Raw genomic sequence first — 71,408 nt, 5'->3', positions numbered from 1 at the left:
CCCTGGAAAATCTGGTTTTGGCCTGACTTCAAGGAATTTGTTCTGCCTGCTTTGAAGAGCCAGTGTTACCAGCTCAGGGACACAATGGGCTCCCCTCTCCATGAGCTTTATGAGTAGCCTATGCCAGTGGTTCCTGATCTTGGCCATCGAGTCACCCGTTGGAACCTACAAAGGAGATCAATCCTACTCAAGACCTATCCAGCATGGTGGAATTATCATGTACAGTGATAATTTTTTTTTTTTAAGATTTATTTATTTATTTAATTCCCCCCCTCCCCTGGTTGTCTGTTCTCTGTGTCTATTTGCTGCGTCTTGTTTCTTTGTCCGCTTCCGTTGTCCTCAGCAGCACAGTAAGTGTGGGCGGTGCCATTCCTGGGCAGGCTGCGCTTTCCTTCATGCTGGGCGGCTCTCCCTATGGGCACACTCCCTGCGTGTGGGGCTCCTTCATGCGGGGGACACCCCCGTGTGGCAGGGCACTCCTTGCACACATCAGCACTGCGCACGGGCCAGCTCCACACAGATCAAGGAGGCCTGGGGTTTGAACTGTGGACCTCCCATGTGGTAGATGGATGCTCTAACCACTGGGCCAAGTCTGTTTCCCATGTATTTTTTAAAAACCAACTCTACAGGGGATGCCTTTTCAGGCACGAGAACCAGGGACTCCTTACTTATTGACTAGGAAGTGGGGAGAAGGTGGTGGTTGGGGGATGACACTTGACTAGCACCTTCTTTCTTTCTGGTCAACTTGAACTCAGCCCCTGGCCACACAGCTTCATGGATCTGGAAACATCCTGTTGCTGGCATTGAGCCCTGGGTTCAGCAGGACACCCTAGTCCCTGTGGGGGCATTTCCCTGAGAAATGGCCCTGAGATAGAAGCTGCTTCCTGGGGGTGGGGTGCTCCTGGGACATCACAGGGGGGTTCATGACTGAAAAACTCAGCAGTTCCTCCTTGCCCACAATGGTGCCCAGGCTGTGGCCCAATGTGCATGGCAAGTGGGCAGCTCATTTCATGGCCACGTAGAGTTGCCTGATAACTGCCCAGCAGAGGTTGGTGCACTCCTCAGTCCAGATCTTAACCTGGGCCTGAGTTGAGGGACCCGTTAGTTCCTTGAGGAGTTCCTCCCTGCCCCCATTTCTCCATTTCCATTCCCTTTACTGCAGCAGGAAAGGAAGGCGTGGGCAGTGGTGCAGAGCCATTGATCCTTGATGGCCCATTCGGGAACATTCAAAATATGTAAGGGTTACATTAAAAAAAAATCAAATAAAAATAGCTTATGGAGTCCCAAGAGGAAAAGCAAAAAGCACACAAACAATTTCAGATTTTCTGATTTATGAAATAGGGGAATAATACTGAGAAAGTTGGCTTTGCCTTTTTGTTGCTAAAATCTTAATGATGATGTAGCAGCACAGAGGCTACTTTCTACCTTTTTTTCATTCTTTAATTAGATAATGGGCTTCATCAAGATTCTGAGCCACAGCTGATGCCCAGGCCATCGTGGTCCCCAGGTCTAAGCGGTCCACAACAAGAGAAAATCATATACATGATTTTCAGGAAGAACAAAACTATCCCCTCTGGGGGGTTAAGTTCTGGTGCTGGAAATTCCAAATGCTGAAGGGGAATCAGAGAGCACCAGCAGACAGGTGTATCGGTTGTCTACTCACCTGGCAGATGCGTGCCTCCACCGGGTGTTTATGATGGTTACCACTTAGCTAGTACTTCTCCGTGCTACCTGCTTGACCTATTATCCCTTCAATCCTTCCCACACCCCACAATGCATGTGCCCAGTTACTGTCCCTGTTTTCACATGAGAAAACAGACCCAAAGAATTAAATAACCTTTTTAAGGTCTCCCAGCTGGGAAATGGTAGAATTAGGACCCAAACCCAGGCAAGTGCATTGCAGAAGTCACGGGTTTATCCACTGCACTGCTCTGCTCTTTCCTGATGTAGCAGATGACTCTGCTCGGGAAGCCCCACTGTACATAATTCCATCACGCTTGCAAACCTCATGTTTGTTTTGGCGGGACTCTCCACTGATAGAAATCTCCCCATCTCTTTACATACAAGCTCTTAGCCTCCTGCATCTAAACCCTTTTACTCTCTGTCCAGGTCCCAGAAACACTTGGAGAGTGTAGATTTGTCCAGGGAGTATTTTCCCCCCTTGGCTAAAGGAAGTTCTATGACTCTGTCAACTAATATTTGACCTTGTTGCTTCTGGCCTTTCAGTGGACTTTGTAGGCACCTGTAAGCTTTTAATTGTAGTGCTCCCTTAGTGGAAATCAACTTCCCAAGCTGTCTTCAGGAGGAGAGGATGACCTTTAAATGCATATCTGTCATCTTAATGATGGCTAGAGTAGATGATGCTGATCAGACTTTACAGTAGGGTACCTGTCTTTCCTTTTTTTTAAGGCTTTATTTTATTTATTTCTCCCCCCTGCCCATTCCCCCTATTGTCTTCTCTCTGTGTCCATTTGCTATGTGTTTTTCTGTGTCTGCTTTTATTCTCATTAGTGGCTCCAGGAACCAATCCTGGGACCTTCTGGAGTGGGAGAGAGGCAATTACTCTCTTGCACTACCTCAACTCCCTGTTCTGCTACATTGTCTTATTTTCTCTCCTCTGTGTCTTGTGTTGGTTCATCTTGCTGCGCTAGCTCTCTCCGTTGGCTGGCACTCCTGTGCAGTGTGGATTACCTGTGCTGGGTGGCCTTCCCACACAGGGTGGCACTCAGCATGGGCCAGCTTGCTGCATGGGCCAGCTTGCCTTCACCAGAAGGCCCTGGGCATTGAACCCTATATGGTAGAAGGGAGCCCAATTGGTTGAGCCACATCTGTTTCCACCATCCTTCCTTGATGCTCCATGTATGTACTTGGTAGAAAGAGGACCTTCCTTGAAGGACCAAGGCCGAAGCATCAGTGAATCTCTGGGTGGAATCTTGGAGCATCATTGCGCTCATCAGAAATAGTCAACTGAGGATGCCTCTTAGAAGCATGCTCTCCTGGGCTCTTGTCTGGGCAAGATATACTGGAAACAGTGCCTGGCCTCTTGGGTGGGGGACCTAAATGTAGAGACGGTGATGTATTAATGGAAAGAACATGGAATGGACTGTGGGGTTGGGGAGCTTAGAATTCAGTCTGATTCTGCTGTTCTCTTTCTCTGGCCCTCAGTTTTCTCATCTGTAAAATGAGGCCACTGAGTTAGAATCACGGTACTTTTCAGAATTTTCTACTGAAAATCTTTCAGGGGAGAGAAAAATAAAGGTAAACAAGCCCTTCTCCATCCCTCCTCCCAAATTATAGGAGATTAATCCAAAGTCAGCCACTCTACACACAACATTTATTTAATAAACTTGTGTAGGTTTTTCTATGTTACTCCATGTTATTTTTTTAGGTACTAGGGCTGAGGATTAAACCTGAGACCTTGTATGTAGGAAGCCAGTGTGCAACCACTGAGCCACATTGGCTCCCCTGGTTTGGATTCCCCCCCCCCCCATTAATTTGTTTGTTGTATGTTCTTTTTGTTTTTAGGAGGCACCAGGGACTGAACTTGGGACCTCCCAAATGAGAAGCGGGTGCTCAACCACTTGAGCCATATCCACTCCCCTCCCTACATCTTTTAACCAATTTTATATTCTATTAGTATGTCTCCTGAGTGGCTTTGTATACTGTATCCCTCACACCATAATTCTCCTTGAGGCCTAAGTTCTGGGAGGCAAATTTTGAGGTTGGATTGGGGAGGGCAGTATATGAAAATAATTCTTCCGCTTTGACTACCTTTTCTGCATGTCTATTTTCGCATTGCTTCTAGTATTGTTTCCTCACGGACTTAACAATTATGTCAACATCTTACCTTAAAAATGCTCCACTTTTTGAAAATGTGCTCAGAGGGAGCATGTCCAGTCCCACTTCTCCCCCCAGCCTTGACCCAGCCACCTTCCCTGGGGAGAGGCATGCCCGAGACTGACATGCCTGCTTGGGGATGTTCTCCAAGGCCCCTTCCAGCTCAGCTCTGTGGGTCTGTGCGGGATTGCAAAGTTAAGATAAGCATGCCCACAGCTTTGCAGATGGCCCCACAATATGTTCACCCAAGAGAGAAAAGAGAAATTGAGGCAGGAGAGAACAGCATGAAATCCTAGAGGGAGCGGGGGCCCTGGGAACTTCCCAGTGCTTCCAGCAGTGGAGTAAAGGCAACTCTGGCTGCTGCTGCACCCCCTGGGGCCAAGCATGGGCTAGTCTCCCATTGCAGGCACTGGGAGCGAGGCAGCCCTGACCCAGCCATGCTCAAATGGGAGCCTCTGGGAAATGATGATCAGATCTGGGCTGGAAGTAGGGCCAGACCTCTGTCTTCTCCAAGCCACCTCCATCCCAAGCAGACACCCAGGACCTCCCCTTGGCTGTCTCTTCTTTCTCATCCTTTCTCTTTGCTCTTCCCTGGCCATGGCCATGAGCAGACCAGAGGCTAGCACCATTGCCTGGTTTGGGAAAGTCTCTTAAGGGGCTGAGGCTAGGGGTCCCTGCACAACTCCTGAATCTTACACCTTTCCTTTACACTCCATTCTTTTTCTCCTCTTAGCACCCTCATCTTCTGAAGCTGTTCTCTCTCTGAATAAACTAGCACTTAATCCTCCAGGGTTGGCAATGGAGGAAATTTCTCAACATGGACAAAATATGCCCAATGTCCCTGACTGTCCAGTTTTACCTTTCTCTTCAAAAATTGCCTGCTTATCGGTACTACCGCCAAAACTAGTTACAGGGTCACTCTTTCCCTCTAAACTTGGTGGCTCAAACTTGGATGCATAGCTTTCCCACCTTTCTCTAATTCCCTGTATCATGTTGGAATTTGGTCTGGGACTTTACTAAAGACTCTGGGACAGCAAAAGTGAAGGAAACTGAGGGTAAAAGCCAGGTAGCAGCCTCCCGGCATCTAGTTTATCCCTCATAGCTCACAAATCCTCCACTGTGTCCTAGATTTGGGCTTGCCTCCATGAGATGGGACCACCCATTTTTCCCCAGTCCACAACTAGATCATCTGCTCTTCTAGACACCCAGAACCAGGAGAGGGAGGTCAGAGAGGGAGCTGTGAGGGCCACTCCCTCCTTAGGTCAAGGCTCATCTTCTGGGTCTCCTGTTAGAAGACCTCCTCTTCCAGGGATCACTAGTGAAGGAACAAGAGCCTCCTCCCCCATTCAGGGACATTTCCTCCTGGCCCAGAGGTGCATCCCCCGACCCCCCAGGATAGTGGTGGTAGAATTCAACGTAGTTCATTCAACACCTCCAGCCAGCCTGGGAGACACCCTAAGGGCAGGACCCTTGGATTGGTCTTGGTGGAGGCAGGATAAGATAGTGGCTGGACGTGGCTAACCTCAGATCACCTGCATTCTAATCCTGTCTCTGCCTCATTCGAGTTGTCCTTCTGAGAGGATATCTTAACTGCTCTATGCCTCAGTTTCCTTCTTTGCAGAATATGTGTATTTATAGTGCCTATTTCAGCATGGACAGGTATTTGGGATTGCTGGGTTAATACATACAAGGCATTTGGAATGGTTTCTGCTGGTAACCATTGCCAGTGATTTATTCCGAGTGGGTCTGCTCTGTGGGTCTAATCCTTGAGTGGCCGGTGTGGCAAGATAGTGTCACCATCCATGGCACAGCAAGGCATGTTGTAATTTTTCAGAGCCTTCATACGTGCTTCTCCTTATTAGGTCCCATCCCCTCCCTGGGGTATTAGCTCCACGAGGCAAGGCTCTTGCCCACTTAATTTGCCTCTAGAGCTTCAGTACCTAAAACCATATCCAGCCCATAGTAGATGCTCAGTAATTATTTGTTGGGGGATTGAGCCCTGCGAGTGAGTCATAGCTGGTGGTATTAACTCATTTGACAGAAGAAAAATCCAAAGCTTGGAGATACAAAACACCTCTTCTAAGGTTGCATAAGGAGCCAGCAGCAGAGCTGGGCTGAGACCCCAATCTCCCACCCTGCTACACCATTGCCTCTATCAAGAGTCGTACCCTCAAGTAGGCTGGTGAAGGGGCTAGAAGGTGGGTTGCTTCCAGGGCCCCTGTCTAAGAGCGTTCTCAGCCTCCACTGTAGGAGTACGTGGTGGTTTCAGTTGGGACTGCGTGGAGCCTTTAGGAGGGACAGACCTGTTCCTCCAGAGTCCAGAGCCCCAGGCCTGGGCAGGGGCCTGCTCGGTTCACACAGGGTCAGGGGAGTGCAGCAGCCAGCTGAGGCACACCAAGCCTCGGGGCACAGCCAGCTGAGGCACACCGAGCCTCGGGGCACAGCCAGCTGAGGCACACCGAGCCTCAGGTCACAGCCAGCTCTGAGGCACACCGGGCCTTGGGGCACAGCCAGCTGAGGCACACCAAGCCTTGGGGCACAGCCAGCTGAGGCACACCGAGCCTCGGGGCACAGCCAGCTGAGGCACACCAGGCCTCAAGGCACCAGTTATGGATGGCCCAAAGTATCTGCCAGCCAAGGAAAAGAGAGCATCTCTACGCTGCCAGGTGATTGCAACCCCCTTGCTATAGTTTTCTTTTTTCAGTGCAAGTAGTTTGGGGGCTGATCCCAGGAAGCACCTCGGGAAGAGGGGTGGGGATGGCGATGAGGAGGCAGAGAGCACAAGGCAGCGGGTCTCAGCAGATGACTGCTGTGGGTAGGACTGAGACCAGGGGCTCTTAGGAGACAGTGTAGACCACTCATCTGAGTTTTCCCTGCAGAGGTGGTGGATAGGGCTGGGGCAGTGGCCCACCAGGTACTGTGTCCCGTGAGCCTCCCTGCAAGGGGCACTGACTCCCTGACATTTCCAGCATGCCCAGTGTGCAGGCAGGGCAGGCTCAGGTGACTTGAAAAGGCCCCAGGTGAGAACTGCAGGTGCTGGCAGCTGGAAGTCTTGTTTTGGGGTTTGGGTACATAGTGGGGTGCTGAGGGGACATGGGGGGCAAACCTATAGCATCTGCCACATCTTTATTGAGTGCCTACTGTGTGATGAGTCATCATCATGGTATAGCTCCCAACCCAGAAGACTAGAACCTAGTAAATTAGAGGCAGCGGGACACCCAGTGAAGCAGGAAGGGGACATTTTAGTTGCAGCAGGTTCAAGCAGGCTTCTGGAGGAAATAGCATCTGAATCTGAATGTTGAGAAGATCCAAAATCCAGACATCTTGGGGAGCAGCATTTTAGGTGCAGGACAACCAGCGAGGAAGGCCTGAGGGGATGGAGGGCAATTTTGAAGATGAAAGGAGCTGATACCTTAGAGGACTCATGGCTTTCCATACTTTTGACCCTAGTTCCGCACCAGGCCCCCAGAGCCATAAATCCACTCCCTTTTCCAAAGTCAGTCCTTGAGAGGCCCCTGATCCAGGGGTCAGGGGAAGGGTCTGGGCTCCCCCATCTGATTACTCCCACTCCTCAGAAGCCCTTTCACCTTAGACAAGGCCTTCAGCTCTGAGCCTTACTTTCCTCCTCTGCAAAATGGCAGGAAAAACAGTGCCTACCTTGTAGGATTGGGAAGCAGGTTGGGAGGCTCCCTTTCTCCCAGGCAGAGGAGAAGGGGTCCCCAGTGCATGTTAATCTTGTACCCCGCAAGGCTGTTGAATTTGTTTTTTACTCTATTTTCTTGTGAATTCTTTGGGATTGTCTATACAAAGGATCCTGTCATCTTGAACAGAGTTTTACTTCTTCCTTTTCAAATTGGATGACTTTTATTTCTTATTCTTGTCTAATTGCTCTGGCTAGAACTTCCAGTACAATGTTGAAGAACAGTAATGAATGCAGAAACCATTATCTTAGTCCTGATCTCAGAGGGAAAGCTTTCTGTCTTTCATCATTGAGTAAGATATTAGCTATGGCATTTTCATAAATGCCCTTTAGAATGCCAAGGAAGTTCCCCTCTCTTATTTTTTTCTAAATGTCTTCATCACAAACAGGTGCTGGATATTTTCAAATGTCTTTACTGTGTCAATTGAGATGACTGTATATATTTTTTTTCCTTCATTCTATTAATGCGGTGAATTTGTTTGATTGTTTTCTGTTGAATTAGCCTTGTATTTCTGGGATAAATCCTAGTTGGTCGTGGTGCATAATTATTTTAATATGCTATTGGATTCATTTTTTGTCTTTATTTTTTTAATATTACATTTAAAAAATATGAGGTCCCCATATACCCCCCATCCCCCTCATCCCACTCCTCCCCCCATAACAACAATCTCCTCCATCATCATGAGACATTCATTGCATTTGGTGAATACATCTCTGAGTGGATTCATTTTGTTTTGGTTTTTGCATCTACATAAGGAAAATTAGCCTGCAATTTTCTTTTCTTTCTTTCTTTCTTTCTTTCTTTCTTTCTTTCTTTCTTTCTTTCTTTCTTTCTTTCTTTCTTTCTTTCTTTCTTTCTTTCTTTCTTTCTTTCTTTCTTTCTTTCTTTCTTTCTTTCTTTCTTTCTTTCTTTCTTTCTTTCTTTCTTTCTTTCTTTCTTTCTTTCTTTCTTTCTTTCAGTTGGTGCCAGGGATTGAGCCTAAGACCTCATACATGGGAAGCATGCACTCAAACCACTGAGCTACACCCAGTCCCCTAGTTTTCTTTTCTTGTCATATCTTTCTCTGGTTTTCATATGAGAATAACGGTAGTCACAAAATGACCTAGGAAGAGATCCCTCCTCTTCGAATTTGGAAGAGATTGAGAAAGTTTGGGTTAATTCTTCTTTTGAGTGTTTGATCGAATCACCAATAAAGGCACCTGGTTCTGGACTTTTCTTTTGTCGGAGATTTTTGATTATTGATTCACTCTCTTGTTATAAGTCTGAAAAGTTCTTCTATTTTTTTTTTTCTTGAGTCCATTTAGGTATACTGTGTGTTTCTAGATTTGACCTTTTCATCTAGGTTATCAGATTTGTTGGTGCATAATTGTTCATAGCTGTAGCAGTTTGATATGATTTGAATTCTGAAAATAGATTATTGGATTTGTAATCTGGTCTGCACCTCGGTGTGGTTACGTTATGATTAGGGTTTTGATTGGGCCGCATCATAAGGGCATTGAGATAAAAGGCATGGCAAAGGACAGAGTTGAGGGGTTTTTATGTTGGAATTTTGATGTTGGAGTTTGATACTGAAGCCTTAAGCTGGAGCCCCTTGAATTAAACTCACAGAGAAAACAGAAGAAAGCCCCAGGAAGATATGAACCTGGAGCCAAGGAAGAAGCAAGATCCTGGAAGGGAGGAATCCAAGAAACCTGAACCCTTACAGATGTCAGCAGCCATCTTGCTCCAACATGTGAAAATAGACTTTGGTGAGGGAAGTAACTTATGCTTTATGGCCTAGTATTTGTAAGGTCCTCCCCAAATAAATACCCTGTATAAACCAACCCATTTCTGACACCCCTTTGGCTGACTAATACAGAATTTGGTACCGAGGAGTGGGGAAATGCTTTTGCAATTACTTAAATGCTGGAATGGTTTTATAAATGAGTAAGGGGTATTTTTTGGAGGAATTGTGAGATGCTTGGAAAAAAAGACCTACAATGCTTTGAAGAGACTGTTGAAAGCAATGTGGATGCTAGAGAGACTTTATGATGCCTTAGAAGTAAATGATGAAACTATTATTGGAAACTGGGGGAAAGGCGATTCATGTTTTAAAGTTGCAGAGAACTTAGCAAGATTAACTCCTGGTGTTTTAAGGAAGGCAGAATTTGAAAATGGTGAGCCTGGGTATTTAGCTGAAGAAACGTCCAAAGTAAACCAGGAGAATGCACCTTGGCTTATGCTTGCAGCTTACAGCAAAATGCTAGATGAGAGAGATATGCTGAGGACTGAACTGTCAGGTACAAAGAAAACAGAAACTGATTCTGGAAATTCCAAGTCTCTGGAAATCAAGCTCCCAGATGAAAGTGCCCCATTGGAGGACTTAACTAAACCTGGGACTTGTAAATCAGGATTGAAGTTGCTGTTATCTTGAAAGACTTGTAGAAAGTCTTAGTGTCTAATGGCTTTGACCCCTGCTTCCTGCATGCTAAACCAACAAGGTTTTTGGGAGAGCTGTATGAACAAAACCACTGTCAGTCTGGAATCAAAAGGACATGGAAAGGAGAGATTGAAGGAGAAACAGCTTTAAGAGGAACATCATGGAAGCTGAGATCTGGAATTAGGACATCACCTTGGGCCAAGAGAGGAACCCCACCCATGTGTACAGAGAGGGTGAGTTAGCCCCAGCAGCTGAAGAGGATAGATGTTCCCACCCAGTGTTCTGGGAGAGTTTTGCTGCCTCAGGGTACAGAGAGGATGGAGCACATTCCCCAAGGATTATGGTGGTTAAGATCAGCACCTCACAGGTCTGAGAGGGTTGGACCTGTCCCCCAAAGGTTAGGGAAGGTCAGGTGGTCAACTCATTGCTCTGAGAGGGTTGAGCCTGTATGCCAAAGGTTAGAGGGAATGTTGTCTTCACATCACTGTACTAGAGGGATTAAGACTCTAACCTAAAGATTGGATGAGGTGTGGCAACCACCCAACACTCTTGGAGGGAGAGGTCTGGAGCTTGGTTGACACCCAGATCCTTGATGAGGTGGAACCAAGAAAATAGTCATTGGACAAGCAGGTGGACAGGGTGGGTTCCCATATGGCCCTAAGAAGAAGAAACCATCATCTTAAGAATGACTCTCAGTCTGAAATGGAATGAAGGATGCCTTGTAGGTTTACTGAACTGTAGAGGACTCATGACTCATGTTTCCCTCCCAATTTCTCCATATTGTGATGAAAATGTTTATCCTTTGTACATTTGTGTATTGGAAGAAGATGAATTGTTTTGTAAGTTTCAGAAGTCTGTAGTAGACCGGACTTGGCCCCAAGACAAACTATATTTCTTTACATTGATTGTGATATGATTTAGTACTTGCATAGTTACTGATTTAAGGTTTTTTTGAATATTGTAAAGTTTTTTTTTGGAATTCAGAGGGTGGAGTGTAGCAGTTTGATATGGTTATGAATTCCAAAAATAGATATTGGATTATGTTTGTAATCTGGTCTGTACCTGGGTATGATTAAGTTATGATTAGGGCTTTGATTGGGCCATATCACTAGTGCATTCAGTCCCCATCTCTTGGTGGGTGGGCTTCACAAATAAAAGGCATGGCAAAGGACAGAACTGAGGGTTTTTTATGTTGGAGTTTTGATGCTGGAGTTTGATGCTGAAGCCTTAAGGTGGAGCCCTGGGAAGTAAGCACACAGAGGAAACAGAAGCAAGCCCCAGGAAGAGAGGAACCCTGAGCCCAGGAAGAAGCAAGACCCTGGAAGGGAGGATCTGAGAAGCCTGAACCCTCGCAAATGTCAGCAGCCATCCTGCTCCAACATGTGAAAATAAACTTGGTGAGGGAAGTAACTTATGCTTTATGGCCTGGTATCTGTAAGCTCCTACCCCAAATAAATGCCCTTTATAAAAACCAACCCATTTCTGCTTTTTGCACCAGCACCCCTTGGCTGACTAATAATACAATAGCTGTCTTTTGTAATCCTAACTTCTACAAGATCAGTAGAAATACATCCTGTTTCATTTCCAATTTTGTCTTTTGTGTGTCTTTCCTCAAATGTTTATAAATTTTATTTTTCCATAGAACAACTTTTGATTTTGTTGATTCTCTTGATTGGTTTTCTGCTCTATATTTCATTCATGTCTGCTTTAATACTTATTATTTGCTTACTTTTGCTAACTTCAGATTTAGTTGGTCTTCTTATTCTAGTTCAAGATCTGAAATTAGGTTTTGGATTTGAGATCTTTCTTTTTTCTAATGTACATATTTACAGCTATAGTTTTCACCCTGATCTTTGTTTTTGCTGTACCCATAAATTTTAGTATGTTGCATTTTCATTTTTATCATTTCTAAGAATTTTATGATTTCTCTTGTAATTTCTCTTTTGATTGATTTTGTGTTTAAAGGTGTGTTAATTTCCAAATTATCTGTGGATTTTCCAAAATCCCTTTTGTTCATGGTTTCTAGCTTCATTCCACTGTGGTCAAAGAAGAAACTTTTCATGATTTCAATTATTTCAAAATTATTATTTATTGTGACCTAACATATATTCTGTCCTAAAGAGTGATCTGAGTCAACTAGAGAAGAATATGTGTTCTGCTGTTCTTGGGTGGATAATTTTGCATGTGTCTCCTGGGTCCCATTGGTTTATAATATTTTTCAAGTCCTCTTTCTATTTTGAAGTTCTGCCTAGATGTTCTGTTGATTATTGAAAGTCATGTACTGAAGCCATCAACTACTACTGTAGAACTGCCTGTTTCTCCTTTCAATTCTTTCAGTATTTGTTTTAATTTTTTTTGGGCTCTGTTATTAGCTGCATAGTTATTTGTAATCATTATATTTTCTTGATATATTGACCCTTTTATTAATATATAGTGAAGTTATTTCTTATAACTCTTTTTGACTTAAAGTCCATTTTGTCTGCTATTATTCACTTGGAATATTTTTCTTTCCTTTCACCCTTGGGTTTAAGGTGAGTCATTTTGTAAATGCATATAGCTGGTCATGCTTTTTACCCATTTTGTCAATCTCTGCCTTTTAGTTGGCTAGTGTAATCCATTTACATCCAATGTAATTACTGATATGGCAGGATTGACTATGGCCATTTTGCTTTGTGTGTGTGTGTAAATCTGATGCCTTTTGTACCCTACATTTCCTCCATCTCCTTCTTTTGTTTTAATTAATCTTTTGTAGTGAAATGATATGATTCTCTTCTCATTTCCTTTTCTGGATATTTTAAAGATATTTTCTTTGTGGTTCTCATGAGGTTTACATTTAGCATCCTTAATATATAACAATCTAGATAGAATTGATACTAATAATTTGCCTTCAATAGAATACACAATCTCTGCTCTTAATACTCCTCCAAACCCTCGCATAGTGTTTTTTTCTCCACAAATTGCATCTTTATATAGTATGTGCTCAATAACATAGAATTATTCTTTTATGCTTTTATATTTTAAGTCATGTAAAAAAATAAAAAAAAATTAGAGTTACAAACCAACATTACAATAACTCTTCCTTTCTTCATATGACTTCAAGTTGCTGTCTGGTGTCCTGTCCTTTCCTCCTGGAGGACTCACTTTAGTATATCTTGTAGGGAAGTTAGAGTGGTAACAATCTCCCTCTATTTTTGGGTTTCTGTGGATGCCTTGATTTCTCCTTCCTTTTTGAAGGACAGTTTTGCCAGATATAGAGTTCTTGGTTGACAATTTTTCTCTTTCAGCACTTTAAATATGTCCCGTCACTGCGTTTTCACCTCCATGGGTTCTGATTAGAAATCAGCAATTAATTTTAATGAGGATCCCATATATGTAACTAGTGACTTCTCTCTTGCTGCGTTTAGGAGACTCTTTGTCTTTGCCCTTTGACAGTTTGACTATAATGCATCTCAATGTGGATATCTTTGAATTTATCCTATTTAAACTTTGTTGAGCTTCTTGGATGTTATATTCACACCTTTCACCAAATTTGGGAAATTTCCATCCTTTATTCTTTCAAATATTCTGTCTCTTTTTCTTCTACTCTGGAACTATGATATGTTGATATGGCTCATTGTGTCCCACGGCTTTCTTAGGCTCTGTTTACTTTTTTTTTCATTGTTTTTCATTTTTCCTCACCAGCCTGAATAATCTCTTGTCTTATTTTCAAGGTTGCTGATTCTTTCTTTTGCCTGTTCAGATCTGTTGTTGAACCCCTCTAGTGAGTTATTTCAGTTACTATACCCTTTATCTTCATAATTTGTTTTGATCCTCTTTTAGATTTCTAATTCTTCCTTTTGCTCATGTATAATTTTTCTGATTTATTTTAGTTCGTTGTCCATATTTCATCTCACTGAACTTATTTAGGAAAGTTGACTTACTGTCTTTGATTAGGAATTCCAGTGTCTGACCTTTCTCAGGGGTAGTTTATTCATTTTATTTTGTTAATTTGAATGAGCCATCATATCCTGTTTCTTTGTAAGACTTGTGATATTTTTGCTGAAGTCTAAACATTGGATATTTTCATGTGTTAATGTTTAAAGTCAGATTCTACCACTTCCCAGTGTTCTGTAATGTTTGTTTAGTGATCGTTGAAGGCTGTAATGTGGATCAACTCTGTGTTGAGGGTCTCCTTCTACATGTAGGCCTATTTGTACTGAGCTCTCATAAACCAGCCCATATTAAAGAATTAGGTTCCTCTGTGGTCTTTCTACACATGCATCTTGCCCTGGACATGTGTAGGAGCTTTCAAAAATTCTCTGGCATGCACAAATTTCTTTTTTGTGTCCCAGCTTCCCATCCTAAAGAGAAACTCTCCAGCTCTTCCTCCTGTGTGCCAGGCAGCTTTTATATCTTCACCACATTTTACCCTGGTGGCTGTGGCTTATTTCTTCCCCATGATCTGTCTGCCCTGCTTCTTCACCCATTTTCTCTGCCCTGCATACTTTCCACATTAGGCAAAACCAGTGATCACCTTGAGTCAGTCTTTCAGGAGCCGTTGTGTGTGCAGACAGGCAGATGCACTAAATGGGACCCACCCTGTGAACCTGCAGTATTTGTCGGATATGTGAAGTACTGATAAATGTCACAATGATGGTTTATTTTTTAGATTATCACTTAGGTAGGTTAGTCCTTACCACAATGAGTCATTTTTTTAAATGTGCATTTTTTTTTAATGAGCAGATTTTACAGATACATCATAATAAAATGTACTGCTACATTTGAAAAATAGGGGATGATGTGGGAGAGTGAGGAGGGTACGGGGAATTCCTCATAATTTCGATGTAACATTTCTGTAATCTAAAAGCTCTTTAAAAATAAATTTTATTATATTAAAAAAACACACACACAACAAAAATGGAACTGCCGAGCCCCTCCCCAGGGCTTTAAGCCCCTCTCCCTCGCTCCTGGCTCTGAGTTGGCCCATTGCTCGGCCTCGCCTTATGCGGCATTTTGTCACAGGAACAACCTTCTTACCACCAGCTTGGGAGAGGATTTGCTGGCACACAGACGGCCTGGGAGGTGAGAGGGAAATGCTCTCCCCAAGCCCGTCCTGGTGGCTGGCTGGACAGACGGGGGACTCGGCTGCACAGGAGGGTGACGGGCAGGGAGGGGGAGAGGGGGCTCCCTGAAGCAGCAGCAACGCCAGACAGGAAGGCTTTGAAGGCCAATGGTTATTTGTCCCAGGGTAAGCCTGCACACACAACCTGCATACGCAGAAACGGGCCCCTCCGGAGAAATTTTTTTAAACATGGGAGAAATTATGGTTATTTCCCTCACTAGCCATCTAACTGAATCGATATTAAACTCCAAAACCTGCCATCTTTCCCCCCATTCTTGCCGTGCACTCAATTGAAAGGCAGAAATGTAGCATTCAGGAAGACGGGATTGAGGTGGAGAACAGCCTAGTTCCCTAATGAAGTGAATGCCTGGGTGCCCTCAGTCACAGCTGCCCTTGCAGACCCTCCTGAGGTGCTCGGGGACCCCACGCCAGGTTCCGGGGGCCTGTGGGCCTGGTGATTTCACAGACACAGAGAGACCGTGGGCTGCGCCTGGTGGGAGGACGCTGCTCACTAAAACTCAGCCTTCTTGGGCGTGGATTCTCCAACAGGGGCAGATGGAACCAGATGGGGAATTGTTTTTCTTCTCTAGTGGAGAGGACAGGGTTCAGTGGAATCCTTCTGGGCTTGGGCACAGTTCGGGGCACCTGGACGGAGAAGTCGTGCTTCCAGCTAGTGACCCTGGGGGCTCCTCACCACCTTCTATGTTCAGAATGTGGGACTCCAAAGTGGGAAACCAGGAACATGGAGAAAGGAGAGGAGAAATTCAAAGGCTTCTCTTTGCATGAAGTTAGGGAGGGAGACACAGGACTGGATTCACATGAAATAGGCTCTTTGCGCTTTTTCATGGAGCGGAATTTGGCAGATGGATGAAGACGAGGTGCTGTGAGAGGCACAATCCATGTCCGTCCCCCACAGGGCCCCGGGATGTGTTATTCTAGCAGGTGGAGCGTACATACATCTCGGAGAGGACAGAAACTCACCATGTAATAAACTCTTTTAATCATCAGCAACAAATGCCAACATCTTTTTGACTGTAAAACCAAAACTGTGTGTCCACCTAAGCAAGTCTACAATCCGGGTCATTTGGTGCCTTAGCGATGGGGCTTTGCAGGCAGGGCTCGCGGAGGGCAGGCAGCCTGTGCCCGGGAACAGGGCGAGACCAGCGGCAGCATCCGGGAGGACCAGGAGTACGCATGGGGGGAATGGCAGCACCCCGGGCACACGGGGAAGGTGACCCCCCTGCGGCAAGGTGGGGCGCACAGGGCTGGGTCGCAGACCACCGGCATGCATGGGGCTCTCACTGGGGCGAACGTGAGGCACCTCCCCTGGAGGGCAGAGAAGAGAGAGAAGGTCACAGGAAGGTTGTCCGATTTGGGAGCGGAGGTTGCAGTTCCCTTGGCACGGTGGGCTGGGCTCAGGACACCTGCACCCATTGGTGGACCTTTCCCTGGGTGCTGGCCTCCAGCCTCCACTCTACTTGGTGACAAGCGTCGGCTGTCACCTCCTCTGCAGGGGCACTCCCCGCCCTCCCCAGGCCCGACCTCTGACCTTGGTCTCCCCCCAGGCCCGACTCCACCCGGGGCTGCAGCATTGACCGGTTTGGGCCTCGGCATGTGTCTGCTGAAGGAGGACCCCTCCCCACAGCCTAGGCCACGGCGGGGCCCTGAGGCTGGGGGCTACAGGGGGCCCCTGAAGGCAGAGGGTCTGCCCCACCCACTGTGCGAGGAAGCCCGTGCAGACCCTGCGTCTGTCTGCGGCACCTGCCGCCCCGGTGCTGCTGTCCTCTCTGCCCCTCCCTCCTGGGCTTGCCGAGGACCCCCACCCTCCACTCAAGGCCCCCGCAAGTGCTAGGAGAGTGACCAGAGCACATTGGCCCCTCCCTCACTCCCAGTAAGGAAGGGTCTCCCCGCGCCTTCGGTCAGCCCCCTGGGAGAAGGGAGACGGCCGGCCTTCCGGGACCCCCGCTCGCCTCCAGCGGCAGCACCTCAAGACCCCAGCGTCTATCTTTAGAGCCCAGCACCCCCGGTGCCCAGGAGGCCGGCCTCAGCAGGACAGGCCCGGCAGGGCCCCGGCGGGTGCTCGGCCGCCACCCTCGGCTCAGGCCCGGGGCCGCAGTCCTCCAACTCGCCCACACACCCGTGTCCGCCTGGCCTTCCACGAGGGCCCGCCCGTGCCCGCTCTGAGCCAGGCGCCTGACATCAAGACAGCCCTGCTCTCAGGCACATGGCCCTCGGCTGCTGGAAAGCGAGCCCAGGGCGCCCATGTCCTTGAGGGGCCTGCAGAGCTGTGCACGTTGCCAGGTGAGGCCAAGGGGCCTGGAGACCCCCTCCAGCCTGTAGATGGAGGACGGGCCAGTGTGCGCACCTGAAGCCATGGAGCTCGGGAAACTTCCATGGCAGCTGGAGGAAGCTATGACACCGCCAGGACAGCCAAGCAGGGACTCCAGGAAACGGTCGCGTCACAGCCTCCAAGCCACCCAGGAAAGGCCACTGGAACCACGCGAGGTCCCCAGGCCCTGCTGACCTCACGTGTCCCTCCCCACACCCCGAGCACACGCCGGGGCCTGTCCTGTGTGGTGGGGTCACCTCAGGACCTCACGCAAGAGGGACAGCAGAGGACACAGAAGGCAGGTGGAAGCCAGCCCCGCACAGCTGGGGTCAAGCTAGGGTCAAGCTGGGGCCCAGCATGTCGGGGAGCTCAGAGCTTTCCTCCGCAAGACACGGGGCCTGACCCCCAACCCAGGACACAGTGGGGATCGGATTTGGGGGCCACGAGCCACCCAGGAGCACTTGGAGAGTCTTCCAGCACGTGGACACGCTGCTGCTGGGCAGACGCCTCCTCAGTCGGAGACCTGCTGTCCCCTGGCTGTGGTCACTCATTGGCCCCACAGTGCCTGTGCTGACCTGCAGCAATCCCGCTGCGGCAGAGACCAGGGCACCCTGCTCAGGGGTGCAAAGTCCCGACGAGGAGCAAGGGGCACGCCTAGATGGGAGGCGTGTTCTCCGGGGCAGCATTTGGTGGCCGGGTGGGGTGTCAGCTTGACCAGTCATCTACCGGATAACACAGCTGCCATCTCTAGAATGGAGCTGGAGCCGAGCCAGGAGAGCAGGAGGGAGAGGCTGGGCACGTGCACCGTCATCCACGTCTGCCAGCCCAGGGGACTGCGCGGCCCTGGGACCACTCACCAGGCCAGACTCTTACCTTCACCAAGAGGAATTTCTCCTTTCCTGTGTTTACTAAGTGTGCTCGGCTCTGGGGGCGAATCTAAGAGCAGGCTGCGTGGCTCTAGGGTTCTCTTTCCTCCTGTCTGTTCCACCCCTGTGCTCACCAGTCCAGGGACGATGGGCCCAACAGGCATGATGAGGCTGATCTGACGGCAAGGGCACCGTGTGCCATCCAGAACAGATGTGCATGGAAACTTTACATCAGATCAGGCAGGGTGGAGGAGGGCTGCTGCAGCAGGTGGGCGAGCAGCGCTCGGGCCACCCGGTCCTCGGGGCAGCCGCACCCTCCCTGGCTCGGGCCTGTCTGCCCTGGGTGGCCTCAGGTGCTCTCTGTGCCCTCGGGCACACAGCAACCAGAGCTGCACATGCCCCGCACCTGCCAGGATGCAGCAGTCCTTCCACCTGCAGTGCCTGTCCTTGCTGGGCTTTCTCTCTGCTGGGTGCTTTTCCCAGATGATGCAGGACTAGCCTGGTCCCAGCCCAGAGCAGTCCTGGAGCACCGCCCGAGCCACAGATGTGGCGGTCAAGGGCCGGGCGCCTCCAGGGCCCCTGCCCCACCTGCACGAAGCGTGACGGGGGAGGCCGTGCAGGGTGGGCTGCAGGCCGGGCCAGGGGGCCCGCGGCCACGTGGGGACAGCTGCCAGGTGATGTAGGAGGACCACATGAGATCCCAAGTGCTGACCCGAGCACAGGCAGTGCAGGGTGAGAAGGGTGCTGGGCTCTGGAGCCAGGCCACCGGGTCCCAGTCCATCCCCGCCCCGCAGTGGCTGTGTGAGGTGGGGCAAAGCACAAGCCTCTCTGTGCTCCAGCTTCCCGGTCTTTACAGCTGCACGTAACACAGTGCCAAGGCTTGGGCCAGAGGAGGGGCCAGAGGGGAGGACTGTAGAGCTCCCCAAGGGCAGCTGCCCAGGAGGTCCACCACGAGCGCAGCACTGCCCTGACTCCAGGTGCACACGTAGTGCTGCCGTTTACCCCCCGTGCCAGGGAGCCAACTCCAGGGGACCGTGGCTACCTGGAAGAGCCTGTGGGGGCTGCACCCGGAGCCTCCCACATGGGAGGCCACCTCCCGGGTGGCATAAAGCCAGCTGACCCCCAGGGCTGCAGGCGCAGGGGCCTCGTGGGCCAGGAGCACTGGAGCTGGCGGCCAGCCCTGCTCTGCAGCCCCTTGCCCTTGACTCTGGCTGTGGCCTTCAGCCTCCAGCCTGGACAGCCCCCGCCCATCCGAGACCACAGGGAGGAGCGTGTGGGCAGCCACGGCCGGCCCCTGGGGCCTGCGTGCTCCTGAGGCCCCTGTCTGTGGGCACGTGTCACAAGGGAAAAGCACTGGGGTGTCGGCCTGCCATGAAATGGGGGCCACATCAGGTGCACTGGGGTGCAGCATGGACTGAACAGGGCACACAGAAGGTCCACCTTGCCCTGCAAAGGAAATGTGGTGTGAGGACGCATCCAGAGAGGGTCAGGCACCCCTGCTGCATGCCTGCTGGGGTGGTGGTCGCTGTGCTCAGTGTCAGAATTTGGAACAAGACACCCTTTTGGTGTGTGGGGTCAGTGGCTCATTTAGGGGACAAGTTCCCAGGTCGGGCGAGCTACACCAGGAGCCAGGAGAGGTCCCTGAGGGGGTGGTCAGGGGGTGCAGGGAGTTGGGCAGGAGCCCACGGTGGGCAGGGAGGCCTGCGCTGGGGTGGAGTGAGGAGGGGGCAGGCAGGGGCCAGGCAGGAGGCAGGTTCCTGATATGGGGGGTGGGCAGGGCAGAGAACAGCCCAGAAGGAGCCCTGCGCCGGTAGAGGCAACACCTGGCTGGCCTGAGCCACAGGGTGGGGCGGGTCTGGGCCAAGCAGGCCGAACAAGTCACTGTGTCAGGACAGGGGTGGGGCTGGCTGTTCCAGTGCCTTCCGGGTCCACAGAGGGGCACGGAGCAGACGCAGGAGAAGGGCGGAGGGGCCCGGCCAGGAGGAGGTGGGACTCTTGTCCTCCAGGTGGCTCTTTCACCCCAGGACACTCGGCCTGGCAGGGCTCTCCTGACCAGGTGGGTGGCATGACCAGGGAGGGTGTCTTGGGGCTCCTCCTCCCTGCAGCCCTGCGCCCCGTGTCACCAGCCACACAGCCAGCAGCTCTTGTCCTCATTCTGAGGAAACCTCGGTGGGAACTGCTTACCTGCCTGCTGTGGGCCGCCCGCAAGCACCGAGAGACCAGGTGGGGCAGGGGCGGCCAGGCTCGGTCAACTTGGAGCACCTGGGGCACAGGCCCCCCAGCTTCATGCCCTCCCCTGGCCCCCGCACCCAGGGAGGAAGCAAAGCGACCCAGACCCTGCACTCCCCCAGGTGGAGCCTTCCAGCCAGGCCTCTGCACCTGAACCGTCGCCCTCTCCCCTGCCCCAGCCCTCCTCACCTCCATTTGGCTCAGACGCCCAGTGCCTGGGCAGTCACAACAGCGGGTAATCATCACAGGGCGTGGCAGGCTGCAGCACACTGTCTGTGGGAAGAGAAAGCACCTGCTTCAGGGTGGCACAACCGGGGGGCTGGTGCTGCCACTCAGCTGATGTTTGTGGGATGAATAAGGAACGATCGAGTGAGGGACCCCGGATTCCATCAGCAGCCCGCACCTCCAGGGAGCATCCTCTGGGGTAAACAAGACATCATCTGGCTCGTCCCCAAAGTGCTGCAAAGCTCCCCTGTCCCCTCACTGCTCTGACGCTCCCATTGGCAGAGCCTCCTTGAGGCTGTGCCCTGTGTGGGGCCTGGACCGAGGGCCCCAGAAGACAGGGGTTCACGCCTGCAGCTGTGCTCTCTGCGGGGAGCCATCTGTAACAGGGCGTGCCCAGGACGTCACTACTGGATGGGTGGCCAAAGAGAAGCGGGGGCTCTGTCCACTCCAGGAGCCTCATGAAGGAGGAAATGTGACTCAGGAGGAGCCTGAAGGCAGAGGACGGAGGGGACCAAGGATGGCACTGTGTGGCCGAGGCATGAGGCCAGCCAAGGACCCCAAGAGCCGCAGTGACTGGCACTGGAACCTGCGGACCCGGGAGAAAGCTGGACTTCTGGGCTCCAGACCAGAGACAGTGACCTCCGGGTTCAAGCCACCCGGTGCATGGCGTTTGTCAGAGCAGCCCTGGCAAATGAAGACACCACATGCTGGGCTGGTCAGGGGTCCACGCACGGGCAGGGGACGCCCCTCAGCCACCGGGCTCGAGCTTTGAAAGCATGACTGCCCCAGGCCCACCTGGTCCCATGGCTGCTGCCCTGAACCTGGCCCTGGGCTCCCCCAGGTGGGCGCCCCTCACAGCTCCATGCCAGGTAAGCTCCCTTGCCCACCCTCAGCCCTGCAGGCCCCAAGGGCTGACCTGGCCAGGCCCCTCTGCCCACCAGGAGACCGTGATTAAGACAAGGGCCCGGCAGATCCCAGAGCTGGGTCCTTGCAACATGAGGCTCCTTTTCCAGAAGCTTCCCTGAGTCCTGGGTAAGTGCCATCCTGCCAGCCGGCAGGGGCTCAAGTTCCCCACCTGTCTCAGGAGGGTCCGTGGCAGACCCCCACAGGCTGCCCACACTGCCCCTTTGGTGGGAGCCCAGGAAGGGGGACGCCTGGCTTCGCTAGCAGCCCCCATCGCCCCACCCCTGCGCCCTCCTCCTCCTGCTCTGCAGGCTCTTGCCACAGGCGGTGGAGCTCCTGGGGCGGGAGCGGACCCCTCCCTGGGCCGTGGGAGGCTCGGTGCATGGCAGATGAGCTCACAGGAAGTCAGGACGCACTTAGGACTTACAGTAGAGGGTTCCAGCAGGAGTCGTGGCAGCTCCTTTTCTGTCTAGATTGAGAAAAAAACATAACCTGTGCTGGAAGGTGTGATTTGGGCTCAACCTCAGCCCCTGGGAGAGGTGGGGACCCTGCTCAGAACCGCGGGGCACAGACCGATGCCTGTGGAGCTGTGGCCAGCATGGCTGCCTCTGAGCCTCAGTTTCCTCCTTTGTCACAGGGACACCACCCCTCCCTGGACGGCTTGGGCAGACCAGGCAGGCTGAGGCCACCCCAAGCCGAGAGCCCTTTGCGGGATGGTCCCCGCAGGCTTTCCCTCGAGCCCTCCCTGGGCAGGGACCCGCCTGCTCCTTCTCTGCCCCCCCTTCTCCTCCTCCTTCCCGCAGCTCTCTGGATGGTCCTCCAGCCCCTCGAAGGCCCCTCCTTCCTAACCCAGGAGCACTCCTGTCTGTCCTCCTGCTGCCCTGCTGCACACTGGCCTCTGGTCACCTCTAGAAGGGCTGTGGGCACTGGAGCAGCCTGGCCCAGCGTGCGCAGCCTCCCCGTGAGCATCCCGTGGCAGGTGGGGCAGGAGGCCAGGGCGCCTCTAGGTTCCAGGGGGGAATGGAGCCTGAGCCGTGAGCAGTCTTGGGAGCTGCCACCATAGCAGGGGCACTCACCTGCCTGCTCATGTAGCAGGGCACTCACCTGCCTGCTCACATAGCAGGGGCACTCACCTGCTTGATCACATAGCAGGGGCACTCACCTGCCTGCTCATGTAGCAGGGCACTCACCTGCTTGATCACATAGCGGGGCACTCACCTGCTTGCTCAGGCAGCAGGGGTGCTCACCTGCCTGCTCAGGCAGCAGGGGTGCTCACCTGCCTGCTCAGGCAGCAGGGGCACTCACCTGCCTGCTCAGGTAGCAGAGACACTCACCGGCCAGCACAGGTAGCAGAGGCAGCCCAGCAGCAGCAGCAGGAGCAGCAGGGCGGATGCGCCAGCCACGACAGGGATCCAGGGGAATTTGGAGCTGCCTTGGCTCTCGGTGGGGTCGTCATCCTCGTACTGGTACTCCTCATCAGCGTCCTCCTCGGGGTCCTCCTCCTCATCAGTGCCCTCGTCTTCTCTATTCGTGTTCTTGCTGGCATGCTCGGGGGACTGCTCAGGGGACTGCTTGGGGGACTGCTCGGGGGACTTCCTGGGAGTGCTGGCTGCAGCATTCTTGGAGGGCTTTGTGGGGCTCTTCTCAGGGGGTGTGTCGGGGGATTGTGCAGCGAGGCTTTGGCTGTTGACCTTGCTTGGGTTCCCAGCCTTGTCCTCGGTGGGTTTGGCAGCAGGATTCTCCCCCTGTGGAAGGGCCACCGTCACCATCCAGCCTTGGCTGCCAGAGAACAGGTGTGGCCGAGGGCTGGGCTGGGGCTGGGTGGTCCCCTCCTGGCTCCCGTCCCCTGGCATTCCACCCCCAGCCTCCTCCTCTCCTCAGGTGCTCCACCTCCAGGGACCCCAGGGGGGGCCAGGAGTCCATGGCCAGATGCCCAGACCACCTCGGCAGTGCCCAGGGCCACAGACACCACATGTGGCGGAGGCTGCCCCATCCCCCTGCCTGAACCCCAACCTGGAGGGGTGGGCCTTGGGGCCCACACAGCCAGGGGTGCCACAGGCCTGGACTCTGGTCCTGGTGGGCCCCCTGCCCCACCCACTCGCCCTGGCTGCCAGCTGCCCCCCAGCGTGTCTGCATCAGGGCTGGGCCGACGTGCCCCATGATGGGGGTGCCCCCACCCAGTACTCACGCAGTCCTTTCCACTGAATTTGACGTTGTTGGCGATGAAGGTTATGCCTTTGTTGAGGCTGATTTCAACGAAGATGGGCCTAAAGCACAGAGCGGGTGGGCCGGTGACAAGCAGGTCTCCCCCATGGCTGAACCTTGGCCCCCAGCTCTCCTGGGTGCAGTGACTGTGCCAGCAAGGTAGTGGGGTAGTGGAGAGAACGAGGCAAGAGCTCCTTCCCCAGAGCACGAGGTCGGCCTGGCTTGGAGGCCCCAAGGGACACGGCCGGCCCCAGGAGCCCGGCATCGTCTGCCTGCCGTGCGGCCACGTGCCACGTGAGCGGCGGCCACGGGGGGGGGTCACTTGGCTCCTCCTTGTGGACAGGGCACGTGGGCTCAGCTCTGGCGAGTGGCAGGAGCCCTTTGGAACCAGATGGGCTGAAGCGCGTGCCCCAGAAAAACCATGTTCACGACCTGCACCCAGTCCTGGGGTGTAACCCAATGTCAGTGGACCTTCTTAAGACATCGTTACGCTGAGGTCAGGGGAATGAGACTGCCCTTAGTGCTGTGACTGGGGGCTTTCAAGGGAAAGCCATTTGTAGGAGAAGACACTGGAAGTCCTTGGGAACCCGGCAGAGAGAGGAGAGCACGTGGCCGTGTGGTGGGGGAGCCACGGGACCCCAGGATTGCCGGCTGCCAGTACCAGAGCGCTGCCCACCCTGGAAGGAGCCAGCTTCCAGCCCCAGCACTGGCAGCCAAGAAAGCCCTCTTGTCAAGACAACCCATGGCTTGGTAGATGTCACAGCATGGGGAAACTGAGGCAGGCACCCTCCACCTCCTGCTGTCCTCAGCAGAGCCGGGCCACATGGATCCCTGCCCACCTCCAGGACCACCCATCAGGGCAGGTACAGAGGGCTCCCTGGGTGCCCTGGCCAAGGGTGCCCTCACCCAGGACCCTTAAACCACTGCCCACCTGGTCTCCTGCCATGAGGGTCCCCAGACCGGGGCACTTACTTTCCAAGTACTTGAGGTTCTACTCCAGGACAAGTTATGAAGTTGTCTCCAGAAGAGTTTGCTGCTTTATCTAAAAGAAAACCCACAGCAGAAGGTCAGTGCACGTCCATCCATCCACCACCTCCTGCTGCCCTCGGCCAGACAAGTGGACCCTGGCAGGTGGCCAGCCTCTCCTTCGGCCATCGTCTACTCAGAGAAATTGTGGGATCCCTGGCCTTGCCCCAGGCACTGGGCAGCCGATGGTATTTAACAGAAGCAAGGCAGGCAGAGAGATGTTCTCAAGGCAGGAACGTTCTCGTGACTGGATGGGGAGGCAATCCCATAAAATATAACCATGAACAAAATAAATGTCAGGGAGTGCGAAGTGCATGACAATGAAAACGGGGAAGGCACAGAGCATGCAAGTGAAGGGACATCTACTCAGAACAGGTGGCCTGGATCATCTCTTACAGGTACAATTTCTCATTTGGAGACATTACGATATTTGCAGATGGACAGATGTGATGTCCGGGATTTGCTTCAAATAAGTGGCAGTGGGGATACCGACGTCACCAGCTTGGCATGGGTGGGCCATTACTGACAGCAGGTGATGAGTATTTCAAGTTCATTCTATAATTCTCACAAGAATTGTATGCTGTTGAAACTTCACTAAAAATCAGGCCTTTCCAAGGAGGCAGTGCTTGCTCTGAGCCCCAACAGGTGAGGAAGCCATCAGGGAGAGGTCTGAGGGAGGAATGTTCCAGGCTGTGGAAGGGCCTGTGCCAAGGTCCTGAGGTCAGAACCACTTGCGCGTGTGCAGGGAGGAAGGGAGTGAGCAGGATGGGCAGCGTGGGCTTTATCCAAGGACAGCGAGTGTGCCAGGGCCTGACAGATCCCGGGGTGCTATGGACTTAAAGGCAGCAGGACTTTTGGTGGTTGGATGCAGGGGAAGCAAAGAGGCACGAGGGGGCCGTGAGCTTTGGAGGAGAGGACTGAGTGGCTAGGGGCGCCCTTTCCCGCGATGGGGAAGCCTGACATGGGAAAGGATGTGGGCTGCTTTGGCTTTCCTGTAGCCTTCAGTTTCTGTGGGGTTTGGGACTGGGGCACAGGAGGCTGAGTGCAGGCCCACAGCTGTGGGGGGACCTCTCAGTCCACAGCCCACGCACTCACTGGCCCCTGGACTGGGGTGAAGGGCACTGCAAAGCCGCCCTCTGAGCAGGGCTCGGCCTCACGGTCATCCCCCAGGCTGGAGGAGCAGGACCTCCGCTTCCCAAGGCCCAGGGCCAGCTGCGCCCAGGAAGGAGGGTGAGCAGCGTCATCCACTGTCTCTCTGCAGGATGGAGGCTGGGTCTGCCACCACCTGCAGCCCCCGAGAGCTGTGCTCAGAGCTGCTGGGAGCACTGCCCTCTCCAGCAGAAGGACCCTGGAGGTGGCAGGTCAGCCCCCTGCAGGGGAGAAGATTTAGGGGTGGTTCTTGTGGAATGTTTTCAAAACTAGGCTTTTTATCTCTTTAGAAATGCCAATTTTGGTGGGACTGGCAGCCAGGTGTTACTTCCTGGGCACTTGACCTATAAAGCACATGGATCAAAATGAAATGGAACCCCTGGTTACTGTCCTAACCACTTCAGGGGTTCCAGTCTCCTTTAACTTCAAGGGCGTCTTTTAGGAACCAATAGGTCTTATAAAGAAATATTTCTAGGGCATGAGAGTTGCATTAATTCCAGTTCAGTTTCTTTTCTTTTTTCTGTCAAATTTGAGAAAAATTATTTCACTATGCTGTATTTGAGAGGGTAAATGGTAGTTATTTGGGTTTGGGATCGGGGTAATGTTTTATTCTCTATTCTTTCCTCTAATTCCCTGTGGCTGCATCAATCTTATAATTAAGAATCTCTAACAATTGTGATTGTTTTTCTCTTTTCTACCACAGATCAGGGCTCTTCTCAAAAAAATGGCTCGTTTCCACAGTGACCCGCTGACATTACAACTGTCAGAGGAGCCATGAACCTGGAGATCTGGAAACTCATCTCCAAAGCAGGGCTCGAGGTGAGGATTTGCTGTGGGAAGGTTGGGAGTCACTAGAAAATGGACTCCCAGGGAGAGGATGACCACAGCATGTCCAAGGTCAGGGTCAGGAAGCACAGGGCACTGCAGGTGCCACCAAGCCACGGCCAAGATGGCTCGTGGCCAAGACGGCTGCCTGAGGGGCAAGGTGGGCAGATCAGGAGGGAGGTGCCACCCAGAACGAGCTCATCACCCGAATTTATAGGCCTTCCCGCTGTCGTGAAAACAGCATGCTAAAGACAGAACTCATGGGACAGGGGGACACACTGGCCATTACATTTTTCTTCTCATTTCTCAGGTTTCCAAAAGTTTTCCCAGGTGTTTTAATAAGAGGAAAATGTGATTAGAAGTAACAAGACAAATTCTTCTCAGTGCATCAGAGCTGCTCATGACATGCCACGTGCCCTGGCTCTGCCCACGTGGTATGGCCGGGTGCCCGGCACCCAGCACTGCCTTAGAGGGGACACCAGGGACCCCCGGGGGGGGGGCACAGGAACCCCCAGCTCTCTGGGGAAGGACCTAGAAGCATTTCCAGGGCCGTCAGGTGGGCTCTGCCTGCTCCAGGAACTCTCTTCTAGGTGAACTAGAAGGTGCCCTCCGTGGTTTTGGCTGTCAGCACTGAGGGGCTTGGGCTCACCCACCCTGGGGAAGGGCAGGTAAAGGGAAACAGCACTTCCCTGGGCGCATCACCCACATGCAGGGTGGAGAGCCAGTGCTGAGATCCTCCCCATGCTCTGCCCACCCAGAGGAGCAGATGCCCACCAGTGCTGGAGAAGGGAGCCGTTCTGGGTCTACCAGGTGGCTGGGCAAGGCACTGGCCCAGGAAGATGCAACTGCAGCAAATGGAGGCAGCGAGGAGCCGGCTGGGAGCAGAGGGTGCTGAGGGCCGCCCAGCAGCCCAGGCTCTGGGAAGGCCCACCCAGCCCCAGCTCCCTGGGCGCCGCCTGCCGGGCCCTCTGCTTCCTAAGGCTGCTCACCCTTGGTCACGTGCCTGGCACCTCAGTTCTGCCAAATAATAGGCTGCTTCTTACATTTTCACACAATTATTACACCCTCGAGGGCACCTCCCGCTCTACGTACGAGATCTTGCCATGACCACGGCCCATGTTACAGGAAAGAAAACAGGTTCAGGAGGAAGGCCCTGGGGCCTGGGCCTCGGACTCTGGAGTCCAGGCCTGGCCAGGGCTCCTTGTCTCAGCTCAGGATGAGCCACCTTCCCTGCAGGGGTCAGTGAACCAGGCAGGGCACAGGGCCCAGGCTGGCTGCCCATGCCCCCAGAGCCACCTGCGGCCCTGCTCCAGGTGCCCAGGGCCTGTTTCCAGTCGGGGTGGGAGGGGCCAGGCCCCCAGCCCATCTGACTCTACATGGCATGCTGCCTCTGACCCCACCAAGGCCACTGAAAGAGGCCATCAAGGGCAGGCAAGGCTGGGCATCTCAGAAGGAACACATGCTGTGGGGTCACTCGGGACTCAGAGGCATTTGGGCAGGTACTTACCTTCGAACTTGGTTCTGCTGAACTTGAATCTGCAAATTATGTCCTTCTTATTCAGGGCATTCGCAAAGCCTCTTCCGTGCACCTTGATATCAGGGCTTTCTGCAAGGACAATGTGGAACAGGCTTGTGAGGATGCGCTCAGGGCTGTGTTCCCTCGGCTCTTCCTTTCAGGACAGGCTGCCCCAGAATGAACACCCAAGGGGACTCAGGCAAGGAAGTAGCTGTGGGGACACCACCTCTGGGGGACACCACCTCCGAGCAGCCTCTTCTCTCCACTGATTCTTAGAAGCCCTGTGTCCTGCCAGGCCTCTCCTTAGGGTGAGCTCCGACCCTGAAATCCCATGGGGCTCCCTAAAGCCACGGGATGCTGGCAGTGGGCAGTCACCCCTTGCTTTACAGGTGAGAGCAGAGCTCGGTCCAGGTGGGTCCAAGGCCCCCAGGCTGCCTGAGCTGGGCCTCCAGGCCTGGAGCCATGGGACTTCTGCACATACAGGGGCTGTTCCTTCATCCTGTCCTGTTGGTGCCCAGGGCAGCATGGAGGCCCCCAGGGCCCTGCTCCTGAGAGGCCCTCATGGCAGGGGCAGTTCCGTCCTAGCCCTGGGTGCAGAGCCCTGAGTCAGCTACCCCAGCACCCGCCTCTCCCTGGCCACCAGGGACCACTCCTGGCCCATGCTGGGCTCAGTGTGCACATCCGTCCCCATGTGAGAAAGGCTGACACGGAGGTGCCATTCGGTGCCTTGCACATGTCCAGGCACTGGGGGTCCCCTGGGCTTCCTGGCCCTGAGGCAAATACTACAGTGGCTTTAGGGAGGCCCGCTGGACCTTCGGCAACTCCATCGCCGTTCCACCCCGGTGCACCCACCTGAAATCCATCCATCCCCCCCCGCACTGCCCCCTGACCCGGGCCTGCTAATTCCAGCCCTCATGCTTGGATGGTCCCCAGTCACTGGACCTGAGGGACTTTGCCTCTGAGGCCCGGCATGGCCCAGTGATTCCCTTGCTCAGGCAGCACCTGGTGGCTGTGGCCGTGCCCTTGGAAATGAGCCATGCGGAAGCACCAAGGGCCAGGGGACAATCATGCCTGCCATAAAAGTCACTTCCAAGGCCAGTCCCTGTGCACGTGGGTTCAACCCCTTTGTAAAGAGGAACTTTGAAGATGCTATTACGAGTTAAGGAATGAGCTCATCTATGAACAAGAAACCCAGGGATCATATTTCTTAAAATGCAGAGAATATGCAAACACAGGCAAGGAGAAAATGCCAGGGGAGGAGACCATGGAGACTGCTGGCCTTGGAGTGGTAGGTGGGGGAGCCAGCCAAGACCCCCAAGGATTGTGAGGCACTTACACCAGCAGGCCACAGACCCCAGGAGAAAGCCTGGCCTGGAGCCCTTCGTGTGGGACTTTGGGGGCCTCCAACATGATGAGCCAGGAAACTCCTGAGTGAAGCCAACCAGCACACGACCCTTGTCATGTAGCCTGGCAAGCTATGAGGACCTGTGGTGACAACATCACCTGCGGCTAATGGCAGGCTGTGTCGCTCGGCACGGGCTCCCCCTCCAGGTGGGGGGCACAGGCTCCTTCAGTCATGGCCTTCTGGCTGCACCCTCAGGCACATCCCTTCTCCCCCAGCGGGACGTGGGCTGGGCCTTGGCCCAGCATTGAGTCGCCACCCACACGGGCCGTTGCTGACCGGCCGACCCCGCCCACACTGAGCAGGGGACGGTGCTCAGTCATTTCCAACTTCCATCCTGGGATTATTTATATAACAGAAGGCGGAACCCTGACGAACACAGCGAGGCGTGGCTAGATAGACCCCAAGAAGGGACATTCCCTGCCGGAGTGCAGGCAAGCTAGGCTCTGGACGGGGCCTTCCTGCCCCAAGAAGAAGCCAAGAAACGTCCATGGGCAAGTTCGAGTGGCGCGTGGACGACGGGCTCATCCTAAATCGCATTCCCTCGTTTCTGAGCATCTTGTGAGCAGAAGGTTCCCACTTTACAGAATCGGAGGCTACAAAGGGCCCTGGGCCAGGGCCCAGCTCGGCGCACGCGGCCCGGATCCCAGGCTGCTTCCCACGGGGCCCAGCCGGGGTCGCGCCACCCCAGCAGCCCTGCTCCTGCCCGTCCCTGTCTTGTTCTGAGCCGCCCTCTCAGGGCTCCTCCCCAGTAAGCCCCCGAGCCCCTGAGGAGTCGTCAGCTCCAGGAGATGTGGGTCCTGAGCCAGAAAGCCCCGAGCAGGGGTGGGCGTGGAGGGCAGGGATGGAGGCCCAGGACAGGGCCTTTTGGGGACCCCGGAATGGCGAGCACTTGCCCCCACAGCACAACCCTCACCCCCAGCCTCTACCTGGAATGCGCGTCCAGCCCCACAGCCCCAGCCGGCCTCAGGCTCCAGATCAACCCACCCATGCCCTGGACCCACCCCCACCCCCCAAGGATTCAGCTCCAAGAGGAACCTGCTTCCATGAGGGAAGGACAGGGAAGGGGCAGGGAAGAGGACACCCAGGCAAGGACTTCTGCTCTGCGCAGCAGCCGCTCCTTCCCCTTCCCAGCCCCTCACCACCCCTGCCCCCTCAGCACCATCCCGGGGCAGGGCATCCACCACCCGCAGCGCCAGCAGCCCCGGAGGGAGGCCAGGCTTTCGGCAAAGGGGTCTCTTCCTCTCAGGAAAAGGCCCTACACCAGGCCGCCCGGGTCAGGGAGCTGAGCTGGGCAGCAGGGGTTCCCCAGGAGGGAAGGGCTGGGCAGGAGCTGAGGGCCGACAGGCGGGCAGCACTGTGTGGGCAGCAGCTTCCAGGTGAAGAGCCTGGCGATGGGAGGGCCTCCCACACTTGGAGACCCAGCACCAAGTCACTGCTGAGCAGGTCCCCTCTGGCTGCGCTCAGCAGGGCCCCGTGGCCGTGACTGGGGAGAGGGCTTCTGCCCAGTCCCCAGGTGGGCGTGGGGCTCAGGATTCCACCTCCAGGAGGAGGCAGCTGCTGGCCGATGAGCAGGCGCCCCTGCCAGGCTGGGAGGCCCTTCTCCCCGGCGCTGAGCGGGGGGCATCTGGATGTCGGGCTCGGCCATGTCTTTCCTCCATGCCTGAGCCGCACTTGTTGGGCTCCCCGTCCTCCGACGCTGTGACTTGCAGGTTTCAAATGGCCACTCAGTTTTGCACAGCGGGGATGATGGCTAATTCCTCCTGTGTGATGTCTGTCTCGTGTGCTCCTGTGCTCCACTGCCTGGTTCTGTGCTGAGGGGGCTCTAAATATGCTTTTCCTTTCTCGTTGTTTGTTAAACATTTTGTTTTGAGAGGGGAAACATGTACTTGCACACACATACCCACAAACACCCTCACAAAGCCACTCACAAATGAGCACCTTCCTGCACACTTCAAACACACTCACACACCACACACACACAAACACGTGCACACACATATAGACACCAAAGTATAAACACACAAAGGCACATACACGTGCACATGTGCACACACCACACATCCAAACACATATTCATGCTCACACGTACATATGCATACATTGCAAATACACACACACTGCATGTACATAGATACATACACAAACATGATTCTCACACATGCCCATGAACACACATAAACACACATGGATATGCATGCATACACATACACAACAACCCAAATATACACATACACATGCATGTACACACATCATGATATCCACATGCACACACGCATGAAGTCTGAAACACATACACACAAACATGCACGCATACACACATACAGGTTCATGCTCCTATTATACTCGTATCTGTGCACAAAAGCATGCCTGCACACACACACGATTGTTCTGGTCCACTAGGCTGCCGAAAGCAATATACCAGAAAGGGGTTGGCTTTTACAGTGGGGATTTATTAGCGTACAAGTTCATGGTTCTGAGCCTTGGAAAGGTCCAAATCAAGGCACCATCAAGATGGTACCTTCCTCCTGAAGACCACCAGCTGCCAGTGACCTCGCCTCCTCTGTCACACCACAAGGTCCTTGTTGGCATCTGCTGGTCTCCCTCCTCTTCCAGGCTGTTGCTTCCAGCTTCTTCCTTCCATGGCTTTCTTTCTCTTTGTGTGGATTTCATTGTCTTATAAGGACTCCAATAAGAGGATTAAGACCCACCCTGAGCCAGGCCTTAACTGAAGGAACCTCATCAAAAGGCCCTACTTACCATAGGTCCACACCCATGGGAATGGATCAGCTTTAAGAACATACTTTTCTGGGGTTTATACACGTTCAAACCATCACACTCTGCCCCGTGAACCCAAAAAGACATGCTCTTTCTATACTGAAATACATTCATTCCATCACAATATCCCAGAGCCTTAATTCATTTCAGTAACAATATTAAGTAAACTTCTCATCAAAAGCAGTTACAGCTGTCATCTGTCCTGGGGCACAATTCCTCTGGCTGTGGACCTGGGGACTCAGAGCACAAGTTACCTGCTTTCAAGAGACACAGAAGGGATAGTCATAGGGCCAACATTCCCACTGCCATAGGGAGAAATTGGAAGGAAAACAGGGGTCACAGGTCCCAAACAATTCCAAAACCCTTCAGGTCAGACCCATGAGATTTCCAGGTCTGAGAGTCATTATGGAACAATGGTGTGACCTCAGGCCCTAGTACATCAGAAGCCCCACCCTTTCCAGGTGCTTGCACAGAGTCCCTGCCACCACAAACACTGGGGTGAAGGCTTGTCAAGCATCTGAGTGGCAAACATCTTCTCTGCAATTCCACAGGCATCTGAGAAACCTGGCATGGTGGCACTCTTCCACAACAAGGCAGAAGGCCACCACCTCCAAGCTCCCAGGCATACTCACACCTTCCATATGGAAGTGCTAACCTCCAAGCTCCCAGGTGTACTCACACCTTCCATATGGCAGGGCTGACCTCCAAGCTCCTGTGTGTACTCAAACCTTCCACATGGCAGGCTGAGCTCCAAGCTCCTGGGTGTACTCACACCTCCACATGGCAGGGCTGAGCTCCAAGCTCCTGTGTGTACTCACACCTTCCACATGGCAGGGCTGAGCTCCAAGCTCCTGTGTGTACTCAAACCTTCCACATGGCAGAGCTGAGCTCCAAGCTCCTGGGTGTACTCACACCTCCACATGGCAGGGCTGAGCTCCAAGCTCCTGTGCGTACTCACACCTCCACATGGCAGGGCTGAGCTCCAAGCTCCTCTGTGTACTCACACCTTCCACATGGCAGGGCTGAGCTCCAAGCTCCTGTGTGTACTCACACCTCCACATGGCAGGGCTGAGCTCCAAGCTCCTGTGTGTACTCACACCTTCCACATGGCAGGGCTGAGCTCCAAGCTCCTGGGTGTACTCACACTTCCACATGGCAGGGCTGAGCTCCAAGCTCCTGTGTGTACTCACACCTTCCACATGGCAGGGCTGAGCTCCAAGCTCCTGTGTGTACTCAAACCTTCCACATGGCAGAGCTGAGCTCCAAGCTCCTGGGTGTACTCACACCTCCACATGGCAGAGCTGAGCTCCAAGCTCCTGTGTGTACTTAAACCTTCCACATGGAAGTGCTAACCTCCAAGCTCCCAGGTGTACTCACACCTTCCATATGGCAGGGCTGACCTCCAAGCTCCTGTGTGTACTCAAACCTTCCACATGGCAGGCTGAGCTCCAAGCTCCTGTGTGTACTCACACCTCCACATGGCAGGGCTGAGCTCTAAGCTCCTGTGTGTGCTCAAACCTTCCACATGGCAGGGCTGAGCTCCAAGCTTCTGGACATACTCACACCTTCCACATGGCAGGGCTGAGCTCCAAGCTCCCGGACATACTCACACCTTCCACATGGCAGGACTGAGCTCCAAACTCCTGTGTGTACTCACACCTCCACATGGCAGGCCTGAGCTCTAAGCTCCTGTGTGTACTCACACTTCCACATGGCAGGGCTGAGCTCCACGCTCCCGGACATATTCACACCTTCCACATAGCAGGGCTGACCTCCAAGCTCCTGTGTGTACTCAAACCTTCCACATGGCAGGGCTGACCTCCAAGCTCCCAGGTGTACTCATACCTCCACAAGGCAGGGCTGAGCTCCAAGCTCCTGTGTCTACTCACACCTTCCATAGAGCAGGGCTGACCTCCAAGCTCATGGGTGTACTCACACCTTCCACATGGGAGGGCTGACCTCCAAGCTCCTGGGTGTACTCACACCTTCCACATGGCAGGGCTGATCTCCAGGCTCCTGGGTGTACTCACACCTTCCACATGGCAGGGCTGACCTCCACACTCCTGGGTGTACTCACACCTCCACATGGCAGGGCTGACCTCCAGCTTCCTGGGCATACTCACACCTTGGCTGGGCTGGTCTGCTCTCTTGGCTGAATACTGTCTACAGTGCAGATCTCAGCTGCCATCATTGTGCCTTTGAAGTTATTTTTCCATCAGTCTACCCCTTTTCTGTTCCTTATAGACCAAACTGGTAATGGCTCCATTCATACAGATTTTGCAAAAAACGTGTTGGTTTCACAGGTAGAATACTGGGGTCCAGGCCATAAGACAAAGGACCTTCCAGAGATCCTCCCTGGATGGTTGTGTTCCCAGTCCTGATACACACTGACGACCGGCTCCCTGTTCAGGGATGTTTTCACATGGGGCACTATTCTCTGGGGACTCACTTTTCAGAAGCTCAGAATTTACCACCCATCAATATCTGCTCTCTTTGTGCCCATCAGTTCAGTCCTCAGCTTATCCCTTTCCTCTCACATTTTACTATGAGCTGCAAGGAGAAGCCAGGCTGCATTTTCTACATTTAGTCTCATATCTCCTCAGCTACATTTCCAAGCTTGTCATTTCCAAATTCTATCATCTTCCATATGATATCAGGACTCAATTTTGCCAAATTCTCTGCCATTTTAAAACAAGGATTGCCTTTCTTCCAGTTTGCAATGACACATTCATCATCTCTGACTGAGGCCTCATCGGAAGTTCCTTTAGCATCTGTGTTTCTACCAAAAATCTCTTCAAAGTACTCTGGGCCTTTTCTATCATGCTTTGCCCAATTCTTCCCACCTCTACTCTCTCTCCCTTCTAACAGTTTTTTAAACATTTTAGGTATTTGCACTAGCAGCTACCCACTTTCCTGGTACCAAGGTCTATTCCAGTTTGCTAGGTTGCTGACAGCAACATAGCAGAAATGAGTTGACTTTTACAGTGGGGATTTATTAGCATATAAGCTTACAGTTCTGAGGCCTTGGAAAGGTCCAAACAAGGCATCATCAGGATGATACTTTGTTCCTGAAGATGGGCTGTTGGGACCCTGGACTCCTCTGTCACATGGCATGGGGTGCATCTGCTGATCTCTCTCTTCACTTCTGGGTTTCATTACTTCCAGAATCTTGCTTCTGTGGCTTTCTCACTCTTTTTCTGAATAATCAACCCAAATGCCCATCAACAGATGGATGGATAAACAAAATGTCATTTATACATACAATGGAATACTACTCAGCTGTAAGAAGGAATACAGTACTAACACATGAGATAATATGGATGAATCTTGAGGACCTTATGTTGAGTGAAGCAAGCCAGGCATTGAAGGACAAATACTACATGACCTCTCTGATATGAATAAAGCAAGTCAAGCTCTCTCAGAGAGCTGGAGACTAGAAGATAGGCTTACAGGAAATAGGGGGAAAGAAGAAGGTTGTGAGCCATTGTCCACCTGGGCAAAATCTATCATTCACTTTAAACAACTCCAGTAAGAGGACTGAGAACGTCCCTGGGCCATGCCTTAACTAAAGAAACCTCATCAAAAGGCCCTACATGCAATAGGTTTACACCCACAGGAATGGAATAGCTGTAAGAACATGCATTTCAGGGGTCCATGCAGCTTCAAACCACCACCACAACACACGTATATACACACACAAAAACATGCCGACACACACATGCACACATACAGACTCATGCAGAGGCACACACCTACACACACACCCATATGTATGCACACACACACATACATATACACATACACAAGCAGACACACACACACCTCTGTCTACACCAGTGACACCTCAGCCCTTACCTCCCATGCAGACACTGGTAGGCTCCAAAGATTTAATTTCGATACAGCTCTTCTCAATTACCTAGAATCCACAGTGGGCAAGAGGGCAGGGTGTGAGCTGTGGGGAGATTCTCGACAAGCCCCTCCTCACTTGCAGCTTCTCACACCCATCGGGGTTCTCACATCCAGTTCCCACTCACCTGGGAACTGATGCTTGACAGGGAGTCCAGATCAGGGACCCCAAACATATGGTCCTTGGAGTCTGCAATTCCTTCCAGCTATGAGGGAGAGGAGGTGGTTGGGATGTACAGCCAGGGCATGGAAGGGGCAGCTGCTTCCACAAACGGGACAGTGCCTGGCCAACACGTCAGGGTCTGGGCAGTGTTTCCCTGGAACTAGATCCCTCCATCTGCAGGAGAACTCATGGGGGGCGGCCTCCACCCTCAGCTGGGGTGCAACCGAGCCCACCAACTCCATCCTTTAAAGTGGACGGGGTAGACCCAAGTAATTGGGGGGGTTAGGATGGCATCCCTGGGCTACCCAGGGAAAGCAGCCTCTAACACCTGCCTCCAAACAGGCTCAAGGGTGGCCCCCGCGTTATCTGCTCTCACTTACCTGTTTTTGCTCAAATTCATTTGCGCCAATGGCGAAAACGATTGCTCCCATCTTCCGAGCCTTTTGAGCCTAAGAGAAAGAAGGCGTTGAGTAGAATTCCCCAGAATCAGTGCAGCATAATGACTGTAACGATGGATTGAACTCACTTCCTCCGCAGCCAGCCGGTTTGCCCCTTTAGGTATTTTTGCAGCCGTCAGAGCATAGACAATGCTGGTGACCTTCTTACCTGGAGGACAAGCAAAGAGGGCCCAGGTGGGAACGGGACCTTGGGTGCACCAGGGAGCCGTGGCGGCAGAACCTCAGGGCTGCCCGTGCGGGCAAGGTCTGAGCAGCTCACTGGGAGGCGCATGTGCCGGCCACCCTACTCTGCAGGCTTTCAGCAGAGAAGGGCCTGAGCCCAGGACCCACCTGGCAGACAGGAGTCCAAGTCCACCTCAGGGCACCTCCTGCCAGGCTGCCCCACCCTCCCCCACCAGATGGTACCACCTGTGCCAGGAAGGGAAACCCAGCTCATGCACCTGACAGGTGCAAGACTCCAGAACAGCAGGGAGACCACAGGCTGACCTGCCGTAATGGGTGGGCTGCAGGTTCAGGGTAAGGGCTCCTTGAGCCGGGCTGGCCTCGGGGTTCCTGCCAGTGTCCTGGGCCCCAGAGCCCCTGGCCAAGGCCCTTGATGGGGGACCATGCACCCAGCTAAGGGCTCTGCAAAACCCAGTGCAGGCCCCTGGGAAGCCTGGAAGGACGTCAGTCCTGGTCTGAGGACAGCACCCAACACCATCAGGGAGGGAGGCACAGGGTGAAAGGAAGAAGAGCTGAAAGCCACAGTGCAGCTCAGAGGGCACAGCGGGCAGCAAAGGGCAGCAATCGAGAAGATCCATAAACCAAATCCTACGTCTGTGCGGGAACATTGGCTGCTTCCTTTTCTTTTCCCAAGTGCAGGTCAGAGAGGGAAATGGCCTCACCTGGACACACCTGCAGCCTCTCAAGACCAAAGGTGCAGGCAGGTACCTTAGTTCTCATAAAGGCGAGGTGGGTATTACCTTAGCCTCCTTGTCCAGGGGAGGAATCTGTAACTCGGAGACCGTAAGGAACTTTCTCCAACTCAGAGCTAGAATGTGGGGGAGGGATTGGGACCCGAACGCGCTGATGCCCAAGCCTGGCTTTGCCCTCGGCCCCTGAGCCCATGGCGGGCAGGAGGGGCTTACCTCCAGTGGCGGCTTTTCTGATCATCATATTTGCCTGCAAAAAAGGAAGGAAATGTTGGGACAAGGGGTTTAGATGAACAAGGAGCACTCCAAGAATGCAGTCAGGCGGGATGAAAGCCCCAGGCTCCAGCAGCTGTACCTTCTCTAGTCCTTCATTCACGTATGAAAATGTCACGAGAATGGGCTCAACTGTTAGTCTCCGAAGGCCTTGTTGAAGATATTCTCTGAAATGCAACATGGAAAAGGCAGTGGAGGTGGGCGTGGCCCTCCCCCGTCACTCTGCGTGGACGTGCAAGGACGCGGGTGCATCTCACACGCAGACAGGGCTCCGCTGTCCCCATGGGCTCGACCTGGCTTGCTGGGTGCATCCCTTACCCACAGCACCCAGCCCCCAACCCCAGGGGCCCTGCCTCTGACCATCCTCTCCACAGTGGGGGCATCCCTGCATGTGCAGCTGCGAGGCAGCACTCACGAGGGACCAGTGTTTCCGTGGAACTCCTGGGGGACCGCCGGCAGGCGGCCCACGGGAGGCTGAGTTTGGGAAAGCTCGTCCTGCTTCTCCACTGCCCACCCCCTCCTCTGTTCAGCAGCCCCCTGTGCGGGGGTGTGGACTCAGTGCCACTAGATGCTTGTGTCAGTGCTAGAGGAAGCAGCAAATAGGCCTGAGAGGGTTCCTGGGCTGCTGCGGGAGAAAGGCCAAAAGCTGGGAGGAGCGTGGGCTGTGAGCAGAGGGCGGGGCAGTGGGGGCGGCCTCACAGGCCTGCCCAGCCCAGGAGGTGGGGCTGGGACCCCTGGAGGCTGGTGTGCAGGCTCCGCCTCCCTGGGCAAGCCCCTCCTCTTGCAGATGCCTCTTCCCCTAGGAAACCCCCTCCCAGGTCTCACTCTCCTGACAGCCCAGCTGGGGCCACCCAGCCCCTGTGCTCTGGCCTCTGCCCCCACAGCAGACCCTCCATGACCCTGCACCCACCACCCATGGCCACACGCTCTCCACACCCCCCCAGGGGGTCAGGCTCCCTCTGCTCCCAGGCCCAGGGCCCCTTCAGGCCCCACCCCGCCCCTCTGACCCACCCCTCCTCAGCTCGGGCAGGGAGCACCTGTGGGAGCACCAGTCCCAGGCCGCCCCAGGTCTGCTGCAGGCCACGCGCCCCCAGGGCTGCTGCTTGAGGACTTGGGGCTCCCTGCACGTGTCCCTCCTGCATGGCTCCCACAGCCTCCTGCCTGGGGGGGGGCCTTCCTGGCCCAGGCATGCTCCCCCTGGACACCACAGCCCCACCCAGGGGCCTTCCAAGACTTGCTTCCTCCCACCTCCAAACCCACATGACACACACTACCCCTCCATGCTCTCACCCCTGCCCAGAGCATCAGCCCTTGCAGCTCCTCCTGGAGCACCATGGGGAGGCCTGGCCCCCCCGGTGCCCCCTCTCGGGTGCTGCCTCCTGCTTCCCCTGCTGCCCTGGCTTCCCTCCAAGGTGCGGGCAGCGTGCTCTGCTCCACCCCCAGGCACCACCCACAGGATGACATATCCCCAGGTCTCATTTGGGCTCCCCACTCGGCATGGGGCCCCAGCGCTGGTGTCCCCAAGTGCCTGGACCCTGCATCCACCAGGCACTTCCCCAGCCCCACCCCCAGGCTTTGTGACCCCCTTCAGGCCACTGCATGCCCCCAGCTGTGCCCGCCCCATGCTCGCAGGACCCTGCCCTTGGGCTCCTCTTTTTGACCCACTCTGGCTTCCCCGGACCCTTTGCTCCAGCACCCTGACTGCCCCCATTGTCCCGCCTGGCACTGGGGCTCACTCCTCACTGCCCTGCCGGGCCTCTGGGTCCACCGAGGGCGTCCAGGGGTCTTACTCGTCTGAGGTGAGGTCCATGGACACGTAGCCCCGAGAGTCGAACGTGATGAAGCAAATCCGCATTTTTGGGCTGCGAGGAAGTGCCCACTTGTGAGAGGCCACTCACAGCTGGAAGCCGCACACCCAGGCAGCCAGGCCAGGCCACAGCCCAGCTGCCCCCTCCCTACCACATCTCACGTTTGAGCCCACTCCCCACCAGACAGTGCCGACAACTTGAGTGAAGGATTTGGAGGCTTCACGCAAGAGCGGGTGCCAGGATAGCATTCTGCCCACCTCTAGAGCCCACACCCCAGAAGATGCATGTGCACACCTGCACACACCTGCACACACCTGCACCTGCATCTCTGAGGCATCTCCCTTCTACTGTGATATTCTTGCAGCTCTGTCCCTCCTTCCTCTCCGCCATCTCCCCTCCTCCCTCCTCCACCAATTAGCCCCCTCTGGGGAGTTGGTCACCACCTCCCTGTCTTGGCCATGGATGGTCTTTACTGAGCTCCCCCCCCCTTGGCACCACCCCTCGGTCACCACAGGGGGCATCCACTGGCATCTGTCCATGTGTCCTCTGCTCTGGCTCAGAGCACTGGGCTCGGGGCTCCCACCCGAGGGACGTGCAGACCCCTAGAGGCTTCAAGGGATATGTGCTCTGCCTGACCAGGGCCAAGCTCCCACAGCCCAAGGGGCCTGCAGCTCGGAGAAGCCTTACTTCTTTAATTTATTTGCGATGTCGGCAACAAGGTTGCAAATGCTTTTCCAGTTTTTCCCCACAAATGTCGACCTGAGGACAAGAGGGCATGGGTCAGGGGGACGAGGTGCCCTGTCGGGCAAGAGGGCAGGGAGAGTTTCTACCTGTCCCCCAATTCCAGCAGCCTCTCTAACAGGCACCTCCCTCCCGCACACAGCCTTGGAGAGCAACAGCCCTCAGGCCCCATGGCGCATCTGGTGAGCAGGGCAGGGGGTGCCCCCAGCCCATTTGCCCAGGTCAGAGGAGCTTCCTGGACCAGGGCCTTCCAGTGCTGAAGCTGAGTCAGCCCCAGGCAGATGGAGGTGTGGACCCTGGAGGGGCCAAGAGGGCCAGGATGGGGGCGGTGGATTGGCTGGCTGAGCCCATCAGGTACTGACCAGCAGGGAAAGCCACAGGCCCTCCCACCCACACTTTCAGGTACTTTCTCCCTCTGAGTAAATGGAGAAGCTTCTCCAGGTTGTGTTCAGTGCCTGGAAGAAGTGAGGTGGTTGGAGAAGGCTGAGGCCCCTTCTGGCCAGGTGGGAAGCTGCTTGTGTCTATGTATCTCCCCTGGGTTCAAGGTCTTTGCACGTTCACAGATCTGTTGTGTACAGCTTTGTGGAGCTGGGCATGACTCAGGTTATGGAGGGAAGTGGCAGGTGCCCGGGTTCCTTGCAGGCCTGCAGTCTGAAGGCCTGCAGAGGTAAGTCATGGGGGCAAGGCTGGCCCCAGGCCTCCTTGTTCCCTGCTGACTCTCTCCCTGGATCTGGGACCACTCAAGTCTCCCCTAAGCCATGCATCAGAGGGACCAACCCACAGGGAGGCCCTTCCTTTCCCTTCCAGCAGTTAATGTACCTTTGGGCAGTTTGGAGCTCTGTATCCCATAAAAAACATGTTCTGAAACCAAATCCATTACTCTGGGTATGAACCCTTGAGGATAAGGACTTTGATGAGGTTGCCTCAGTAGTATGTGGTCCACGATGGGTCCTAATCCTGTTACTGAAGACCTTATAGGTAAGGTCACAGAGAAAAAGCCACAGAGGGAGCAGCTGGAAGGTAAAAGTCAACAGAGCCAAGAAGAGAAGGGGGAGACCAGGAGAGGCTGCCATGTGCATTGCATCATGACATAGGGGCTCAGGACCAAAGACCTAAACAGCCTGCCCTGGGAGGCCAGTCTTCAGGAAGAAAGCATCATCTTGGCTTGGACCTCTCTCAGTGTCAAAACCGTGAGCCAATAAATTTTTTTGTCTTTATTTATTTTCCAATATTAAATTAAAAAAATATGAGGTCCCCATATACCCCCCACCCCCCTTACCCCACTCCTCCTACAACAACCTCCTCCAACATCATGGGACACTCGCTGCACTCAGTGAACTCATCTATGAGCACTGCTGCACCACCTGGTCAGTGGTCCACATTTAAGTCCATACTCTCCCCCAGTCCACCCAGTGGGCCATGGGAGAACACACAATGTCCAGTAACTGTCCCTGCAGTATCACCCAGGACAACTCCAAGTCCGGAAAATGCCCCCACATCACATATTTTCTTCCCACTCTCCACCCCCAGCAGCCACCATGGCCACTTTCTCCACCTCAATGCCACATTTACTTCCATCACTAATCACAATTCCAGAATAGAGCATCGGCAAGTCCTCTCTAATCCATACTCCACTCCTTCATCCTGTGGACCCTGGGATGGTTATGTCCACTCCACCTCTGTATCAAGAGGGGGCTTAGCTTCCACTTGGATGATGGATACAGTTCTCCTGTTTGCAGTTGTAGGCACTCTTGGCTCCCTGGTGTGGTGGTTGACCTTCTTCACCTCCCTGTTAGCTGGCTTTTTGTTTAATCCAACCCACTGTATGGTATTTGCTTTAGCAATGAGGAAACTAAAACAATTCTCAATGTCCTGTGTTACAGACATTGCTATACACCCAAGAGCAAACTTCTCCTCCCCTCCCTCCTTACTGCCTCCTCTAGGCTTTGTCTAGAACTGTCAGCAGGGCAGTGCTCCAGGGTGTATTCACCAAATGCAATGAATGTGTCTTACTGATAAAAGAGGATGTTGATGTGGGAGGAGCGGGGGTGGGGGGTGGGGAGTGGAGTATATGGGAACTTTCGTTTTTTAACGTAAGAGTTGTGTGATGTATTTATCTTTTTTAAAAAAATTTTAAATAAGTAAAACTGCCAGCAGACAATGAGGAAACTAAGGACAGATGGTTCTAATGATATCAGGATTATCAATTATGGGGTATTTATATCCCAGGCACTTTTTATGCATGACTTCGAATTCCAGGACAACCTGATGACCCAGTGTTACTATCATTTCACAGATGGGATAACTGAGGGTCAGGCGGGTCAAGTCGTTGGCCACACTTTCTGGGGCTAGCATGGATAAGAACCCATCTCCAATCACAAAGCACCTGCTCTGCCCATTGCAGGAGGTGCAGGCACTCTGGGTCCTCTCTAGCATTGGACAACTTCTGGACTGCAAAGCTCTAGCTTCTGAAAAGGCACCCACAGTACAGACTTTACCCTTGGCAGCCCACAGGAAAAAGTACAAGGCCCTGCCTTTTCCTAGCTAATGCTAACACTTCTCTCTACTCTTCTCTTCTTGCCCTGAGTGAAAAGGCCCTTCCAAAGAATTACAATTACAAGAATATTTATAGGAAGCAAGAGTCGTCAGCTCACACAGAACATCTAGGAAAGTTCCCAGTTTGAGATGATTTTGAAGGAGGGTCTAGACTACAAAAAGAAAGCAAGGGCTTATGGCCAGTAGAATGAGTCACAGGATACCCAAAGACTGGAGAAGGACATGGTGTGGAATAGCAAAAAGCTTCTGGCACAACAAGCTGCAATAGTGTTTTTGTGCCCCCCTTTTAGATGAGAATGGACAAAGATGGTCAGACACTCGAGGAACACCTCAGCTCTTAAAATTTGTGACCAAAATATCAGTACCTACAGCAACAACCAGAAAAATTCAGAAGAATTAGTGAGCAGGATAAAATGTAAAAATTCTGCAATTCATAGTCTCAGAGAATTAAGAGAATATCTATGAAAAAATTGGGAAGCTAGTTATATAAGAGGGAAGCTTCTACATAATCAGAAAGCATGGGAAACTAAAAGATCCCTGAAGTAACAAGATAAAAAATAAACATAACAAATCTTTAAAAACTAAATAACACCATAATAAATAGCTCAGCTATAAACAATATTTATATTGTAAGGGCAAAGTAAGCAATAAATATTTAGTATGAAATTATTTAACTCTGTTGGGAAAATGGAAGAGGTCAAGAGATAATATGTAAACTTTAATAAGAAACTGCACTCAGTACAACCATGTTATCAGAATAATGTGCAACATGCTCACAAAAGAAGAGGTTTTGCAAGTGGCTGCTTCTGGAGGGTAGGAGTGGAGGTCAGGAGATGGGAGGTTAATTTTCAGTTTCGATGGGGCCATTCCTGCAGGGTATGAAAATATTGGTCCATGCAAGGAAACCTGACCTAAAATTCAGAGTTATCTTCACAGTGTCTCCGTAAAGAATGTGTCCCTGGGCACTGGACATGTGTGAGTGGAGGTAGATTAGCAGTGCAGTTCTATCCCCAGGTGGAGATTGAGCCTGATGACCTGTGAGGTCACTAACCACTCTCTGAGCTGTGAATCCTGAAACCAAGCAGCAAACAAGACAGGGTGGAAAAAATATGTTTCAGCATCAAGCCTGTACCTTCCTCCTGATCTTCCCACTGCCTGAATATACTGAGGTCAAACCACAAAAGCCACATGGGGCCATTGGCCTGCAAGGGCATCCAGTGAGCCACTAGGTCTCAAGCATCTTGGGGAGAGGCCCCAACATTTGGCTACTAGGACCGTCTGGAGCAGGCTGATGCTTCTTGGACAGTGAGATGACAACTCCCAGCAGGAAGTGGTGGATGGCATGAGTGCCAGAGGAAAGGACAGGAGGCTGCAGGTGGGACCAGGCATCCCATCCAGCCTTTGAGCACCCTGGAATGCCCTTTATTCCACACCTGCACATCAGCCACAGGTGCCTCCTTGTGGACTTGTGAGGGGTCCTGAGAAGGTGAAAACAAGAGAACCTGGATGGCCCTCTGAAAGGGAGAGCAGAGATTAACTGCTGCCTTGCCCGGCTCTATTAATCCTTGTGCATCTGCTGCCTTCCTAAGGTCAGTTCCTGGAACAGACTTAATCCAGCAGTACACCAAGATCTCAAGGATGCTGAGAAACGGGGTACAAGTCACAGCCAAGGCTGTAGGGAAGCTGTGCAGCAGCCTATTTTGTGGGTTGAAAGAATTTTGTTGGAAGACAAATGTCGGGCCATTGGCTAGATCTCTGCTGTAACACTGGCTCAGGCCTGGTGTGAACTGGGGGCCCCAGGCTGCAGCTCCCTGAGGCAAGTTGTGTGACATCTCAAAAAAAAGATGGGCCAAGTGCATGTCACAAGCCAAAGGGAGAAGAAGGGACACTCGGAGATGCCCAGGAGAGGAGCAGGACAGGCAGGACCTCTCCCCTTTTGGAAGAGAATTTAGGACAGGTTCTAGATCTGTCATCAGCCTATCAGGAGCCGCTTCTCAACCATCTACTCCAGGTCCAAGAAATAATTAACCAGCTGAAATACTTTGGCCTTCCTTCAGTTAAATCCCCCCCAAATTTGGTTGCAAACCCCAGACATGAAGAAGCAACAGGATGGTCCAAATCCAAGGCGCTCATGGGGAGGCTGCACACAGAGCTGGTTAAGAAAGAACCGAGGGATTTTGCATCCTGACCTCAAGATCTCTAAGCATGGAGAGGGGCGGGCCTGGCTCATGTCCCACAGAGCCTGGCCTGGAACCCAGGTCGGGATGCTTGGCATGTGCTCTGAGGCCTGGGTGCTGCCAGAAAAGAGCCATGTTGCGGGCAGACAAAGGGTGTGGGTGGGTACTGTGGGTTCTACAGAGAGTGGAGGCTGGTGGGGGTGGCCCTGGATGTCCCTTCCCACCTCCCTTGCCTGTGGGGCTATCCCCCCACCAGGGGGCTTTGGCGTGGGCCCTGGAACGTTAAAGGCTATCCCAGCTGCAGGGATCTTGGCTGACAGCTGAGGACAGGCACAGCCAACCCAGCAGAGACCCAGGCGAGGGCTTCCTCACTCAACCTGAGCCTTTCCTTTTCTGCAAAAAGAATTGAGAGTGGTCCTGCCTCGTTCTGGTAGAAACCTGGAAGGGTAAAGCTGCAACTGAGAAGGAACATTCCTTCCTTCTTCCCAGGGTCGAGGCACCAGGCTGCATTCCTCCAGTGTTGCCATCCAGCCTGATGGAGGCGGGGCTGGAGACTGAGGAGGAATGTCAGTGTGTGGCTCTGACTCAAGGCCCCCAGAGCAGAAAGCCAGTCAGGGACCCTCAGGGACTGCAGCATGCCATCAGCAGAACACTGGAGACTATGGGAAGAGCATGTCCTTGATCGGGCCTTAGTGTGGGACTTCGAAACCCATGAGCCAATAAAAGGCTGTTCTAAGCTGACTCATTGTGTGCCTCAACAGTGTCAGCAAACCAAGACAGTTTTTGGTACTGGGAGTGGGGTGCTGCTTTTAAAATTATCTAAACATATGGAAGTGGCTTTAGAATTGGATAATGGGTGAGGGTTGGAAGAATGTGAAGCATTTGATTTAAAAAAAAAAAACCTAGATTACTTTGAAGAGAAGATTGGTAGAAAACTGTATATTGGTGGGTGGACCTGCGGCACTGGCGCCAGAAGCCGTGTTTTCTGGAGGCTTTGCATTACTGGGAAATTCATAAGCCCTGAGCGGCCTATCAGGGGGTTAACAGGACAGGAGGCCTTTGCAGACTGATTTGGGGAGACAAATGGGAGTTTTATTGCGAAGCGGGGGAATTTTTGATTGCGGACACAAATAATAGCACTTCTGCCTAGAGCCCCGGCCCCCCCAAGCCTGGCTGCCGATCTGCAGTGGACTTAAATTGATAGCAATAAAGAGACATCACCAGGGTCTGGCAGGGTGAGAGACATCTGGAAGCTGATTAGGGGAATATTTTGTGAAGCGTGGGAATTTCAGTTTTGGACTGTTATCAGCGTTTCCAGCTGGAGCCCCACCCCCGGGCCTGGCTATTGATCTGTGTCATTAAATTGGCTGCAGTGTAGAGGTGCCCCCAGGAGGCCGTTCTGGGGGTTTACAGGGTGGGAGGGGTCCTGAAGTCAAATTGGTGATACATCCACAGAATAGACCCCAGTGAGTGAGTGAATTGTGGGGTTCAGACACACAGGATATAGTTTGTGGATGTGATCTCACCCATAGGGCTGGCACCCAGCTGTGGGGATCCCTGAAGGCTGTGTTGTACTGCGGTGCTCCCAGGCTCTCTGTTAACTGGACTTGAAGTTGCCAGGTCTGAGTCCCCTAAACCCTGGTGGCCCACACCCCAGAGACTCACATCTCTTGAGTCTTCAATATCTCAGACTTTCCATCCCTGAATCCATCATGCCCTGAGGTCCATCTGAAGTCCTTGAATGTCCTAGCCCTCAACGTTTGTGTTTTTTCTTTTTTGTTTTGTTTTGTTTTGTGTTTATATTTATTTTATTTTATTATTTATTTTTTTAATGTCCTGATTGCTAACATTGCATTATTCCCTAATCTTTTCTCACAGCATATCCCCCAAAGTCTTTTTTTTTTTCAGTTATTTAGGGTTTTTTTTTGTTGTTGTTGTTGCTGTTGTGGTTGGTGTATATCTTTTTTTCCTTTTCCCTACCTGTTCCCTGCCCTTTACCCACCCCCTTTTTCTATCTTCCTTTCTTCTCTTTTTTTTTCTCTCTCTCTTGTCCCTCATTTTCTTCTTATTTTATTTTATCTTAATTATACAGTAGGTGCTGCAGGGAACACCTCACATTTGCTGGGTTTCCTCATTCTCCACTGCCTCATTTCTGTGTGAATTGATTTTGGCTACCTACACTACAACCTTTCCCCTACATCTTGATATCCTCCATCATCTACTGTCTCTCCTATATTCCACCTCCCTTTCTTTGATCCACAAAGTGTCTAACTAAATTTCTAATATCTTTGTTTTGTTTTCTGTCTGTTATCCACTCTTGAAACTATTGCCTTTCTTTTCTCTTTCCCTCTTTCACAAAAATACTAGCTTTTTAATTCATGCCATATTCCTCCCATATTCAGTCAACTACCTCATTATAGGTACTCTACCTCCTGCTATAACTCTACACAACTTACATGAATCTAATATCCATCTTCCCAGATCTCATATTGTTGCTCTGTTAACATTTATCACCAATACTACTTTACACTTTTTCCTTGCTTACATAATTGCCTTTCCCTGGCCCTAATACTTTCCTTTAAAGTGAACTCAACCAGCAATAAGAAATTAGAATAAGAAGAACAAAGTGACAAAGAGAAGATATAACACTTATGCAAAAACAACAGCTAATTAATCCCCAAGACTAGACAAAGAAGCTAAGGAACTGATTAAACCTGTCAAGATAAAATGACCAGACAGCAACAAAAACTAAAAACCAAAACAGTAATCAGGAAAACATGGCTGAATCCAGTGAATAAACTAAAAATCAGGAAGGGGAGCAGAACTTCGCACAAGTAATTAAAGATCTCAGAACATTTATCACTGACAAATTTAATGAAGTAAAGGAAGAGGTTAACAACTTGAAGACAACACTTGGAGGGGAAATTGCAGACTTATGCAAAAAGATAACAGATATGATGAGAATGAACACCACAGTTCAAGAAATCAAAAATAACTTGCAGCAAATATCAGCAGACTAGAAGAGGCAGAGAAGAGAATTAGTGATGTGGAAGACAATACATCAGAAATCAAACAGATAGTAGAATTGGTTGATAAAAAGATAGAAAAAATCCAGCTAGGACTTAGGGACCTGAATGATAATACAAAATGCTCAGACATATGTATTATAGGCATCCCAGAAGGAGAAGAGAAGGGAAAGGGGTCAGAAGGAGTATTGCAGGAAATAATGGCTAAAAACTTCCCAAATCTACTGAAAGAGACAGATGTACATATCCAAGAAGCACAGCGCACCCCAATCGTCATAAACCCCAACAGGCCCACCCCAAGACATATACTTGTCAAATTATCCAACACTCAAGATAAAGAGAAAATTCTAAAAGCAGCAAGAGAAAAGAAAACCATCACATACAAGGGAAGCTCCATAAGATTAAGTGCTGATTTCTCATATGAAACCATGGAGGCAAGAAGGCAGTGGTATGATATAGTCAAGGAACTAAAGGAAAAAAATTTCCAACCGAGAACACTCTACCAGCTAAACTAGCATTCAAAAATGATGGAGAGTTCAAAATATTCACAGATAAACAGAAACTGAAAGAGTATGCCAACAAGAAACCTCCCCTTCAAGAAATTCTAAAGGGAGTTCTGCAGGAAGAAAGGAAAAAACAGGACAGGCAGAGTTAGAGGAGAGTGTAAGAGCAACAAAAAAGACAAAAAGAGAAGGGGGAAAAAAGCAAACAAAATATGACAAACACAAGTCCAATCAAAATATGGCTAACACAAATAATTCCTGGAAAGTAATAACACTGAATGTCAATGGATTAAACTCACCTATCAAAAGATTCAGACTGAGACATTGGATAAGGGAATATGACCCATCTATATGCTGTCAACAAGAGACACATCTTAGACCCAGAGACTCATGGAGGCTGAAAGTGAATGGTTGGAAAACAATCATACAAGCAAACAATAACCCAAAAAAAGCCAGGAGTAGCTATATTAATATCAGACAACATAGACTTTAAATGCAAAACAATTGTGAGAGGCAAAGAAGGATACTACATTTTAGTGAAAGGGACCATCTGGCAAGAAGATCAAACAATCATAAATATTTATGCTCCTAACAAGGGTGCCTCTAAATAGATGAGGCAAACACTGGAAAAACTAAGTGAAAGAATAGATGCATCTACAGTTATAGTGGGGGATTTTAATACACCACTATCAACTCTGGACAGAACATCTCAAAAGAGAATCACTAAAGAAACAAAATATTTTAACAGTATATTAGAGGAGCTGGATCTAATAGACATATATAGATCATTACAGCCACACACAGCAGGATATACATTTTTTTTAGCGCACACGGATCATTCTCCAAGATAGACCATATGCTAGGCCACAAAGAAAGGCTTAATGAATTCAGAAAGATCAAAATCATACAAAATAATATCTCTGACCACAGTGGAGTGAAGCTGGAAATTTGCAGGGGTCAGAGGCCCAGATTTCACACCATGATTTGGAAATTAAACAGCACACTCTTCAAAAAAACAGTGGGTCAAAGAGGAAATCTCAAAAGAAATCAATGACTACCTTGAAACAAATGATAATGGTAACACAACATACCAAAATTTATGGGATGCAGCAAAAGCAGTACTGAGAGGGAAATTTATAGCCATAAATTCATATATCAAAAAAGAAGAAAGAGTAAAAATTGAAGAACTAACTGCACATTTGGAGGAATTACAAAAAAAAAACAAAAACAAAATAATCCAACAGAAAGAAGAAGGAAGGAAATAACAAAGATAAGAGGAAAACTAAGTGAAATAGAAAATAAAGCACTTGAAAAGATACACAAGACCAAGAGCTGGTTTTTTGAGAAGATGAACAAAATTGACAAACCTTTAGCGAGACTAACAAAGAAAAAAAGAGAGAAGATGCAAATACACAAAATAAGAAATGAGAAAGGAGATATCACCACTGGCCTCACAGAAATAAAGACTATCATAAGAGGATACTTTGAAAAACTATATTCCAACAAAAATGACAATTCAGAGGGAATGGAAAAATTCCTAGAAATATATAAGCAGCCCATATTGATGAAAGAAGAAATTGATGATCTCAACAAACCAATCACAAGTAAAGAGATAGAATCAGTCATTAAAAACCTCCCAACTAAGAAGAGCCCAGGGCCAGACGGCTTCACAGGTGAACTCTACAAAACATTTTGGTAAGAACTAACACCAATCCTGCTGAAACTATTACAAAAAATCGAAACAGAAGGAACATTGCCTAACTCCTTCTATGATGCCAACATTACCCTAGTACCAAAGCCAAACAAAGACACCACAAGAAAGGAAAATTACAGACCAATTTCTCTAATGAACCTAGACACAAAAATAGTTAACAAAATACTTGCTAATCATATTTGACAACACATTAAATGAATTATACACCACAACCAAGTGGGATTCATTCCAGGTAAGCAAGGATGGTTCAACATAAGGAAATCAATCAATGTAATACACCATATAAAGAGATTGAAGGAAAAAATCACATGATTATATCTATAGATGCAGAAAAAGCATTTGGCAAAATACAGCACCCTTTCCTGATAAAAACACTCCAAAAGATCGGAATACAAGGAAATTATTTGAACATGATTGCGGCGGCTTGCACAGTCGGTAGAGGGGGGTTGCACTGCCCCACGTTGGGTGCCAGCTGCGGCGGCTTCCTCGGTCGGTAGAGGTGGGGTCTGGCTGCGGACGAGGGGTCGGTCCAGCTCAGGACGAGGGGTCGGTCCTGCTTGGGACGAGGGATCGGTCCCGCTTGGGATGAGGGGTCGGTCCGGCAGCAGACGAGGGGTCGGTCTCACAGGGGTTGCGTGGTTCGGCTGACGGGGTCGCCCGGCGAAGCCGGCGACGAAGGGGTCGCCCGGAGAAGCAGGTGATGAACTGGGGACAAGGGAGGCCAGACCCTTGTCGGGGGCTCTCAGGACTGGAGGGCGCATGGCAGAAGAACTACCACGGAGACGAGGTAAACACGCAGGTCCACTTTATTGAGGGAGAGGCAACAGTTTTATAGGGGCTGGGGAAGGCTGATTGGTCGAAGCAACGCCCTGTTCTGATTGGTTGCCGGCGAAAGGTCAGTGGGCGGTACTGGACGGGGGAGGGGTGGTGGTTAGGGATTGGCCGTCACTGTTGCTGGGGGAAGGGGCAGGGTTTAGGGATTGGTGGCTGCTGTTGCTGGGGTGGAGGGCAGACTTGAGTTTCCCGCCCACGCCTGGCTGTTGCTGCTGTCGGGGGAAGGGAAAAGGGCAGACTGGATTTTTCTGCCCACGCCTGGCGGTTGCTGCTTTCAGGGGAGGGGAAAAGGGCAGACTGGAATTTTCCACCCTGCGCCTGCGCAGAGAGAAAGAAGAAGAAAGGTGCCGCCCCACAGGCATCGTGTGGTGCCATCCGGGAGGAGGGGCGGCCACGGAAGCATGGCTGCCGAGAAGGGGAGACCCGAGGGCACTCTGCGCCCATGCCGAGCTCCCTTCAGGGCTGGCGGTGAGTCTGACCAACCACCCTATTATGGGGGCAGAGGCTTGGCCTGCCGCAGCTGCTCCCCCGCCAGGCCAGCAAACCACGCTTCAGCCCGAGGGGTGACCACACATGATAAAGAGTATATATGAAAAACCTACAGCCAACATTGTTTACAATGGAGAAATCCTAAAATTCTTCCCTCTAAACTCAGGAACAAGATAAGGATGCCCATTGTCTCCTCTTCTAATTAATGTTGTCTTAGAAGTACTTGCTCGAGCACTGAGGCAAGAACCAGATATAAAAGGCATTCAAATTGGAAAGGAAGAAGTCAAAATTTCATTATTTGCTGATGACATGATCCTATACATAGAAAACCCTGAGAGATCTACAACAAAGCTTCTAGAGCTCATAAATGAATTTAGTAAAGTTGCAGGTTATAAGATCAATGTGCAAAAATCAGTAGCACTTCTTACACCAATAATGAGCAAGCTCAGGAGGAAATCAAGAAACAAATGCCATTTACAATAGTAAATTTAAAAAATCAAATATTTAGGAATAAATTGAACTAAAGATGTAAAAAACTTATACACTGAGAACTATACAAGACTGTTCAAGGAAATCAAAGAAGACCTAAATAAATGGAAGAATATTCCTTGTTCATAGATAGGAAGACTAAATATTATTAAGATGTCTATCCTACCAAAACTGATCTACACATTCAATGCAATCTCAATAAAAATCAACACAGCCTTCTTTAAGGAACTACAAAAACTAACTATGAAATTTATTTGGAAAGGAAAGAGGCCCCGAATAACCAAAGACATATTGAAAAAGAAAAATGAAATTGGAGGAATCACACTACCTGACGTCAAAACATACTACAAAGCTACAGTAGTGAAAACAGCATGCTATTGGCATAAGGAGAGACACACAGACCAATGGAATCGAATTGAAAGTTCTGATATAGAATCTCATATATATAGGCATATAATATTCGATAAAGCCACCAAGCCCTCTCAACTGGGAGAGAATGGCCTATTCAACAAATGGTGCCTGGAGAACTGGATAGCCATATGTAGAAGAATAAAAGAGGATTACCATCTCACATCTTATACAAAGATCAATTCAAGATGGATCAAAGACTGAAATATAAGAGCCAAGACCATAAAGACCTTGGAAAGCAGTGTAGGGAAACATCTACAGGACCTTGTAATAGGAAATGGCTTCATGAATATCACACCAAAAGCACGAGCAGCAAAAGAACAAATAGATAAATGGGACTTCCTCAAAATTAAAGCCTTCTGCACCTCAAAGGAGTTTGTCAAGAAAGTAAAAAGGGAACCCACACAATGGGAGAAAATAATTGGCAACCATATATCTGATAAGAGACTTATAACTTGCATATATAAAGAAATCATATATCTTGAAAACAAAAAGATAAACAACCCATTTCAAAAATGGGAAAAAGATTTAAACAGACACTTCTCCAAAGAAGAAATACAAATGGCTAAAAAGCACATGAAAAAATGTTCCAAATCTCTAGCTATCAGGGAAATGCAAATCAAAACTACAATGAGATACCATCTTACTCCCATAAGATTGGCAGCTATGAAAAAAAAAAACAGAAGAATACAAATGCTGGAGAGGATGTGAAGAAATGGGAACACTCATCCACTGCTGGTGGGAATGCAGAAGGATACAACCATTCTGGAGGACAGTCTGGTGGTTTCTCAAAAAACTAACCATAGATTTGCCATAGGACCCAGCAATACCACTGCTGGGTATATACCCAGCAGAACTGAAAACAAGGACACAAACCAATATATGCACACCAATGTTCATAGCAGCATTGTTCACTATCGCCAAAAGTTGGAATCAACCCAAATGCCCATCAACAGATGAGTGGATCAATAAAATGTGGTATATACACACAATGGAATACTACTTGGCTGTAAGAACAAATACACTACAAACACACGTGATAACATGGATGAATCTTGAGAACCTTATGTTGAGTGAAGCAACCCAGGCATTGAAGGACAAATACTACATGACCTCAATGATATGAAATAAGCAACCTGCCTCAGAGAGCTAGAGACTGGAAGATAGGCTTACAAGAAATCGGGGGGTGGAGGAAGGATGTGAGCCGACGTCTGCAGGGGTGGAATCTATGATGAGCTGGCAGTAAGTATGAGCACAAAGAAGAGATAAAATGGGGGCAAGGGGTTGCCTTTGGGTGGGGCTTTGCAGGTTTGATGGGGGCTGGGGATGGGCAGATGGGTAATATTGCCCAAAAAATTGGGGGAAGGGAGGGTCAACATATGAACATAGGAGAGTGTCAGGTGTTGGTTGAGAGTAAAATGCTTAGAAAACCATATCAAAATATAATTAGGAGGGTTACCTGTTTAGGATGCTCGGAGGGGATGGTCTGACACAGGACGGACTCCTGGGGAATGTCTGAATGCTCATTTTGCCAGGGTGGGTTGTACCATTGGGTAGAGACCCAAGTAGTTAGAGTGGGGGTGGACCCACATCCTGAGGAGGACCAATGCCATCAAATAGAGGGAACTGTATCTCTCGAGAGAAAGGGTGGCTCCCAGGGCATTAGGGCAGTTGAGAAAGTCAGGCCCTGAACACTGTTGCAAGTATCTCTGGATGTGGCTCCTTGGGAAATGGAGATTGGCTGTCGCTGTGGGCCCCAAGGGGAGGGGAAAATCGATGTTGAATGGATGGAACCAAGGTAAATGTGAGGGTAAGAGAGGAGTTTCATGAGAGTACACAGGGATGGATATAAAACATGTAATATTACACCAAAAATGTATAGGGGACGACAGACTAATAATATAAACCATAATGTAAAACATAGGATAACTAAAAATTTAGAAAACTGTATATCCTAAAGCATGGACCACAATGTAAGCACAGATGTCACCTTGTTTGAAAGCTATTGTCTCAGAGTCTGTACATCAGTTTAAGTAAATATGATATGAATGTTATAAGATTATCACTGTGGAAGGGAAAAGGTTTTATGGTGGATGTGTGGGAGTACTGTATATTGTATATATGAATTACTGTGATCTAAGGCTCTTGTGAAGAGAAGCTCAATAATTAAGAAAAAAGAAAAGAAAAAGATAGGATGTAGAATTTTTCCAAATCAATACGTATTCTATATCTAACCTTTAAACTCATCGCTATATTCCATTTTACTATTAAGGGAACCTGACATTATATTGGGCTTCACTTTTCAGGAAGTTTTGGATCACAGAGTGGTTCAACAATGGCACTGAAGGAATACTGGTATGGGATGTTATTGACAGGCGATATATGGCTGACAGGGAGTTATACATGGCATATGTCCAGGGTGCATGGTAATGTTTGGATATACTCATAGTAGAAACAATTAAAAACAACACCTGGGGGATACTGGGTTACTGGCTGGGGGGGGCTCTTTCATGGTCCCTAGGGGAGCAGCAGCACTCCCCCATGTGCAACAGTAAGGACCAGGAAGGAATGAGGGTCCAACAGTGAGCCCCTGATACTAATGACTATGCTTGTGAGCCTATATGCCTGAAATAAGAATAAGGCCTAGAGCAGCACTGTGCCTAGGAGTTTCCTCCTGACAGCCTTCATGTTACTCAAATGTGGCCAGTCTTGAAGCCAAACTCAGCATGTAAATGCAATGCATTCCCCCCAGCGTGGGACATGACACCTGGGGATGAGCCTCCCTGGCACCAAGGGATCACTACCAAGTACCAGTTGATGATACAACTAGAAAATGACCTTGAATTAAAGGTTCAATGTGGACCAGCAGAATATCCCTGTCTACATATAATAACAGGAGTTTAAAATGCTGTTTCACCTAAATTAAGGGGGAAATGGAAAGGACAAGTGAGTTTATATGGCTATGAGTCTCTAAAAAAGAGTCTGGAGCTTGTCAGAAGGATTGCCCTTATGCACACCTGAGCAGAGCCTCAAAGACAGATAAAGTAGATACAACCCCAGGTATTGGTCCTTTTGAGGGCTAAAGAGACCCACAGGTTCTATGGTCATGGCAGATGGGTTTCACTGCCATGCCAGTTGACCCTTCTTTGGAGCTGGTGTTTCTGCGTGATGGAGCTGGACTCAGATGGGATCTCTTTTCACAAGACTTTCATGCTACTTTACTGGAATTGTTGTTGGTACTGGGGTTTAAGATATATCTAGGGGATTTGAATCTCTGGATTGACAACATGATAGCCAGGCACAGACCTCAACAGACGTCAGCTCCTACACTCTGATTTACTGGACTTACTCCACTCAGCTAACATGGAGTTGAAGAATGTCAACCACCACACCACGGAGCCTAGAGTACCTACAACTGACATAGATGTGGAATGGACACAACCATGCCAAGGTCCACAGGAAGGAGGAATACAGTAAGGATCAGAGTGGACTTAATGATAGTCTATTCATGAACTATTGTGGTTAATAATCGAGAAAATGTGGCATTGATGTGGAAAAAGTGGTCATGGTGGCTGCTGGGTGTGAGGAAGGGGAGGAAGAGAAGAGATGTGGATGCATTCTTGGGACTTGGAGTTGTCCTGGGTGGTGCCCCAGGGACAATTGCCGGATGTTGTATGTCCTCCCATGGCCGACTGGATGGAACGAGGGAAAGTGTGGGCTATGGTGTGGAACACGGGACGTGGGGTGCTGCGATGCCCGGAGATGTACTCACCAGATGCAATGGATGTGACATGATTATGGGGGAGAGTGTTATTGGGGGTCGAGTGGTGGGGTGGGGGCGGTGGGGGCAAATGGGGACCTCATATTTTTTAATGTAATATCTTTTTAAAAAATGAATACATTGAGTAGAATTTGGAAAAAAAAGAATTAAACAAAAAAAAGAAAAGTGTATATTAAAAGTAAATTGTATACAGTATCTATTTGGTTTGAGCCTAAAGTTTTGGTAATGAAGGGTGGTGATGGTTGCACTGCATTGTGAATGTAATTAGCAACACTGATTCATAGCCCTGAATTACATTGTGAATGTGGTTAAAGGGGAAATGTCAGGTTGTATATGTGTTACTAGATTAAAATTTTTAAAGAAAACTTAGGATTGTACAACTCAGGCAGAGAACCATTGTAAACTATGGACTACAGTTAATAATACAATTATAAAAATGTCCTTTCATGAATTGTAACAAATGTAAAACACTAATGTAAGGTATTAATAATAGGGTGGTATATTTGAATTCTTTTTCTTGCATGATTTTTCTGTAAGTCTACAACTTTTCTAATAAAAAAAAGAAATTGGCAAGCAAGTGTTTCTGGTGAGGGTTCAGAAATAATTGAAAGGTGTATAGAAAGTTTCTATCAACTTAGAGAACACTTGTATTGCAATGAACATCATGTTCATAGAAATATGGACATCAAAAGTGCTTCTGGTGAGGCCTTAGGAGGAAATGATGAATGTGTTCTTGGAAACTGGAAGAAAGGCAATCCTTATTATGTAGCAATGAACTTGGTGAAATTGTGTACCTAAGTTGGATGGAAGACAACACTTGTAAGTGAGCTCTTGGATGTTTAGCTAGGAAATTTCCAAGGTAAGTGTGGAAAATGCTGCCTGGTATCTCCTTGCTATTTTTAGCAAATTGAGGGAGGGAAAACAGGTCTAAAAGGAACGAGCTATTGATGCTTTGGAAAGTTCTCAGCAGATCAAGACAACATATTCTGATTAGGCATGGAAACAGCTCTATTAGGGCCCTCCCCGAGATATGAGAAAGGCAGCTCCCAAGAACACGATCCCACAGGAGGCTTTGGTTGAACTGAAATTTGCAAAGATTAGGTGTATGACTCATGGATCCAACCAGCCCCCTCAGAGGAAGTCAGGCTTGAAAATGCATTTATCCAGGAAGGATCTGTGGGAAATCCTTTTGTCTGGTAGCATGGGCACTCTTGAACTGCATGCAAAACTGACAAGAATTTTGAGAACTTTTTGAGTACAGGCACTGCCAGCCTTGGCACAGAGGGTCAGAGATGGGACAAAATCAAGAAAAAATGACTGCAGAGGCAGAGCCATGGAAGCAGAAGTCTGGGCTAACTCTTCTCCTTTGCACTTCGGTCCTTTATTCCGTCCTTCCTCCTTCATATCCATTCTCTCCACAGATGCCAAAGGCTCTTTTTTTTTTTTTAAAGATTTATTTATTTATTTAATTTCCCCCCCTCCCCTGGTTGTCTGTTCTTGGTGTCTGTTTGCTGCGTCTTGTTTCTTTGTCTGCTTCTGTTGTCGTCAGCTGCATGGGAAGTGTGGGCAGTGCCATTCCTGGGCAGGCTGCACTTTCTTTTCACGCTGGTCGGCTTTCCTCACGGGTGCACTCCTTGCGCGTGGGGTTCCCCCACGCGGGGGACACCCTTGCGTGGCACGGCACTCCCTGTGCGCATCAGCACTGCACATGGCCAGCTCCACACGGGTCAAGGAGGCCCGGGGTTTGAACCGCGGACCTCCCATATGGTAGACGGACGCCCTAACCACTGGGCCAAAGTCCGTTTCCCGCAAAGGCTCTTTTGAAAACACAAGTCTGACCCATCACACCTCTGATGAAGGCCTCCTTTCAATGACCCCCAAATGCCCTTGAGATGAAGAGCAAACCTTATTCATGGCCCCAGGTCCCCGCCATCTGGCCTGTCCTCTCCTCTCCCTCTTCCTTTCTCCCCCCACTTCCTTGAGCTCCAGGCCTGCCTAGGCCACCTGACATCTGCTTTCTCTGGACCTCTGCACAGGCTTCACCCTCAGTATGGAGTCTCTTCCCTAGAAGTCAGAGGTGCCCTGGTCAAGGAAGTGGGCACACAGTAGGGGCTTACCCACATTTTCCAAGTCCATCCAGTGTAAACACCTGGTCCCCAAATTCTGGGTGTCCCTGAATGGCAATGATAACCAGAGAGCCTCCACATGGCTAACAGATTTTTTTTTTAATTCCTCCCACTCCTTGCAGCTTGCTTGTTGTCTGCTCTCTGTGTTCATTCACTGTGCTTTCTTCTGTGAGTCTGTATATTTATTTTTATTTATTGCCCCCCCTTTGTGGTTTGCTTGTGTTGTCTGCTCTCTGTGTCCATTTGCTGCACACTCCTCTAAGATTTTACTTGTCTCCCTTTTAGTTGCATCCCCTTGCTGGGTTGGCTCTCCACGGCATGCAGGCGAGCCTGCCTTCACAAGCCTACCACCATATGGTAAATGGGAGCCCAACTGACTGAGCCACAGCCACTTCCCTAAAAGATTATTTTTGCCTCCAAGACCACATCAGCAGCTCCCAGGGACCTCAGCCATTGGTTTAGGACTGGGTCCTGGAGTTGCACACTCCAGAGTTTCTATTCTGTCTCCATGTCTTCCTTCTAGAAGTGTCAACAGACCACTTTCAGTCCATGAGCCTCCTCCTCTCATTCTCTAAAAAATAAGGGAAATGCCATTTACCCACAGTGTTGTCAGACACTCAGTCAGGGACGTTAACTTCCTCCTTACACTTACCCAAGTCCAGGCCACAACTCACCTTCCTCACTCAAACTGTCAAAAATTTCATGGCCTCTGGTTTCAATATGGGTTTGGAATGTGGCCAGTTACCATATTCTCCACCAACCTATATCCTCACCATCATCTTCTCCAACTCCCACATGAATACGTGCCGGGCTCAGGAAAGAGGGCACATTAGTTCCCTGGGGTTAAGAAGTCCACTGTGGTCCTGATAAGACTTCCACACCCACCTCTGGCCACATGCCAGCTTGAGGATATGCAATGTGTATACAAGGGCGATTTCTTTGGCAAGCTCAGCATACACTCCATTTTCATAATCCAGTAGCATCGTGGACTAGCAAATAAATAGACTGAGTGTGAGGAAGGGACCATGTAGAGCATCATTAATCCTAGGGTCTGATCTGGACCATAGGCAACTTGAGTTGCTCACCCCCTCCCCTGCTCTCCAAGGATACCTAGAGGTACCTGTGCTTCCTCCCCTCTTTTAAGAAGCCAAATGAGAGCTATTAGGAGCAAAATGGTAAAATAGGAAGTATTAAAGAATCTTCCCTCCACTTAAAAAAAAATGAGCTAGAAAAAGAGAGTGTAATTAACTAGGGGGTAACCCCAAAACCAGATCAGACATTCAGAACAACCATGGGGAGTTCAGGATGAAAGGAAAGACTGCCAAGAATTCAGTTTTGTAATGAAGACTAGAAACCATGAGGTACTGCAGTGCTGGCAGTGGAGGTGGCACAGCTGTGGAAACATGTCATAGATTCTAAGAGTAGCAGGCTGTAGTCACTGTGGGCAGAGGAAACATCAGCCTCCAAAAGTCTGGCTGGAGGTCAAGGTCAGTTTGGGAAATCCTGAGACACCAGCACACATGCTAAGTTTAGTCTGGGCCCACTCATCAGTAGGGCGTTCTGGCCTCAAACAGCATCTGCTGGAGGTAAAGATCCAAGCATCTTTATATTTGGTAGGTATCTATGATGGTTAGGCTAATGTGTCAACTCAGCCAGGTAATCGTACCCAGTTGTTTGGTCAAGCAAGCACTGAGCTAACTGTAGTAGAAGGGCATTTATGGACTTTAGTCACCACTGACTTTACTGCATAGATAGCTGATTACATCTACATCAGTCAGGGAGATTTCTGTCAGCAATGAGTGACGCTTTATCCAATCAGTTGAATGCCTTAAAAGGGGAAGTGATTCAGCACTCAGAGAGAATTTCCCAGCTCGTCTTTGGACAGCCAACATCTCTCAGAAACTCATCAAGGGCCTCCATTGGACGTTCATCAGAGCCATGCTTTGCAGCCTGCCTGTGGAACCTGGAGGTGTGCAACCCCACGGTGATGTAAGAGATTCTTATAAAATCGCATACTATTGACCGATATCTATTATTGGTTTTGTTTCTCTAGAGAACCCTGACTAACACAGTTTCATTTCTCTTTTTGTGTGTATTTTCTGGTGGATGGGTCATGAAGGACCTGCAGAGACACAACCCTTGATTTTGGCTTTCCTGGCAACAATAGCTTCCAGCTTTCCATTGGCATCTACTTAGAGAATTAAGGGGTGGCAGACATTTTTGGAAGGGGTGGGGGTATGTTTTTTTTCCTTATTATTCTACCCCCTCACTTTTTTGTCTTTTACTTGATCTGGCAAACTGAGGAAGGCAATAGCTAGCCTGCAGAGTGACCACAATACTCAAAACTCAAAATGTCCAATTCTCAACCATAAATTACAAAAATGCAAGGAGAGAGGAAAGTATGATTCAATTGCAGGAAAAATGAATTCAAAAGAATCTTTTAACAGAGGAAGCCCAGTCACTTGGATTACTAATCAAAGATCATAGATCAACTCTCTTAACAGGACAAATGAACTAAAGGAAACCAGGAAAACAATTTATTAACAAAATTATTATTTCAATCATGAGACAGAAATTATAAAGAGGAATCAAATAGAAATTCTTGAACTAAAATTATTCTAACATGAGGAAAATTCAATAGCATGAACAGACTGAAACAAGAAGAAAGGATCAGCAAACCAGAAGATAAGACCATTGAAATTATGCAAGTTGAGAAGCAGAAAGAAAAAAGAATGAAAAAGTGAAGAGAGTATAAGGAAATGGTAGGACCAAATAAAGTGTTCCAATTCATATGTCATAGGAATCCCAGAGGTAGAAGAGAAGGGGAAGAAAGAATGCTAAAACAGATAATTGCCAAAAATGTCACAAATATGATGAAAGGTAGAAATAAACTAATTCAAAAAGCTCAATCAACTTCATGCAAGATAAATTCAAAGAGATCTACATTAAGACACATTTTAGTGGAAATGGCAAAGCCCAGAGATAAAAAGAGAATCTTGAAAACAGCAGGAAAGAAGTGATATATCTTGTAAAAGGGATGCTTAGTAAGATTAACATTTGGTTGTTAATTCAAATATATGGAAGACAGAAGGCAATGGCATGAAATATTTAAAGAGTTGAAAGAAATAAATGACTGTCAAAGGAAAATAATATATCTATAAAAGTGCTCCTCAAATATGAGGGAGAAACTGTAATATTTCCAAATAAACACAAACTGAGGAAGTTCATTACAAAAATGTCCAAAATATCTACACAAATGGAAATGAGAAGTGATTCAAAATGGGTCATGATAAAGGATCACCTTAGCAAAAAAGGTAGATAATAATGGAGCAAAGGAGGGATAAAAAATGTATGAGACATACAAAAAACAAGTAGCAAAATGTTAGAAGTCTTGCCTTTTAAATAAATACATTACTGTAAATGAATTAAACACTCAAATAAAAAGGTAGAGATTGGCAGAAAGAATAAAGAAGCATGATCCAACTATATGCACTTAAAAGAGACTCATTTTCATTCCAAAGACACAAATAGGTTGAAAGTGAAAAAATGAAAAAGAATGCCCCAAGCAAATTATAACCCAAAGAGAGCTAAGATGGATATCTGATATCTTTCATATCAGAAAAAATATATGGTAAGCAAACACTCTTACAAGAAACAAAGATGGTTATTATATATTGATAAAAGAGTCAACTAAAAAAGAAGATATAACAATTATAAAACATATATGCACATAACAACAGGGCCCCAAATACATGAAGAAAAAGTAGAAAGAGCTCAAAGGAGAAATAGACAGTTCTATAATAATAGTTTCAACACACAATTTTCCATAGTAGATGAAACATTGAGAAAGAAAATCAGCATAGAAATAGAAAATTGAAATAGCACCATAAACCACCTAGAATTAAGAGACATATATAGGGCAATTTACCCAACGACACAGAACACATACGTCCTTCAAGTGCACATGGATCATTCCATAGGAAGACCATATGTTAGGGCATAAGACTTGTAAATTTTAAAAAATGGAAATCATGCAAAGTAACTTCTTGGAGCACAATGGAATGAAGCTAGAAATCAATAACAGAAGGATCACTGGAAAAATTATAAATATGTGGAAATTAAACTACAAACTCTTCAAAACCTGTGGGTTGAAGAAGAAACCACAGAGGAAATTAAGAAGAGATCTGATGCGGGGGCATTTTCAGGACTTGGAGTTGTCCTGGGTGGAACTGCAGGGACAGATGCTGTACATTGTATGTCCTGCCATGGCCCACGGGGTGGACTGGGGGAGAGTGTAAACTACAGTGTAAACCATTATCCATGTGGTGCAGCAGTGCTCCAAAATGTATTCACCAAATGCAATGAATGTGCCACGGTGATGAAAGAGATTGTTGATGTGGGAGGAGTGGGGTGAGGGGGGTAGGGGATATATGGGGACCTCATATTCCTTTAATGTAACATTTTTTAGAAATTAAAAAGGAAGAAAAAATAAATAAAATACTTAGAAAGAATTTTTAAAGCCAACATACCAAAATTCATGGGATAGAATGAATGCAGTGCTGAAAAGAAAATTTATAGCTATGAATTCCTATATGAAAAAGAAGAGAAAAATCTCAAATCAATAACTTAACTTCACATCCTGATGAACCGGTGAGAGCAAAATAAATTCAGTGTTAGCAGAAGGAAGGAAATAATTTCTATATTAGACCAGAGATTAATGAAATGGAGAATGGAAAACCATTTGAGGCAATCAACACAAATAAACTTGGGTTTATGATAATTTGACAAAATGGACTGTATTTTAGCTACAGTGTCAAAGAAAAAATATACAAATAACTAAAATCAAAATAAAATAGTGCTGTCTTTACTGACTTTATAGAAATAAAAAGAATTAGAAAAGAATACTCTAAACATTTTATATCAACAAATTAGAGGGCCAAGATCAATTAGAAAAAGTCTTAAAAACACATCAACTACCTAAACTGACTCAAGAAGAAAGAGAAAATCTCTACAAATCTATAACAAATAAAGACACTGAATAAACAGAACCATCCACCAAAAGTCCAGGAATAGATGGTTTCAATAGTTAATTCTACCAATATTTCAAGTACAAAATAACACCAATCCTTCTCTGATCCTTCCAAAGCATTCAAGAAGAAGGAACACTTTATAATTCATTCTATAAGGCCAGCATTACCTGGATACCAAAGGCTGATAAGGGAAGAAATTTACAGAGCAAGTTCCCTTGTGAATACTGATGCCAAAAACCTAAACAAAATGCTAGCAAACTGAATCCAACAGCATGTGACAAAAGATTGTACCCATGACCAAGTGGTGTATATATACCACTTGGTTCAAGACTGGTTCAATATATGAAAATCAATCCACGAATAGAATGAAGGAAACAAAAACACATGATCATCTAAATGGATGCAGAAAACACACTTGGAAAAAAAACCAGCATCCTTTCTTGATAAAAACACTTAGAATTCTAGGATTAGAAGGGAAATTTTTCTTTATGATAAAGGTCAATTACTAAAAAATGACCTTAAATAAAAGGGTCAACTCAGACCAGCAGAATATCTCAGTCTACATATAGTACCAGGAGTTAAAAATGCTTTTTGACCTGAATAAAAGGGAGAAATGGAAAGGACAAATGAGTTTATATGGCTATGGGTCTCCAAAAAGAGCCAGGAGGTTATCAGAGGGGTTGCCCTTATGCACACCTGAGCAGAGTCCCAGAGACAGATAAAGTAGATACAATCCCAGGTACTGGTTCTTCTGAGGGCTACAGACACCCACAGGTTCTATGGTCATGGCAGATGGAGTTCAGTGCCATGTCAGTTGGCCCTACTTTGGAGTTTATGTTTCCGTGTGATGGAGCTGGACTCAGATGTGATCTTTGTCCACAAGTCTCTCCTGTTATTTTTACCGGAAATGTAGTTGGTGCTGGGGATTCAGGGGACCTGAATCTCTGGACTGACCATGTGATAGCCAGGCCCTGAGCCTCAACAGACTTGCAACTCCTACACTCAGGTTTATTGGACTTACCCCACTCAGCCAACAAGGAGGTGAAGAAGGTCAACCACCACACCAGGGAGCCAAGAGTGCCTACAACTGAAAGCAGAAGGATTGCATCCAGCATGCATGTGGAATCTAAGCCCCCTCTAGATATAGATGTGGAGTGGAAACAACCATTCTAAGGTCCACAGGATGGAGGGATAGAGTATGGATTAGAGTGGAATTACTGATATTCTATTCATGAACTATTGTGATTAGTAATTGAAGAAAATGTGGCATTGGTGTGGAGAAAGTGGCCATGGTGGCTGCTGGGGGTAGAGCATGGGAGAAAGAGAGGTGATGTGGGGGCGTTTTTGGTACTTGGAGTTGTCCTGGGTGGTGCTGCAAGGACAGTTATCGGACATTGTTTGTCCTCCCATGGCCCACTGGGTGAACTGTGGGAGAGTGTGGGCTATGGTGTGGACCATTGACCATGAGGTGCAGTGGTGTTCAGAGATGTATTCACCAAGTGCAATGAATGTCTCATGATGATGGAGGAGGTTGTTGTTATGGGGGGAGGAGTGGGGTGAGGGGGTGGGGGGTATATGGGGCCCCATATTTTGTTAATTTAACATTAAAGAAAATAAAGACAAAAAAGAAAAAAGAAAAACTCACATCTAACATCTTGCTCAATGATGAAAACTGAAAACTTTCCCCTTAAGATCAGAAACAAGATAAGGATGCCCATTTTAATCATGCTATTCAATATTCAATATTGTACTAGAAGTTCTAGCCAGAACAATTAAGAAGGAAGAAGAAATAAACTGTATCCAAATTGGAATCAAGAAGTAGATCTATTTTGCAAATGATGTTGTCTTTTAAATAGAAAAGCCAAGGGAATCCATGAGAAAACTACTAGAATTAACAAATTCAGCAAAGCAACTGGGTACAAGTTTAACACATTAAAACTCAGTTATGCTTCTATATACTAACAATGCACAATCTAAACACAAAAATAGGAAAACAATTCCAGTTATGACAGCATATAAATGAATGATATATCTAGGAATAAATTTAAGCAAGGATGTAAAAAACTTTTATAGTGAAAATTACAAAAGACCATTGAAAGATATCAAAGAAGGCATAAATGTATGGCATGACAAAGCCCATGTCCATGGATTGAAAGAGTTAATATTGCCAAAATGTCAATTCTGCCCAATATGATCTATGGATCCAACACAATCACTGTCAAATTACAGCAGCCATTTTTGCAGAAATGGAAAAGCTGATCCTCAAATTCACATAGAACCGCAAGGAGCCTCAGATAGCAAAACAATTTTGAAAGAGAAGAATTAGGTTGAAAGAGTACCATTTTCCAATTTCAAAATACACTACAAAGTTACAGTAATCAAAACAGTGTGGAAGTGGCCTAAAGATAATGCATAGTTGGACCATTGGAATAGAATTGAAAGTACAGAAATAAGCCCAAACATATATGGACAATTGATTTTGTACAAAAATGTCAGTAACACACATATGTGAAAGATTAGATTCTAACAAATGACACCATTAAAACCTGGATATCCCCTTGCAAAGGAATGAGGCTAGACTCCTACCTCATATCATATACAAAAATTGACTCAAATTGGATGAAGGTCCTAATTATAATGGCTAAAAATGCAAAGCTCTTTGAAGAAAGCAATCTTTATGATACACTATTTGGCTATGGAGCCATAGATATGATGCCAGAGTATGAACAACAAAAGAAACAATATGTAAGTTCCATTTCATGAACAATTAAAACTTTAATTCATTAAGGCAGTATTAAAAAAACTGAAAATATTTTATAAAATGGGAGAATAGTGGCAGATCATAGACTAATAAGGGTTTAATGTCTAAAATATACAGAAATTTTTACAATGCAACAACAGAAGCATAAAAAACCCAGTCAAACAATAGGGAAAATCTTGAACATACCAAAAAAGATGCACAAATGAAAAATAAGCATATGAAAAGAGCCTCTACATCATTAGCCAGTAGGGAAATATAAATGCAAACTAGGTTTAACTGGCCTTGACCAACCCACTTAGCCCCTCCAAGCCTCAGTTGCATCATCCTAAAAGAGGGGAATTGAACACACTCCCTCAGTTGTCAGGGACTAAAGTGTCCAGTATGTTGCTTAGCATGTAGTAAGTGCTCAGTTATTGTGATTTCACACACCCCTGGTGCCAGAGCTCCTCCTCCATCCCAGGCTGGGCTGTGCCCCTGCTGGGCCAAACAGCAGAGCCTGGGAGAGCAGTAGGATGGCTGCCCAGCAGTGGGGGGCCCTCTGGCCTCACTGCCCTTTCCAGAAAGACTAAACTAGAGAGGCTGTCATCCCCTCCAGATCCAGCCATCCTCCAACCTTGATCCACTCTCCAAGGGGACGTCAACCAGGCGAGACCTGTCCAGGGTGTGTCAGAAGTCCCCCCACTGGGCAGAGGAAGGGATTCTCTTCCAAGATCTGCCTCCATCACTTGACCCTGGGTCCCTCACTCACCCCTGGGGCCTCACCCCTCCCACCCAGAATTGGATGGACACCCCCCTTTGCTCCTGTCCATTCCAGGGCTGTTTGGAGGATGAAAGAAGACAACCACGGTGAAACCGTAAAGTGCTCCAGCAGAATTACCATTAGTTGCACTTCCATTACTCTTCAATGAATGCAAAGTTCACTGTCAACCCAACAGGAGGAGATGAAGGTAGAAGCAAGACAATCTCTCCAAGGCTGACCCTGCACCTCCCTTTCCTTCTTTGGAAGGACAACCTCACAGGGGCCAGGAGGCACCTGAGCCACTGCCCAGGGGCCAAGGCCACAAGCAGACCCGCCAGCTGCTCCTGAAAGTGACTGTGAAGAAGGAAGCAAAGCCACCAGAAGAAGCAAAGCAAAGATTTTCCAAGCACCAGCGACACTTAAAATACCCAAAGAAAGCCACGAACCTGCTCCTTTGGGACCCTGTAGAGACAGAAGTCTTCTAGACTAAAGATCAGCCCACTTGAAGGCCACTTAAAAGGAGGGACAGAAGCTTCAGAAACATTGTGGTGGCTTATGTTCCCTTCCTTATAAAGAACTAAAAGAAAACAGAGTTTGACAGCCAAGAGATTTCAAATGGAGTCAGGAAGCCACGCGGGAGGTGACTCTTAGGCAGGTCTCAGGTGTCACAAACCGCTGGAGTCTGCAAAGCCTCAGGCACAGGCTCCTCAAAACCTCAGGGGCATCCCCACTCCAAAAAGCAAAGTGCAATGAAAGAACTCAGCTAACTCCTAACATAAACCCGAACATCCTCCAACCACAGTCAACTTTTGTGCTCGTCTTTTTCTTTGAAATCTCCTGCTTGGAAATGCCACAACACAACACTACTTGGGGTGCTCCCTGACTCTCTGCTTCCTGAATTGCCATTCAGGACCCCAGATGAACGACTTGGTTGCCTTGCAGCTTAGCCTATTTCTCAGTAGAAACCTCCAAAGGAAAAGTATCTGGACACAAAAGCCTGGAGCATCCTTCTGCCTCGGGAAACGAGGCATTCCCAGTGCCACCTCTCTTGCGACTGACCCCTGGGCCTCCCGCAGCGCCCACAAAACAGGGGCTCCCCAGGCCCTGGACCCAGGCAGAACCTCCCTGTGGAGCCTGGACCTGCTCCAACAACCCTCCCCGCCCCCCACCCCCACCCCCAGTGCACCAGGCGCCCCCAGCAACTTACTTGTCCAGGACGAAATAGAGATCCAAGGAGGGCTGGCAGGTTCCCAAATCCCCTGAATTCTGGAGCCACGCGCCCCTCCCGCTCCGAACGTGATGGGGTCTGCCCCCCACGCTCAACACCTGCAGCTGCAGGAGCAGCAGCAGCAGCCATAAGGGCGCTGGCCCGGGCGCCCAGGGAGCGCGGCTCCCCATCCGTCTGGTATCTCTGGAAGCCTGGAGTCAGGCCCAGCAAATCCACCAAAGTCTCTTCCAGGCGCTACCTCCGCCTCTGCGCGTGCTCAGCGGCCGCCGGCCCGCGCCTCTAGCCTAGACACGCACGACCTCGCCACGCACCCACGGAGCGCACCAAGCAAGACAGCGACTGGCTCTGGGCACCAGCCGCAACTGCCTGCTCGCCCCCTTCCGCCGCCCGGGGCCAGGTTATTACGACGGCCATGAGGCTGACGTGCCACTTTGTGACCTGCAGCACTGCGGGGCTGCTCACAACAGCAAGGGGGAGTCACAGGATCTGTGCGGGGTGGGAGGGGGCTAAACGAGGCGCCCCTTTCCCCCAGACCCTCACAGGGGGCCTCTAGGACCCTCAAAATCGCTGCGTTTTTCCTTAATAGCATGTTACCAGAAGGGTCTGGGTGCTGGCGGATGAGGACCCGGCATTCCCTCGCCCCCCACCCGCTCTCCCCACCCCGGCCTGGGAGCAGAGCCTGGAGGCAGAGGCTGGGCTCAGGCATCTCTCTGGTCCTGTTACTGTCAATCCTGCGGGGAACGCAAGTGGAACCCAGAGGGTGCTCGCAGGCTGAGGACGCCTCCCTCTCCTCGCCCAGCAGGAGGCGGTCCTGCCCTGACCAGCTCCAGGGGGAAACCGAGGCCCTGCAGGAGGGGCCAGCGCCGAGGGCCTGCAGCAAGCAGTGGGGGAGGCGGGGCCAGCCGCGGGCTCCGAGGGTCTCCGGACTCTCCCTTGGGGCTGCCTCTGGAGGGGTGGGGAGGGAAAGCCGGCTGGGGGAGCGGGAGGGGCTCTGGGAGCCCCCGCCTGTCCTGAGGGGCCCTTTCTCCTGGAGAGAAAGCCCCGCCCGGGCTGGCGCAGCCCCCGACCCGGGGGTCCAGCCGCGACTCTCCTGGCTTGGAGGCGGAGCTGTGGGGACCCAACTGCTCAGCGCCCCCCGGGCCAGGGCCAGGCGCTGACAGGGCCGCGGTGCCACGCCGCGGTTCAAGCCGGCAGGGAGGGGGGCCGGGGTCCCTCTGAGTCCCCCGGCCTGGAGCTGGCTCTGGGCTGGGGGTGCAGTGACGGGGCACGGGCTCTTCTTTCACATCCGCCCGCTCAGCACTGCGACCACCGCCTGCTCTGGCTGCGGGCGGCGGGGGGGGGGGGGGGGGGGGGGAAGTGCCCTGTGCGCGGAGGAGGGGAGCCCCGCGCTCAGCCCTTATCAGACCAGGAGCCTCGGGCCCGGGACCAGCCGTGACCACACCTTGGAGTCGGATGCCAGCGGCGCTGGACCTCGTGGAGTCGGTGGTGGGGCCGCCCCGCGGGGCCGGCTGGTCCTTTGGGGCCTTTCTCCTCCACGCAGCTTCCCGGGGGGACGTGGGGTTAGTCCAGGGCTGAAGTGTTTGCTGAGGGAGGGAGCGCAAAGCCGGCGTGCAGGGGCTCCGGATGCGAGCACGTGTTTTTGAAGGGAGGGCCTAGGATCCCAGCTGCTGGGGGAGAAGGGGCAGGCAGAGGGTGCCTGAAGCCCCTGGGAGAAGGCGTCACTCCATAATTTCACATTATATATTCAGTTCATAATAGCACAATCAAACAGTATTTGTTCTTTTGTATCAGGCTTGCTTCACTCAACATAATGTCCTCCAGGTTCATCCATGTTGTCATGCTTCCACATTTCTTCTTATGGTTGCATACTATTCCATTGGGAGAATACACCACAATTGGTTTACCCATTCATCAGTTGATGGATACCTGGGTTGTTTCCAGCTTTTAACAATCGTGAATAATGATGGGTGTGCAGAAGTCTGTTCGTTACACTGCTCTCAGTTCTTCTGGGTATATACCTAGTAATGGTATATCCAGGTCACATGGTAAGTCTATATTCGGCATCCTTAGAAACTGCCCAACTGCCCTCCACAGTGGCTGTACCATTCTACATTCTAACCAACAGTGAATAAGTGTTCCTACCTCCAACACTTACACTTTTCCAACTTTTACTAGTGGCCAGTCTAGCAGGTGTGAAATAATATCTCGTAGTTTTGATTTGCATTTCCCTAATTGCTAGTGATGTTGAACATTTTTCATGTGTTTCTTCACCATTTGTATTTCTTCTTTGGACAATTGTCTTTTGAACTCTTTTGCCCATTTTTTAATCAGGCAGTTTGACTTTTTATTGTTGAGTTGTATGTCCTCTATATATCATGGATATTAAACCCTTATCAGATATAAGATTGCCAAATATTTACCCCCATTGATTCAGCTGCCTTTTCACCCTTTTGACAAAGTCCTATAAGGACAAAGTGTTTAATTTTGAGGAGGTCCCATTTATCAATTTTCTCTTTCATTGTTTGTGATATCGGTATAAGATTAAGAAAATATTACCTACCACAAGATTTTTTTTTTTTTTAAGATTTATTTATTTATTTGATTCCCCCCCCCTCCCCTGGTTGTCTGTTCTTGGTGTCTATTCGCTGCGTCTTGTTTCTTTGTCCGCTTCTGTTGTCGTCCCCAGCACGGGAAGTGTGGGCGGCGCCATTCCTGGGCAGGCTGCTCTTTCTTTTCACGCTGGGCGGCTTTCCTCACGGGCGCACTCCTTGCGCGT

The 71,408-nt window shown here is 49.7% G+C and overlaps 1 protein-coding gene across 1 annotated transcript; it reads right to left on the bottom strand.

Moving 5' to 3' along the window:
• Window positions 1-16,038: 16,038 nt before the first annotated feature.
• LOC131278804 (anthrax toxin receptor-like) lies at window positions 16,039-68,758 on the bottom strand. The gene is made up of 16 exons (XM_058299264.1): window positions 68,612-68,758; window positions 40,718-40,789; window positions 40,013-40,084; window positions 38,305-38,389; window positions 38,166-38,199; window positions 37,107-37,186; window positions 36,961-37,029; window positions 36,546-36,623; window positions 36,367-36,427; window positions 28,323-28,421; window positions 24,788-24,857; window positions 23,799-23,877; window positions 22,945-23,355; window positions 22,038-22,079; window positions 20,672-20,755; window positions 16,039-16,384 (listed from the first exon to the last, which is right to left on the bottom strand). Exons 3-16 carry the CDS (start codon window positions 40,075-40,077, stop codon window positions 16,151-16,153), a joined length of 1,491 nt encoding a protein of 496 aa, XP_058155247.1. The 5' UTR covers window positions 40,078-40,084; window positions 40,718-40,789; window positions 68,612-68,758; the 3' UTR covers window positions 16,039-16,150.
• Window positions 68,759-71,408: the final 2,650 nt, after the last annotated feature.

This window comes from Dasypus novemcinctus, chromosome 6, assembly GCF_030445035.2.
Source record: "Dasypus novemcinctus isolate mDasNov1 chromosome 6, mDasNov1.1.hap2, whole genome shotgun sequence".
In the NCBI taxonomy this organism is placed as follows: Eukaryota; Metazoa; Chordata; class Mammalia; order Cingulata; family Dasypodidae; genus Dasypus; species Dasypus novemcinctus.
This window is presented reverse-complemented; position numbering and strand designations above follow the sequence as displayed.

Bases quoted from the DNA above. Each gene is read 5' to 3' on its own strand.
- LOC131278804 (XM_058299264.1), bottom strand. From the start codon at position 40,077: ATGCGGATTTGCTTCATCACGTTCGACTCTCGGGGCTACGTGTCCATG. The intron at 28,422-36,366 runs GTAAGGGCTGAG...TTGTCCTTGCAG, and splicing joins TACCAGTGTCTGCATGGGAG to AAAGCCCTGATATCAAGGTG. The intron at 23,878-24,787 runs GTAAGTGCCCCG...TCTGTGCTTTAG, and splicing joins GAACCTCAAGTACTTGGAAA to GCCCATCTTCGTTGAAATCA.